The 72,089-nt window shown below is 44.7% G+C and overlaps 1 protein-coding gene across 1 annotated transcript; it reads right to left on the reverse strand.

Moving 5' to 3' along the window:
- Positions 1–2,121: 2,121 nt before the first annotated feature.
- FKBP9 (FKBP prolyl isomerase 9) lies at positions 2,122–53,602 on the reverse strand. The gene is made up of 10 exons (XM_073678276.1): positions 53,089–53,602; positions 26,489–26,634; positions 24,826–25,015; positions 24,336–24,481; positions 22,666–22,855; positions 19,663–19,808; positions 17,645–17,831; positions 4,487–4,632; positions 3,957–4,120; positions 2,122–2,732 (listed from the first exon to the last, which is right to left on the reverse strand). The coding sequence occupies exons 1-10, from the start codon at positions 53,340–53,342 to the stop codon at positions 2,550–2,552; spliced, it is 1,752 nt and encodes a 583-aa protein (XP_073534377.1). The 5' UTR covers positions 53,343–53,602; the 3' UTR covers positions 2,122–2,549.
- Positions 53,603–72,089: the final 18,487 nt, after the last annotated feature.

Consider the following 72,089-nt stretch of genomic DNA (forward strand, 5'->3'; position numbering starts at 1 on the left):
GGAATGGTGCCACTAATATAAGTTCCATGTTCCTAGTATTATAGTTACTAGCCGCTGTCTTCATCTGTTATCGGCGCTGCTCCGATTGTCTTCGACTTGTGACCTACCAGATCGCTCCAGTGTTTGCTGGGCGATCCGGAAATCACAACTCAATGTAAATCTATGAGAGCCAGAAAGAGGCCAGTCCAAGACTCTCATAGACTTACAATGACCATTGTGACCATTACCTCTGACATCCAGTCAGTCAGATATTGCGGTCACAAGATGGTGGAGTGGGACCGAAGAGGAGCCGGGAAGAGTAGAAGACTGCGGCTGGTAAGTATAATACTAGGGGCAGGAAACGTACATTGGTGGGACCACTCCAGGGCTGAAAGAAATGAAAACGCTGGAGTGGTGCTTTAAAATCACATGTGAATCATAGCCTCATGGAAACACTACTTCATCCCACTGAGAAGGAATAGCTTTTACTGCAGAAATCTACAACACCTGGATTCTTTCTTTCCTTTTATAAGAGTAATGAAATTAGTCACATGCGACTCACGGTCACTATGCAGCGTTAGCCGAACTCCACATGTACAGTGGGTACGGAAAGTATTCAGACCCCTTTAAATTTTTCACTCTTTGTTTCATTGCAGCCATTTGGTAAATTCTAAAAAGCTCATTTTTTTCTCATTAAAGTACACTCTGCACCCCATCTTGACTGAAAAAAAACAGAAATGTAGAAATTTTTGCAAATTTATTCAAAAAGAAAAACTGAAATATCACATGGTCATAAGTATTCAGACCCTTTGCTCAGACACTCATATTTAAGTCACATGCTGTCCATTTCCTTGTGATCCTCCTTGAGATGGTTCTACTCCTTCACTGGAGTCCAGCTGCTGTGTTTAATTAAGCTGATAGGACTTGATTTGGAAAGGCACACCTGTCTATATAAGACCTCACAGCTCACAGTGTATGCCAGACCAAATGAGAATCATGAGCTCAAAGGAACTGCCCAAGGAGCTCAGAATTGTGGCAAGGCATAGATCTGGCCAAGGTTACAAAAGAATTTCTGCATTACTCAAGGTTCCTAAGAGCACAGTGGCCTCCATAATCCTTAAATGGAAGAAGTTTGATGACCACCAGAAGTCTTCCTAGACCTGGCCATCCAGCCAAACTGAGCAATCATGGGAGAAGAGCCTTGGTGAGAGAAATAAAGAAGAACCCCAAGATCACTGTGGCTGAGCTCCAGAGATCAAGTAGGGAGATGGGAGAACGTTCCACAAAGTCAACTATCACTAGAGCCCTCCACCAGTCGGGCCTTTATGGCAGAGTGGCCCGACGAAAGCCTCTCTTCAGTGCAAGACATATGAAAGCATAGAGTTTGCTCAAAAACATATGAAGGACTCCCAGACTATGAGAAATAAGATTCTCTGGTCTGATGAGACGAAGATAGAACTTTTTGGTGATAATTCTAAGAGGTATGTGTGGAGAAAACAGGCAATGCTCACCACCTGCCCAATACAATCCCAACAGTGAAACACAGTGGTGGCAGCATCATGCTATGGGGGTGTTTTTCAGCTGCAGGAACAGGACGACTGGCTGCAATTGAAGGAAACATGAATGCGGCCAAGTACAGAGATATCCTGGATGAAAACCTCTTCCAGAGTGCTCTGGACCTCAGACTTGGCCAAAGGTTCACCTTCCAACAAGACAATGACCCTAAGCACACAGCTAAAATAACAAAGGAGTGGCTTCAGAACAACTCTGTGACCATTCTTAACTGGCCCAGCCAGAGCCCTGACCTAAACCCAATTGAGCATCTCTGAAGAGACCTGAAAATGGCTGTCCACCAAAATTCACCATCCAACCTGACGGAACTGGAGAGGATCTGCAAGGAAGAATGGCAGAGGATCCCCAAATCCAGGTGTGAAAAACTTGTTGCATCATTCCCAAGAAGACTCATGGCTGTACTAGCTCAAAAGGCTGCTTCTACTCAATACTGAGCAAAGGGTCTGAACACTTATGACCATGTGATATTTCAGTTTTTCTTTTTTAACAAATTTGCAAAAATGTCTACATTTCTGTTTTTTTCAGTCAAGATGGGGTGCAGAGTGTACATTAATGAGAAAAAAAATGATTTTTTTAGAATTTACCAAATGGCTGCAATGAAACAAAGAGTGAAAAATTTAAAGGGGTCTGAATACTTTCCGTACCCAGTGCAGGCATAGAAGGAATGTAAATTATTACTACTTGTATTGTGAATGACCATAGTCACGGAATAACAGTGACAATCTGCCTTTCAGGTATAAAATATATAGAGACAAGTATTTATTTTCTAAACATTTTTTTTCACAGATTTCTGGTTGGTTTTTAATTTGAGATTGGAACCTGAGACAATTTTACTGTCATAACCTCATAAACCATACCCCATATGGAGTGTTGTATGTGGTGCCAATGTTCTCGTATTCAGTGATTTATTCCATCCATTCACCAGTTCACATAATTGTACCTGGTCACCATCTCACTAAGCTTTCACAGTGCATTCGGAGATAAACCCTGGCTGAATGTTACAGTTCATCATGTCTTTCTTTATCCTCTTGGTCTTTTAATTTGAACTCTGCTTCTGTTATTTTGCCATCTTCATTTCGATCCTGGTTTTTAAACATGTTCTCTATAATCTTGGCAGCATCAAAACCAGGGGCTAGTTTTCCTTTACCCGTTTCAACCTGGGCTTTAATGTATTCTGAAAACTACAAGAGCATAAGTTAAGAGTCAACACATTTCTCATCAGTTGTGTGAAAGACAAGTTCAGAAGGTAAAGATACTAATAGCTATGAATGCACTCTTAGGTGCACAGAGTGACTTCACATAAGGGTATGGGCACACAACCTTTTCTTTCTGGTGGTAGAACCGCCAAGTTATTGTAGGTGAAGCTGCTTCAGGAAAAAGCCGGGGGTCTTTTTTCCTTTACTGACTTCACTGGCGGCTATGTTTATTTCACATTATAGTGTAGAGTGGCTTAATAGAGAAAGACATCCATAGAGTGAATGTGTTACCTCTTTTAACTCTTTCACGGCTTCCGAACCCTGGAACGGTTAAGAGGAGTGCCATTAGACTGAATATGTGCACAGCAATGTTATTTTGACATTGCTGTGCACCAAGTTCATTTTTTGGAGAGGTTTTGCAGTGCTTTTTCAGGAGGAGTTTTAGACATATCCTAAGGGTGTATGTATAAGTAGAGATGCTTAAAAAATAATTTACAACTATTAGACAAGTGGGCATCGGAATCAGCAGAAATCAATGGCATGCGCCGTCGTACTACTCTCTGGCCTAGAATTTGGATCTGAAAACCCTTCTTCAGGACACGTATGGGGGTCATGTATGTTTAATTCTTAACTAATTCGCTTCCTGTGATAAAAGTAAAAAAATCTATACTGTTAATTGCTATTGGAAATGCATGGAGCTCCATACATAACCTATTTTAGCATCCAATGGAAAATGGCAGAATTTTAGAACCATCATATTCCTACAATATACTAAGACAAGGAACCCTTGGCATGCCTCTGCTGCACAATAATGGCCCATGAAGCCCTAACACCACGGCCCCACTATCAGTATTTGGCCAGTATTTGGTCAGTATTGTTTCTCAGGAGTGGGAGCCAAACCAGGAGTGGGTGATGAATTCAGAATTGGTGACTTGTTTCTATTATACCTTTTCTCTGATTGTTCCTCATCTGGTTTTGGCTCCCACTCCTGAGAAAAAATACAGACCGAATACTGACCAAATACTGATAGTGGGGCCCGTGGCCTAATGCCTCTGCTATTTTATTTCTGGTTTTGCTTTACCTTTTACTGATTCACACATCCAAAAATAGAGCAAAGATACGTCCCTACTTACACAAAGACAGTAGCGATGCATTGCTTTGTGTAGATAAAGCCCAGTAATACTCATTACATAGATATCTGACACATACCTCTTGCAAAGATATCTCCACATTTTTATCTTTGTCAATCTCTTCAAACAGATTTGCTACCACTTCTCCATTCCATATAAACATGTATCCATCAGGTAGGCCAGGTATCAATTCCAGCAGTTCAATGTTAAATATCAAAACTGCACTTCCGGGCACTTCTCCCTCTGACATATGACGGAAAAAAGAGAACACAGAGTTTCATTGTCATTTTTCATACGATAACTAAATGTAAATAGTCATGATAGATAAGACCCTGTTCATATAAGCATCATGGATTCAGTCCACAATGGAGCCATAATAGTTATGCCAATCTATTTTCAAATGGATATTAACAGACCCCCCAACCTATAAGTGGGTCTGACAGTGTTATGTCAAGGTTCTAGTATTTTTGACAGCACTATTGGAGCTGTAGTATTTTGGAGGCCAAGAAGACTGTTGTGGTACTGTATAGTTACAAATACTGCAGCCCTGATGAAAACCTAAAACAATAAAATGTGTACAAGCTTGAAAATGTTTTTTAGCATACTCACCTACTCCAGCTTCTCCATAACCAAAATGTGGAGGAATAACAACTGTGCGTTTCTCTCCGACACACATGTCTCGCAGTCCAATGTCCATTCCCATTATCACCTGTCCAGATCCAAGAACAATGTTGTATGTTTTTCCATATTGGTGTCTAAAGAGAGAAGCTAGGATCAGGGACTTGTGCGTACTGTAGTCGGATACCATCACATACATCATAAGTTACTATTCCAGATGTAACAGCTAGGGCAGAACAGGCTTAGTTGTTAGCTACAGGTTGAGTTGTAATTTTGCAAACAGTTGCAACAAACAGTTACACTATAAGTAGCAAATAAAAGTTATTCAAGTTAAGAAAGCTATAAAAGTGGACCTTTAAAGAAAAAATAGTGCACACATACAGTTAATAGTTATAAATGGATAGGATTTAGGCTACAGTCATACATCTCTCTGCCCTTATCCATATGTACGTCACTTGACAAATGGTAAGGTTTTAATATTAGAGTTAGGACTGTCCCATAAGGGTTGCCGTGACGTGGCAGGATAGCTTTTACATTATTTTGATCAAAATTATGTTAATAAATAATGAAGGGTATTTAGTTATTATTTTTGCACTGTGCGATTTACCCAATTTACTTCCAGTTAGTTGGGTATTTTGCTTGTCTTTGGTTTTTCTTTGTCTAGTGGCCTTGTGTGAACATGCATTTACATTTTGCATGCACATCAATTTATGTTTCAGTTCAGACTTCTAGGTTTTTTCTTTGTAGTTCAGTGTGCTTTAGTGCATATAAGGGTGTGGCCGCCCTTTGTCTGAGCTGAAATGTTCATTCTGCCCCAGGTCTATGCTTCTACTAGGGGGTCAGTCTCTCTGCCCTTATCCATATGTACGTCACTTGACAAATGGTAAGGTTTTAATGTTAGAGTTAGGACTGTCCCATAAGGGTTGCCGTGACGTTGCGGGATGGCTTTTACATTATTCTGATCAAAATTATGTTAACTAAATACCCTTCATTATTTATTATTATTTTTGCACTGTGCGATTTACCCAACTTACTTCTAGTTACTTGGGTATTTTGCTTGTCTTTGGTTTTTCTTAGTCATACATCTGTGTGTAGCTCTACGAGTATGGACCTGACGTGGGTCTCCTGACCCTATTTCGACAGTTTTATGGCTATATATGAAGCTGTCGAGTTTGGGTTAAAAGACCCGCGTTCGGCCCATGCATCGCAATCTGCAAGGACCACTACACACGGATGTGTGATTGTAGCCTTAGGCCACAGCCCTACTATCAGTATTTGGTCAGTATTCGGTCAGTATTTTTTCTCAGAAGTGGGAGCCAAAACCAAGTGAGGAACATTTAGAGAAAACCTAAAATAGAAACAAGTGCAGCAATTCTGCATTTATCAACCACTCCTGGTTTTGGCTCCCACTGCTGAGAAAAAATACTGACCAAATACTGATAGTGAGGCCGTGGCCATAAGGTGATAATATTAAGCCTTTATTTAAGAGCCTCATTGTTTCAGATCTATATGGGCTGTGAACCACATATGGAAAATAATTCACAGTACAATGAATATTAAAATCTATAATGTAATCATACAAGTGTCCCTCTGTCTGAAGCCTCTACAGACTGCGCAAGCGCGACGCGCGTGCGCAGTCTGGACCCCACAGAGGGACGCAACCACATCCTAAAAGAGGAGTTTAGGATGAGGATTGTGGCCTTGGAGATCGCGGTATGCGTTAGCACTGAATGCATACCGCGATCTCCGGCCCCCTAACAACTCACCTATCCGGGAGACCGAGCTGTGTCTTCGGGCCGGTTACCGAGAGATGAATGTGCCGTCGGAATCGGCGCATGCGCATAGCGATATCCAGCGGCATTTTACTGAAGACACATTTGCAGTATGTCTTCAGCAAAATGGCACTGGACAGTGAGGTATGGGCACGCGCGTACTCCGGCGCGACACTCCTCCCCCGGCCTCCGGCAGAACAGGACACCGCAGAGCTGGAGCACAGGGAAGAAAGGTGAGTAGGTGTTTTTTTTTTTTTTTGTATGTGTGCAGCGTGATAGGGATGAGGAGTGCTATACATACCAGGATTGGGGGGTGAGGGGGCCACACATACCAGGATTGGGGGGTGAGGGGGCCACACATACCAGGATTGGGGGGTGAGGGGTACCACGCATACCAGGATTGGGGATGAGGGGTACCACGCATACCAGGATTGGGGATGAGGGGTGCCATGCATACCAGGATTGGGGATGAGGGGTGCCATGCATACCAGGATTGGGGATGAGGGGTGCCATGCATACCAGGATTGGGGATGAGGGGTGCCATGCATACCAGGATTAGGGATGAGGGGTGCCATGCATACCAGGATTAGGGATGAGGGGTACCATGCATACCAGGATAGGGATCTGGGGGGCCATGCATACCAGGATAGGGATGAGGGGTACCATGTATACCAGGATAGGGATGAGAGGTACCATGCATACCAGGATGAGGGATGGGGTACCATGCATACCAGGATAGAGATGAGGGATACCATGCATACCAGGATAGAGATGGGGTACCATGCATACTGGGATGGGGTACCATACATACCAGAATAGGGATAAGGGACGGAGTACCACGCATACCAGGATTGGGGATAAGGGGTGCCATGCATACCAGGATTGGGGATGAGGGGTGCCATGCATACCAGGATTGGGGGTGAGGGGTGCCATGCATACAGGATTGGAGGTGAGGGGTGCCATGCATACCAGGATGGGGGTGAGGTGTGCCATGCATACCAGGATGGGGGTGAGGGGTGCCATGCATAACAGGATTGGGGATGAGGGGTGCTATGCATACCAGGATAGGGATGAGGGCAGCACATAACAGGATGGGGGAACAGGATTGGGGAGTGTCCAGTGCCATCAGCTGAAAACGGACCTTATAAAGTTGTATTAATAACAAAGAAAGTGTCTAGTGCTAGCAGCTATAATGATTATAAAGTCATATATAGGCTAATGATATCCCACTGTAAACTTGTGACATAAACTGAGCAATTCACATATCTCATATCACATATGTCGTTCTAACCAGAGCAGAAGGCACTGTGAGACGAAAAATACAATCCAGATCCTTTCTCAATCTGGCGATAAACTTACAGGAGAGAGTAGTGTCCCCGTGGTGCAGCGCCAGGACTACAACTTTATAAGGTCCGTTTTCAGCTGATGGCACTGGACACTTTATATATATGGCTCTATAATTATTACAGCTGCTAGTATTAGACACTTTCTCTGTTGTCGTACAACTTTGTAAGGCTCGTTTTCAGCAGATGGCACTGGACACTTTATTCATAGTTGCACTTTATGAGAAAGGAATTCGGATTCTGTGATTGATTAATTATACACTTTAAGCTCAGCAATAATATAAATTCATTGGTGTTAACTAATTCTATAGGATTGAGACCTATGTAATAAATCCTGGTACTGAACATTTTCCTCCTGCTTAATTTTAAATGCAATCTTTTTTAATGGATTAAATAAAGGAATTTTTTTAAAAGTAATATGAATTGTCTATACTCTATTTTCCCTCTACCTATATATGTAGTGGGTGTTGTGTGATACATGAGAGGACAATTGCAGAATGCTGCGATTTTGCAGCGAGACTCGGCTCACGTGCACCCACACAAGTCTATGGGTGCGTGTGAAACATCGGACTGCACTCAGAGGTCATCTCTGTGCAGTCCAATACACGGCGAGTCAGTCCATGGAGGAGATGGAGAAATTACTTTCTCTGTCTCCTCCGCACCTGTGATGCAATCCTCTCATGCGAGAGAATCGCAGCACAATAGCATGTCACTCGGCTCCCGCTTAAAGCAGAGCAGGAGCCGAGGGTCATTAGCATATCGCATCCAATGCTCTCGCATTGCATGCTGTACCCCCAGGGCTGCCACCAGGAATTTCAGGGCCCCATACTGGCAAAATCTTCAGGTCCCCTCGAGACTTCGCCCAAGCTCCACCCCAGCTCCGTCTCCACCCCTAGAACCTTCCACAGTCCCACCGCTCACTCTTGAGCTCAAAGAATCTTGAATCATGAGCTCAAAGGAACTGCCAAAGGAGCTCAGAGACAGAATTGTGGCAAGGCACAGATCCCACCAAGGTTACAAAAGAATTTCTGCATTACTCAAGGTTCCTAAGAGCACAGTGGCCTCCATAATCCTTAAATGGAAGAAGTTTGGGACCACCAGAAGTCTTCCTAGACCTGGCCGTCCTGCCAAACTGAGCAATCGTGGGAAAAGAGCCTTGGTGAGAAAGGTAAAGAAGAACCCCAAGATCACTGTGGCTGAGCTCCAGAGATGCAGTAGGGAGATGGGAGAAAGTTCCACAAAGTCAACTATCACTGCAGCCCTCCACCTGTCAGGCCTTTATGGCAGAGTGGCCCGACAGAAGCCTCTCCTCAGTTCAAGACATATGAAAGCCCGCATAGAATTTGCTCAAAAACACATGAAGGACTCCCAGACTATGAGAAATAAGATTCTTTGCTCTGATGAGACGAAGATAGAACTTTTTGGTGATAATTCTAAGCGGTATGTGTGGAGAAAACAGGCAATGCTCATCACCTGCCCAATACAATCCCAACAGTGAAACATGGTGGTGGCAGCATCATGCTATGGGGGTGTTTTTCAGCTGCAGGGACAGGACGACTGGTTGCAATTGAAGGAAACATGAATGCGGCCAACTACAGAGACATACTGGATGAAAACCTCTTCCAGAGTGCTCTGGACCTCAGACTTGGCCGAAGGTTCACTTTCCAACAAGACAATGACCCTAAGCACACAGCTAAAATAACAAAGGAGTGGCTTCGGAACAACTCTGTGACCATTCTTGACTGGCCCAGCTAGAGGCCTGACCTAAACCCAATTGAGCATCTCTGGAGAGACCTGAAAATGGCTGTCCACCAACATTCACCATCTAACCTGAGGAAACTGGAGAGGATCCGCAAGGAAGAATGTCAGAGGATCCCCAAATCCAGGTGGGAAGAACTTGTTGCATCATTCCCAAGTAGACTCATGGCTGTACTAGCTCAAAATGGTGCTTCTACTCAATACTGAGCAAAGGGTCTGAATACTTATGACCATGTGATATTTCAGTTTTTCTTTTTTAATAAATTTGCGAAAATTTCTACATTTCTGTTTTTTTTCAGTCAAGATGGGGTGCAGTGTACTTTAACCGGTTCCCGACCGCCCACTGTACATAAACGTCGGCGCTGCCTGGGCTCTGTGCAGCGCCAACGTTTAAAAACGGTGGGTGGTCCCGCAGCGCTCAGGACCCCCAGGGTCCTGCTAGCGCTGCAGTACCGGTTCAGAGCGATAGCTCTGACATGTGGCATCATGGGGACCTGATTGGATCAGGTCCCCATGATGTTAACCTGTTCCTATCTTTTAGATGCCGCAATCCATAGCGATCGCGGCATTTAAAAGATAGTGACAGCCGGTGGTCGGCGATCGGGACCCCCCACATACCTGCCAGCGGCGGGGATCCCGGTGCTGTGACCTCTGACATCATCGAGACCTGATTGGCTCAGGTCTCGATGATGTCAGCGTCACACCAGCCAATCAGAGAGTTCACCAGGGAAGTTTGTTTTAGCAACAAACTTTCCCGGGCGATCTGGCTGATAAATACACTGTTTCTCCTCCGATCTCAGTGAGAGAGCAGAGGAGAAACACTGTGACAAGAGCTTTCAGCCTTGCCACAGTAAAAGTGAAAAAAATAAAAAAAATAAAAAAGAAAGTAAGAGTTAGGGTTAGTCAGTCCTGTCAGATCTGTCAGTCCTGTCAGATCAGTCAGTCAGTCCTGTCAGATCTGTCAGTCAGTCCTGTCAGATCAGTCAGTCCTGTCAGTCAGTCAGTCCTGTCAGATCAGTCAGTCAGTCCTGTCAGATCAGTCAGTCAGTCCTGTCAGGTCTGTCAGTCAGTCCTGTCAGATCAGTCAGTCCTGTCAGATCAGTCAGTCAGTCCTGTCAGATCAGTCAGTCAGTCAGTCCTGTCAGTCAGTCAGTCCTGTCAGATCAGTCAGTCCTGTCAGATCAGTCAGTCCTGTCAGATCTGTCAGTCAGTCAGTCCTGTCAGATCTGTCAGTCAGTCAGTCCTGTCAGATCAGTCAGTCAGTTCTGTCAGATCAGTCAGTCCTGTCAGTCAGTCAGTCCTGTCAGATCAGTCAGTCCTGTCAGTCAGTCCTGTCAGATCAGTCCTGTCAGATCAGTCAGTCAGTCCTGTCAGATCAGTCAGTCCTGTCAGGTCAGTCAGCCCGGTCAGTCCAGTCCGGTCCCGTCCTTTCAGTCCGGTCCGTTCAGTCCAGTCCGTTCAGTCCAGTCAAAAAATATAAAAATAAAATGGCCCGTCAGACTTATACCGCAGAGGAGGTGTATGCCCTGCTATGTTCTGACACTGATGACAGTGCAATCTCAGATGGAGATATGGATTTTGAGGGCTTTAGTAGTGGCGACACTGAGAGCTCAGAAATGAGCAGTGATTCTGGTCCATCCTCAAGCCCAAGGACCAGTACAGCAATAGGGGCAAATAGCGCTACTGGAGAAACGTCTCCAAATCAGGGAACACTGCCCAGTACAAGCGCTGTCCCTGCTACTAGTGAATTGGCGCACGCCAGTGTACAAGGGGCGTTGCCACATGATCTAGCATTTCCCAGATGGGAGGCTTCGGATTCGGCTGCTCCATTCAGCCCTGATTTCAACGCCATTCCTGGTATAAATGTGGAGGTGGAAGATTTTGGACCAATTCATTTTTTTAATTTGTTTTTTACAGACAGCTTTCTAGAGCATATTGTCGTGCAAACAAATTTATATGCATCCCAATTCATAAGTCAGAATCCACGATCTTACTATGCTAGGGCAAATTTATGGACACCAACTAATGTCCCGGAAATAAAAAATTTTTTAGGACTTACATTTGCCATGGGGCTTGTTAAAAAACCGAGCATTTGATCCTACTGGTCCAACCACCCTGTTCAAGCCACCCCTATGTTTTCAGTCGTTCTGCCTAGGACCCGTTATGAAATGCTCATGCGGTTTTGGCATTTTAACGACAATAGTCAATGCCTGCCCAGAAATGCCCCAGAACATGACAGGTTATATAAAATTAGACCCATCATTGAAAATTTGTCAGAAAAATTCTTAAGCCTCTACACCCCAACACAAAATATTTCTATAGATGAGTCCCTTGTAAAATTCAAAGGAAGACTGCACCTCAAGCAATTTATCCCATCTAAAAGGGCAAGGTTTGGAATAAAGCTCTATAAAATGTGCGAAAGTTCAACCGGATACACATCCGCTTTTCGCATATATGAGGGGAAAGATAGCCAACTAAACCCACCAGGATGCCCTACTTATCTGGGGACATCTGGAAAAATTGTTTGGGAGCTGATAAGTCCATTTTTTCAAAAAGGCTACAATCTATATGTGGACAATTATTACACCAGTATACCCCTATTTAAAAGTCTGGTTGAACACAACATCGGGGCTTGTGGGACCATCCGTAAAAACCGTCAGGGGTTTCCACAACCATTGGTCAACCAAAAGTTTCAAAAGGGGCAGTCAGGGGATGTACGCAACGGAGAGCTGCTTGCCCTGAAAAATAGGGATAAGAGGGATATTTTTGTCCTCAGCTCGATCCACACAGATGCCACAAGGGCCACTGTAGGACTAGAATCCACCACTCCGAAGCAAAAACCTGTGTCAGTCATTGACTACAACAAACACATGGGGGGTATCAAGAAAGTCCTATACCTGGTATAAAAAGTTGGTTATTTATTTGTTTCAGGTGGCCACATACAATTCTTTTGTGTTGTACAAAAAAGCAGGAAATTCAGATCCTTTTCTTGATTATCAAGAAAAGGTAATTGAAAATCTTGTCTTTCAAAGTGTTAGCCCCGCTCATCCATTAGAATCTGAGGATGTGAAAAGACTCACTGAGCGACATTTTATTGCACTTATTCCAGCAACGGAAACAAGAAGGAACCCCCAGAAAAGATGTCGTGTATGTACTAAGAGAGGAATGAGGCGTTATACCCGCTACTATTGCCCACAATGCCCATCATTGCCAGCCTTATGCGTCACTGACTGCTTTAAAATCTTCCACACAGAACCACGTTTTTAAACTGTAAAAATGTATCCCAATTTCTCATTCACACATTTGGTTCATTTAGTGAATGACACATTCGAGTACAGCTCACTTAATTTCCAGGGGGGGTTCTCCAGAATCTAAACCTTCCATTGCGTGCTTGTTTCTGGAAATCATCCATTGAGTTAAAATGGTCACTAAACCCATAGATGAATTCCCAGAGGGGTGTCATTTCCAAAATGGGGTCACTTCAGGGGGGATTCTTTAGCTCTGGTACTCTGAAAAGTGCCAGAACAGCATAATCCCCCCTGAAGTGACCCCATTATGGAAATGACACCTCTGTGGGAATTCATCTATGGGTTTAGTGACCATTTACCTATCTACTTATTTTCCCACCACTAGATTAATTTATACAGAGGAGTAGATTGTAAAATTCGGTCACTTGTTGGGGGTTTCCTCTGTTTAGGCACCCCAGGGGCTCTCCAAATGCAACATGGCGTCCGCTATCCATTCCAGTCAAATTTCCATTCCAAAAGTCAAATGGCGCTCCATACCTTCCGAGGCATGCCGCGCGCCCAAACAGTGGCTTTGCACCACATATGGGGTATCAGCGTGCTCAGGAGAAATTGCACAACACATTTTGGGGTCCATTTTTTCTGGCTGCCCTTGTGAAAATTAAAAATTTGAGGCTAAAGTAGCAGTTTTGTGTTAAAAATGTGTTTTTTTATTTTCACACTTCAACATTATAAAATTCTGTGAAGCCCCTGGGGGTTCAAGGTGCTCACCACACATCTAGATAAGTTCCTTGAGGGGTCTAGTTTCCAAAATGGGGTGACTTGTTGGGGGTTTCCTCTGTTTAGGCACCTCAGGGGCTCTCCAAATGCAACATGGCGTCCGCTATCGATTCCAGTCAAATTTCCATTCCAAAAGTCAAATGGCGCTCCTTACCTTCCGAGGCATGCCGTGCGCCCAAACAGTGGCTTTGCACCACATATGGGGTATCAGCGTGCTCAGGAGAAATTGCACAACACATTTTGGGGTCCATTTTTTCTGGCTGCCCTTGTGAAAATTAAAAATTTGAGGCTAAAGTAGCAGTTTTGTGTTAAAAATGTGTTTTTTTATTTTCACACTTCAACATTATAAAATTCTGTGAAGCCCCTGGGGGTTCAAGGTGCTCACCACACATCTAGATAAGGTCCTTGAGGGGTCTAGTTTCCAAAATGGGGTCACTTGTTGGGGGTTTCCTCTGTTTAGGCACCTCAGGGGCTCTCCAAATGCAACATGGCGTCCGCTATCGATTCCAGTCAAATTTCCATTCCAAAAGTCAAATGGCGCTCCTTACCTTCCGAGGCATGCCGTGCGCCCAAACAGTGGCTTTGCATCACATATGGGGTATCAGCGTGCTCAGGAGAAATTGCACAACACATTTTGGGGTCCATTTTTTCTGGCTGCCCTTGTGAAAATTAAAAATTTGAGGCTAAAGTAGCAGTTTTGTGTTAAAAATGTGTTTTTTTATTTTCACACTTCAACATTATAAAATTCTGTGAAGCCCCTGGGGGTTCAAGGTGCTCACCACACATTTAGATAAGGTCCTTGAGGGGTCTAGTTTCCAAAATGGGGTCACTTGTTGGGGGTTTCCTCTGTTTAGGCACCTCAGGGGCTCTCCAAATGCAACATGGCGTCCGCTATCGATTCCAGTCAAATTTCCATTCCAAAAGTCAAATGGCGCTCCTTACCTTCTGAGCCATGCCGTGCGCCCAAACAGTGGTTTTGCACCACATATGGGGTATCAGCGTGTTCAGGAGAAATTGCACAACACATTTTGGGGTCCATTTTTTCTGGCTGCCCTTGTGAAAATTAAAAATTTGAGGCTAAAGTAGCAGTTTTGTGTTAAAAATGTGTTTTTTTATTTTCACACTTCAACATTATAAAATTCTGTGAAGCCCCTGGGGGTTCAAGGTGCTCACCACACATCTAGATAAGGTCCTTGAGGGGTCTAGTTTCCAAAATGGGGTCACTTGTTGGGGATTTCCTCTGTTTAGGCACCTCAGGGGCTCTCCAAATGCAACACGGCGTCCGCTATCGATTCCAGTCAAATTTCCATTCCAAAAGTCAAATGGCGCTCCTTACCTTCTGAGCCATGCCGTGCGCCCAAACAGTGGTTTTGCACCACATATGGGGTATCAGCGTGTTCAGGAGAAATTGCACAACACATTTTGGGGTCCATTTTTTCTGGCTGCCCTTGTGAAAATTAAAAATTTGAGGCTAAAGTAGCAGTTTTGTGTTAAAAATGTGCTTTTTTATTTTCACACTTCAACATTAGAAAATTCTGTGAAGCCCCTTGGGGTTCAAGGTGCTCACCACACATCTAGATAAGTTCCTTGAGGGGTCTAGTTTCCAAAATGGGGTGACTTGTTGGGGGTTTCCTCTGTTTAGGCACCTCAGGGGCTCAAAAAATGCAACATGGCGTCCGCTATCGATTCCAGTCAAATTTCCATTCCAAAAGTCAAATGGCGCTCCTTACCTTCCGAGCCATGCCGTGCGCCCAAACAGTGGTTTTGCACCACATATGGGGTATCAGCGTGCTCAGGAGAAATTGCACAACACATTTTGGGGTCCATTTTTTCTGGCTGCCCTTGTGAAAATTAAAAATTTGAGGCTAAAGTAGCAGTTTTGTGAAAAAAAGTTAAATGTTCATTGTTTACCTCCACATTCCAAAAATTCCTGTGAAGCACCTGAAGGGTTAATAAACTTCTTGAATGTGGTTTTGAGCACCTTGAGGGGTGATGTTTTTAGAATGGTATCACTTTTGGGTATTTTCTGTCATAAAGGCTCCTCAAAGTCACTTCAAATAAGATGTGGTCCCTAAAAAAATGTTTTTGTAAATTTTGTTGTAAAAATGAGAAATCGCTGGTCAACTTTTAACCCTTATAGCTTCCTAACAAAAAAAAATTTTGGTTCCAAAATTGTGCTGATGTGAAGTAGACATGTGGGGCACACGCGCACCTAGTAACCCGCTGTTTATCATGGTTACGAGCCTGCTAAAGTGAGCGGTAACCTCCCGGTCACGGTAGCAGAGTGGTAACCATGATAAACAACGGGTTACTAGGTGCGCGTGTGACCCTAGTAACCCGATGTTTACCATGGTTACCAGCTTGCTCCTGCTTCAGCAGGCTGGTAACCAGGAGCAGGACATCATGGAAAGATTCTTTCCACGATGTCGCTGCTCCCCTGATCGTTGGTGAGCCTGCCTGTTTTGACAGCTCACCAGCGACCACATAGCGACGCAGCAACGATCCCTGACAGGTCGTATCGTTGTCGGGATCGCTGCAGCGTCGCTAAGTGTGACGGGGCCTTAATGCATTTTAAGAGTCCGTTTCCTTATGCTTTGCAGTATGTCCACAGGCTCACTGTATGGAGTATGGTAGGTGGAATATTTATACATAGAACGTAAAAACTGTGGAAACTCCAAGCATTTACCGCTGGCTGGTTTATAAAGTATACAGTTTTGAAGTGTACAAGGGGTCACGATGGTAAAGTAGTGAAAGCAGATGACAAGCCCGGGCTGCGCTGGACACACTGGACAAACATTCTTTAATCTGCAGGAACATGTTTGCACTGACATGTAAGTCTGCCGACGTTCTGACAAACTACTTAGTGTGAGGATAAATTGTTATAATCCTTTTAGGCACCAAACTGCAGCACAAATCAGCATTTTCGTTTCTATTCTTCAGTCTAATTGCTGGGATGTTTTTTCAGACATAAGCCCTGATTCTTCAAAGTGTTTTCGCCAGAAATTTTGCTTAAAACACTGATACGTCAAGGTTGCACAATATCTTGTGACTTTTGGCGTCTTCACATCCGTTTTGCCCAGCTCTGCCTTGGTCTCCAGCACGTGCCCTCATCAAGACTAGATGAATCGAGGCCTAAATTTTAGGAAACAGTCCTAGGACTTTTTCTATACGAATGTGAATGACTGCATAGAAAAAATGCAAATGTGTACTTTTATATGCTTTTTAATTAATAAAAAAAAACAACTAAGGCAATTACTAAATGTGAAAATTGTATTAGTTCTATTTGGCTAGAAGCCACAAAGGTTAGTGAGATGCTATACCAAATATTAACAAAAGTTTTTATTTTTTTATTAAATGAAATTTTATTATTCAATTTTCAATATTGCAACAACAAACTACAGACACAGGCAACAAAAAATATGCAGAGAACCTTACAAGTATCGTAAAACCACAGAAGAAAACAAACCTGATGCATTAAAGGGTCTTCCCCAGTCCCCAGTCACCTGAATAGGGCCAGACTACTATTCCCTGAACAGCAGGGTATAAACTGTCAGCAGTACGCAGTTATGCACTAGTACTGCAGCCTGGTCATTCTCAGCATTAGTAGATTTGGGGGTTGAATCCCCACAATCTTAAAGTAACTTTTAATTTATATGTGCTGTAATTTTACAAGCAAAAACCCCTTTAATGGGAACAGAGCTTCTGTACTTGTATCAAAGTGACCACATTTGTTTTTGCAGCAGAGTATTGGGCACTAAAGAGAATCTGTCACCAGCTTTTGCTATGTAATCTGACAGCAGCATGATGTAGGGACACAGACCCTGTCCAGTGATGTGTCACTTAGAAAAATGTGACTCTTTCATAACTGCTGCACTCAGTAAACTCTGCTGCAACCCTAGCAGAGGTCAGAGGTTGAGCTGTGTATAACCCTGCTCACACCACTGATTGTCACTATACGTTGTACACAGAAAGCTGCCAGAGAGCTGCTATCAGTGGTAGGGTTGGACTAGGATGCATGAGATTCCTAACCCTGCAGTAATAATCTCCTTCTGATAAAACACTGATTGTACTGAAATAGCAAAACACAGCCCAGTAAGTGACACATCATTGGAATCAGGCACTCTGCTCCTACATTATGGTGCTCTTAGATTACAAAACCTGCTGACAGATTCACTTTAACTGCAATATTATTCTGCAATTTTCTATATTATTATTTTAGTTACATACATACCTATGTCAAAACTAACTTACGTGGAATCTAGCATGGTGCCATCCATAAGGGTTGCATTATAGTGATACTTCAAATAGTCCCCCTTCTTGCTCAGGACAGTGCAGTTGATGGGTTTATAATTTGACATGATGCTGACAGAATCATCAGGGTTGTGAAAATCGACCATGACGATATCAAAAACCAGCACTGCAGATCCTGGGATCTTTCCTTGGAAAGAAGAGAATAAAAATGATACATCGTCTATCAAGGTATGTAGCTGCTTAATATACACATTTAAAGCGCACCTGTCAGCAAGATTGTGCTCAGTAAACTACATAGAGTGTCAGGTGGACGACATTACACTGATTAAAACGATACCTTGGTTGATGAAATCCATCCTGTAGTTCTTGAGTAATCTTTACTTTCAGTTTGGACATAATGATATGCTGGTGCTTTGGGGCGGCCTGTGGGGTGGGCTCTATCTGGTGCTCTGCTTACATATTCATCTGTATGCTCTTATGACAGCTCACTGTGCCTTCACTGACCTGCCTCCTTTATTACATAATGCATCTACCAGTGCGGGGCACAAGCATATCATTATCTCCAAACTGAAAGTAAAGATTACACAAGAACCACAGGATGGATTTCATCATCCAATGTATCATTTTAATCAGTGTAACGGCACCCACCTGACAGTATATGTATAGTGGGGAAAAAAGTATTTAGTCAGCCACCAATTGTACAAGTTCTCCCACTTAAAAAGATGAGAGAGGCCTGTAATTGACATCATAGGTAGACCTCAATTATGAGATACAAAATGAGAAACAAATCCTGAAAATCACATTGTCTGATTTGGAAAGAATTTTTTTTTTTTAAATTTTGGTGGAAAATAAGTATTTGGTCAATTACAAAAGTTCATCTCAATACTTTGTTATATATCCTTTGTTGGCAATGACAGAGGTCAAACGTTTTCTGTAAGTCTTCACAAGGTTGGCACACACTGTTGCTGGTATGTTGGCCCATTCCTCCATGCAGATCTCCTCTAGAGCAGTGATGTTTTGGGGCTGTCGCGGGGCAACACGGACTTTCAACTCCCTCCAAAAGTTTTCTATAGGGTTTAGATCTGGAGGTCTAAACTATGATGTCAATTACAGGACTCTCTCATCTTTTTAAGTGGGAGAACTTGCACAATTGGTGGCTGACTAAATACTTTTTTTCCCCACTGTAGTTTACAGAGCACAATCCTGCTGACAGGTGCACTTTAAGGGGCAGTCTCATAAAGCCAACTTCTGTCCATATGTCCTACATGGGCAAATAGACAGCAATGAACCAGAATGGAGAGTCGCTATGTACAAACGTCCCACAATCTGACACACCCAAGCCATCTCTGTATTACGAGGTAGGCCATTCATTTGCAGCTGCTGTAGGCGAAAGGTCTCGTTGGCATTGGCTTCCCAAGCAATACGTTTTGTGGGGCTGCTGAAAGTGGTGGCTCAATTCCATTTCCAGAAGTGGAGTGAGGGTGGGCCTGAGACACAGTAGCCAGCTGCCTGGAACAAGACTGAGCTTCCTCAAGGAAAGGACATTTAGATCTTACATTTTCATCTTCAGATTGTGATTTAGTTCAGAATGATATTTGAAGCAGAACAGTGCTGTAAGGCCACGGACCCACTATCAGTATTCGGTCAGTATTTTTCTCAGGAGTGGGTGATAAATGCCGAATTGGTGACTTGTTTCTATTATATCTTTTCGCTGGTTGTTTCTCACCTGGTTTTGGTTCCCACTCCTGAGAAAAAATACTGACCGAATACTGACCAGATACTGATAGTGGTGCCGTGGCCTAATTGTGAAAGTAGGAAGGTGGGAATAAATTGTTATTCTGGCATTTTACTACAACTGTGGTGTGACACTATGGGAGTACAACATCTATATGTAAAATTCCACTTTCAGTCCTACTCGTTATCAGTAGTATAATAGTACCGTATGGTCTCTGAATGGACGTCCGTAGGACTACACAACTCACCACCTTACATTTTCTATTTATACAATGGGTACTTACCTGTTCCTTCTTCGCCATATGCAAGATGTGGTGGAATTGTGATTCTCCGCTTTTCTCCAGTGCACACACCCAGCAAACCTTCATCCATACCAGCGATTACATAGCCCTTTCCAATGTATGTGTCATAAGTGTGATTTCGAGAGTAACTAGGGTATGGGACAAATAATATCAGAAGGGAAACAAAGATGACTTTCCAGGAATATCTTCCAAGTAAAGTAGATAAGGCAGTGGGTTCAACTGGTAAAGAAGCACAATTCCTGCATGTAACCTGAACTTTAGTATGGCTTAAGACACATTAAAGGCTTCTTATAGTCCTGGTGGGAAAACAACTTATCTTAAATGGGTTTTTGCAAGAACAAAGTACATTTTAATTAATAAATCTTTGAATAATAAGTTCCCAAATTGGATGTGTTAAAAATGTTCCTGTGCTGAGATAATCTTATAAATGTGCCCCTGCTGTGTACTGTGTAATGGCTGTGTCTGACCGTTCAGGAACACGGTCTGATCATACAACATCTCCTGGGCAGGGGAGGAAGCAAAAGAGGATACAGACAGGACAGCATAGGATCACAGCTGATTCTTTCTGTGAGGTAAAACAAGTTCTTAAACAGGCAGGAAATGTTTTACCTCACAGAAAGAATCAGCTGTGATCCTATGCTGTCCTGTCTGTATACTCTTTTGCTTCCTCCCCTGCCCAGGAGATCTTGTATGATCAGACCGTGTTCTTGAACGGTTAGACACAGGCATTACACAGTACACAGCAGGGACACATTTATAATATTATCTCAGCACAGGAGCATTTTTTGTTCAACACATCTAATTGTGGAACTTATTATTATTCCAAGATCTATTGATTTAAGTGTACTTTGTTTCTGGGAAAACCCCTTTAACTTAGGATGGTCAATGATGCAAATGTCATAGACCATGCTGCATGCGCCTATCTTCTTTTAACAGTCTTGGTACGGCTGCCACAATGCAGCCTCCTTAAGAAGAATGAGAAACGCCAGAATTTTGTTTCCAGAATGTAAAAAAACTTGCATCGGCACCTTCAGTGTTCTGTTCAATCCACTTCGACCATATGGTCTTAAAGGAAACCTAACAGCTGAGAGCCTAGTCATTCAGGAAGTTCCCTGGCAGCTTCTCCTCACTCCCCTTGTGTGACAGGCCTTTCCTGCGTGCGTATAGGGAGAGACCAGTCACTCCAGGGCAGGGAAGAGCAGGAAGTAGCTGCCAAGGAGCTGCCTGCCCAACCAGATTCCCATGCGGCTTGGTCCCTGTTTTTAAAGTATGTCTTTCTCTGAATTACGGCAGCATTTCAGAGTCATACCTGGCTGAAATTATACAGTATGTGTCTGATATATGCTGCCTGTGGTTCGGACAGCATGTGTCAGCTGTCAGATTCACTTTAAGGATAGGATACAATCATACCCCACACTGCACCCACCTTAGGCAACAAGGTTGCTCTAACAAAAATCTCTGAAAATTGTTCTTGACTGTGTGCATTACAGATAGTGTAGAATGTGGCAAGTCATGACCAAGCCCTGAAAAGGGGTTAATTGTCATACTGAGTGAACAAAAACAGCAGAAACAACTTTCAAAGCTGGCAGATTTGTTTATTATTTCATTATAGTTATAGGGGTTGTTCTCCTTTTTCTTACATAATACATGTATTTGGGTCGTAAAACCTATTTTACAATTGAAATTTACAACTTTGAAATGGCTTGTGGTCATAAATCAGCAGAGAGGAGCTCAGAAAGAGAGTTAGGCTATGTGCCCACGATGCAGAAATGCTGCAGATTTTTTCCGCATCTCCCTGGCAGTAAAAACGCATGCGGATTGTACATGCGGATTGTACATGCGGATTGTACATGTGGATTGTACATGCGGATTGTACATGCGGATTGTACATGTGGATTGTACATGTGGATTGTACATGCGTTTTTCCTGCCAGGTAGAAGCGTTTGTCAAGCGTCTTCACTTGCATTTCTGCATGCGGGTTATCAAGCGCTTTTCCAAGCGATTTTAGCATCACTTGGAAAGTGCTTGACAACTTGGTCACACTATATAAATCCATGCAACCGGCATGGATTTATATAGTGTGACCAAGTTAATAGTTGAAAAAAAGATTAAAAATGGTAAAAAATAAAAAAAAACCATTATACTCACCTTCTGATGGCCCCCGGTCTTTTCTCCGCTGTGTTTGGTCTCTTGTATGGCTCGCGGTGGTGTGAAAGGACATTTCATGACGTTGTTTAGTCATGTGACAGGTCACGCAATTGCCAACGTCAGCGGTCGCGTGACCTGTCACATGACTAAATGACGTCATGGAAGGTCCTTTTAGACCATCGCGAGCCGTCGGGGAGCCAGGATGCATCATACAGGAGACCGGGGGACATCATAAGGTGAGTATATGTTTATTTTTTATTTTAAGTTCTTTTTTTAACAGGTTCTATGGTACCCGGGTCTTGTTGAGAGTCTCCTCTTCTCCAGAGCCGGGTACCATACGCACATTGAATCGCTTAATATCCGCATGTGCACAAGTAGTCATGCGGATATTAAGCGATTCAATGCAAGTCAATGGCGGCAATTACGCTGCGTTTCCGCAAAATTAATGGACATGCTGCGTAATTTTCCGCAATGATAATCTGCAGTGGAAATTGGGGACCATGGGGCACGTATTACCAAGCGTTTTTTAAGCGTTTTCGCTGCGGAAATTCCGCAGCAAAAACAATTGGAAAACGCATAGTGGGCACGCAGCCTACAAGCTCCCCGTCAGACTGGCACAGCGGGCTGACTGACGAATCAGTTAATTCATTCTGCAGCCAGCACTATTAGACAATGCAGAGGCTGTAGAAGGCAAACAGGGCCACATTTGTTAATGCTAAGTAGCAAAAATTATTTTTAGTCCTAATTACATGCATTTATGTAAAGGGGGACATCATCTTTAATAATTATTCTAATGTGTAGTTTTTACTATGTCAATAGAAAGAAGCATTTGTATACCTGGAGTCAAAGAATGTGCCATCCAATAATGAGCCATTGTAATGGTACCGGACATAGTCACCAGTCTGAGATTTCCTCTCACAGTCTTCTGGCATATACTGGACTTCTACAGTGATACCATCTTTTGGGTTGTGTAAGTCCAGTAAGACAACATCGAAAACAAGAGATGCCTGTGAGGGAATATCTTTACCTGCACAGCAAAGGAGAACAAGTATGGCTTATACAATATGTGCTGCAGGCAGGAGCGGTCATATTACCACTGCACTAATAAATGATACCAATGAGTATGCCACTATTATGTCATCTATCCCGGAGAAGAACACAAGTGAGGAAACTTTCAAAAGCCGAATTTTGTGGCCATTGTCAAGAAAACAAGAACTCGCTTATATAAACTGCTACGCATACCCTGCATGTACAGATCCAATACAAACTATTAAAGGGCCTCTGTCAGCACAGAATGACTTCACACCAAGTACAGGCGCTCCGTATATCATGGCGGGGCCAATCATTTATATACACCTTCTCTCCTGCTAGTTTTCCTTTAATCCCATGCCCCACCTCCCCCCTCTGCTTTGATTGGAAAACGATTAAGTGGTAAGGTGCACTTAAATAATTGATCCCGCCATGCTGCACCGAGTGCCTGTACTTGGCTTGAACAGTCGTTCTGTGCTGACAGAGGCCATTTAAATGAAATGGGTTTTCTCATCATAACAACCCTTTTTACGTTCAAGCTATCCAGGAATTAGCTGCACAGTACAAGACTGGTCTTCTGTACGTAAAAAGATAAAAAACACTATCACTGAGTAAGGAAAATAATGTCAATAATGAAGAAATCTCTGAATCCCTCATGTCATTCCAGTATTGCAGATAGCCAAACTGGTTCATTTTTAGCGATGTCCAGCAATTATTAGGTTATGGCCTGGTAGAGCAGGGGACAGTTTCAATATGATTCGTCTTCTCCTACTTTGCTTATTTTCCTTACAAGAAGCACACATGCAGTTTTTAATGCATTTTTAAAACCAAAGCCAAAATGACGTCCCGTAGGAATGAGGAGCATTCGGTAAGTCCGTTCTTGATGATTTCCTATGGGGTCCACCTCTGGCTTTGCCACAAAAACTGCATCAAAATCTGCACATGTGATTGCAGCCTAGTTTAACTCACATCATTTTATTGAAAAAAAAGTGCCACATTTTTTGTGACTTCTTTTTAGGTCAGATATAAGTTAATATTATTTAAAATGGAACCTGTCACTAGATTCATGTAGCCCGAACCTTGGGCAGCATGCATCAGAGACTGGCTACTTGATTGCAGGCGGTGTATTTTACTCTGAAACGCCGCAACATTTCAGACAAATCATACTTAGAAGAGCCGGCCGTGGGCAATGTTTCTTGGTCTCGCTCCAGTTCATTGTTAGGTCTCTTCTTACATACACACATAGCAACTAAAGCAGGGCGGGGAGAAGCCAGCCAAGAACCACACCGGACTAGACACGGATCTTCATATAGCCCCCAGACGGCCTTACAAACTATATTTCCTCTGAAACACTGCAGCATTTTAGAGTACACGGTTACAATCGTGAGGCCAGGTTTTCATTCATGCCATCTATAGTACAGGCAGCACAAATCTAGTGACAGGTTCCCTATAACCATGCTACTTTAGTGTTGTCTTACCATCACCATCTTCTCCATAAGCAAGAAAAGGTGGGACATGGATTATACGTTTTTCACCCACACACATTCCAAGTAGTCCAGTATCCATTCCAGGGATCAACCAACCAATTCCCACATAGGTGTCATATGTTCTCATGCGATTGTGACTTGGGGGGAAGAATATACAAGTAAGTTATTGTATTAGTGAGAGGGGGTAGAGATCTAGTCTGGCAGAATCATGCAGTATGAAAATGCATTTTTAGTTTTGCTTTTTTTTTGCAGATTCTGATTGTATATCTATATAAATCCAGTATTACAGGGTATTTTCTACAGTCTACAGAATAAAACTGCATCATTTTTTCCCAAGGAACGCATTGCAATAGGAAATATGACGTTGTATACATGACAGTACTGAGGACTGAATATGTCTGTACGCAGCCTTAGTGGGTTCTGCTTTGGTAACTCCAGTCACAGATGAAAACTGTAAAAACTATTAAATGATCGTAGATACCTGGAATCAAAAAGTGTCCCGTCAGGCAAGGTTCCATTGTAGTGGTAGCGGATGAAATCAGACACTTGCACCGTTCTAGTACACGTTTCTGGCTTGTGGTACGAATCTACTTCAACTTTGTCATCTGGGTTCCAGATATCCATTAAAAGGACATCAAAGTGAATCACTGCATCCGGGGGAATCACACCAGCTGTGAAAATGAAGAAAAAGAATCTTCTTGTACATATTTTCACATACGTGCTCAGAGCAGAGCCGAAAAAAACGTGCAGACGAGTCCCTCACTGCAGCTATTGCTGAGCGATATGGCCGCACTGCAGAAGAAATGAAACATCACTGGACCCTTAGTCTCTCTCGTACTAACATCCTGGGGGGATTTTCACATGTTCACACTTCTGAACTGAAAATCAGGTTCATTCATCTGAATGGGATTATTTTAGCATCAAATGCAGATTTCTGCAAGCTTCATTCTTCTCCTGCAGCATCAGATGTCACTTTAGGGCACGTTCCCAAAAGTGGTGGCTATGCAGAAACAGCTCCTGCAACCCTGCCAGTGTCTTATTAGTGTGCTATGGCGGCCCGCCTATAGACAGTGTGTAGAGCAAATTCGGTTTAACCCTCTACAGGCAGCAAGCTCCTCCTTTGGCTGTATTATACACAAGGATATCTTATTAAAGGGCTGATAATTAAGATTCCACTTCAGGTAAATTTAAGCTCTTTGTTGGAGGGGAGATACATTTTTGCCTAATTTCCATTTTGCTGATTTACCTTTTTGGTGAATTTATGAGAAAATAAGTGAATCCATTCTCCCATAAGCCTAAAATGGAGTCCAGAGCCCGGCTAACAGGAAGAGGCAGGGCCGTGCTCTCCCGCAGCGCTCTCCCGCAGCTCCTGGCCTCTCCTCTTACTTCTCATTATGTAAGATAGAAATGTAAAGTATATGATGTACAGTTATATGAAAAAGTTTGGGCACCCCTATTAATCTTAAGCTTATTGTTTTATAAAAAGTGGTGTTTTTGCAACAGCTATTTCAGTTTGATATATGTAATAACTGTTGGACACAGTAATGTTTCTGCCTTGAAATGAGGTTTATTGTACTAACAGAAAATGTGCAATCTGCACTCAAACAAAGCAGGCAGCGGGCGGGTAAAATACAGAGAATCATGACAGCTGTAGGTGCAGTGCCCGCCCCACTGCACTTACAGCTCATTAGCATACAATATGAACTATGGATTTTTCTAAAGGCTCATTCAGATGTCCATGCATATCGGTCCAAGATAGGACCGCTAATGCCTGACTGGCCGTGGCTCTCCTGACTCGAGTGGGACAGCTTCACGTATTTCTATGAGGCTGTCCTGCTCGGGTTGGGAGAGCCGCAGCCACTCCGTGCATTGTGGTCCGATCTGGGACCGATGTGTACGGACGTCTGAAAGAGCCCTAAAACAGCAAGATGGATTTCTACAGGAAAGGTAAGGATTTTATCAGCATTAAAGCGCCTTTACAAACATGCAATTAGTTTGTGATATAGAATCCAGATGACAGGTTCTCATTAAGATGCATTTGCAAAGTTGACATATATTTTGCATGCATTTTGTAACACAGAAATAAATATAATTTGAAAAGAACAGTTTTCTGTCCATGAAAGTCATGCAGGCAGGTAACTTACCCACTCCTGTACTCCCATAGGCAAGACTAGGTGGAATCTTCACTAATCGTCTCTCATTTATACACATGCCAATCAGTGCTTTGTCCATTCCTGCAATGATCTGTCCTTTTCCCACAAAGACATTATAGGTTGTACCCCGATCATAACTACAAAAAAGAACATTTCTCATTGATGAGCTATTACTATACCTGTCATCGCTCAAATAACTGAACTAAATACCTTGTAAAAATCTCTGAGCTCCCCTGATTCTGCTGCTCTTTTCTGCTGCATCACTTCATTGCAAATTTGTTGTTTTTGGAGTGCAATATGTGAAATCTCTGCTTGCAGTCCAACCAGGCATTTCTTCATATTCTTCTCTGAGGGTATAAGCTTTCACCCCTCCCTCCCAGATAATACCAATCATATCTTTTCAGCTATGATTGGCAGCATCTGGGAAGGAAAGGAGGGAAGAAACACCCAGTTGAACTGCAAGCAGAGATTTCACATACTAGGCTCCAAAAGCAATAAACGTGAATATCTCTGCAATGGAGTGACACAGCGCAAATCAGAAAAGAGTGGCAGAATCAGTGGACCTCATGGATTTTTAAAAGTTATTTAACTAAATTTTTTTAGCAACTGGCCAGTCCTTTTTATAAAGTCACGGCCCCACTATCAGTATTTGGACAGTATTCGGTCAGTATTTTTTTCTCAGGAGTGGGAGCCAAAACCAGGTGAGGAACAATCAGAGAAAAGGTATAATAGAAACAAGTCATCAATTCTGCATTTATCACCCACTCCTGGTTTTGGCTTCCACTCCTGACCAAATACTGATAGTGGGGCCGTGGCGTTAAACAGTAAATGTATAGAAAAATATAATTATGTGTAAAACAAAAGTACACGAAACTGTTATCAGTCCTCCCAAAGGATGTTCATAAGGTTAATTTACCTAATGAACCAATCCACAATCGAGAAAGTGTCAGAAACAGTAAATGTTTCATCCTTTTGAATATTTTGAAGCAGTCTCAACATACTGTATATTACAGATACAAAAATGCACAATGCTTCTATGCACACAACCAAAGCAGTAGATCAGACCATGGAAAGTCATCAGTCTGAAGAGTTCTACTTGTATTGGCTTCATGGTCTACATTTGGTTGCCAAAAGTTGAGCTCCATACTCATGACAAGTCCGTTTTATGACCTTTCCTAAATACATTGTATCTACTGGAATGATCAGAAAACTGTCTGCAGGAAGCACTGCGCTTATGGAAATCTGTGTACCTCCACAACTCACTTTCAGTCCATTGTACATAATGCCTGTATCTTGCTGATTATAAGCACCTTTAAGCTATTTTCACACATTGCGTACAGTAGAGACCAAAAGTTTGGACACACCTCATTTAAAGATTTTTCTGTATTTTCATGATTATGAAAATTGTACATTCACACTCAAGGCATCAAAACTATGAATTAACACATGTGGAATTATATACTTAACAAAAAAGTGTGAAACAACTGAAAATATGTCTTATATTCTAGGTTCTTCAAAATAGCCACCTTTTGCTTTGATGACTGCTTTGCACACTCTTGGCATTCTCTTGATGAGCTTCAAGAGGTAGTCACCGGAAATGGTTTTCACTTCACAGGTGTGCCCTGTCAGGTTTAATAAGTGGGATTTCTTGCCTTATAAATGGGGTTGGGAGCATCAGTTGTGTTGTGCAGAAGTCTGGTGGATACACAGCTGATAGTCCTACTGAATAGACTGTTAGAATTTGTATTATGGCAAGAAAAAAGCAGCTAAGTAAAGAAAAACGAGTGGCCATCATTACTTTAAGAAATGAAGGTCAGTCAGTGCAAAAAATTGGGAAAACTTTGAAAGTGTCCCCAAGTACAGTTGCAAAAACCATCAAGCACTACAAAGAAACTGGCTCACATGAGGACTGCCCCAGGAAAGGAAGACCAAGAGTCACCTCTGCTTCTGAGGATAAGTGTTAGAACCTTGCTCTTAGGTTTTTTCCTTTGCTGGTCACATGACCTTGTTGGCCTATTTAATCCTGCTCCGCCCTTCTGGCTTTGCTGGACTTCATTGTATAACTACTTTCTAGCTAGCCTGTGCTTTGTATCTAACTCTGTTAGTTTGCTTGGTCTACGGACCTCTATGTTCTATATATTTTGTTTGTTCGTCTGTCTGCTACTATTTCTGTTAGGAGGTGTCCCATTTTCCTCCCAGTCCTTAGTACTTGTAGGGATTCCTTCCCCACATCTATAGGTCTCCGTACAGACTAGCTTAGGACTTTAGCAGGTCTGATCGCAGGATCAGGTTCCCTGTTACATCGTAGGGATTCAGCTGAGTTCTATCGTAGGGACAGATCTCCTCTCTTTCCTTAGCTCTGGTAGCAGAACATAACAATAAGTTTATCAGAGTCACCAGCCTCAGAAATCGCAGGTTAACAGCAGTGCAGATTAGAGACCAGGTCAATGCCACACAGAGTTCTAGCAGCAGACAAATCTCTACAACAACTGTTAAGAGGAGACTTTGTGCAGCAGGCCTTCATGGTAAAATAGCTGCTAGGAAATCACTGCCAAGGACAGGCAACACGCAGAAGAGACTTGTTTGGGCTAAAGAACACAAGGAATGGACATTAGACCAGTGGAAATCTGTGCTTTGGTCTGATGAGTCCAAATTTGAGATATTTGGTTCCAACCACCGTGTCTTTGTGCGATGCAGAAAAGGTGAACGGATGGACTCTACATGCCTGGTTCCCACCGTGAAGCATGGAAGAGGAGGTGTGATGGTGTGGGGGTGCTTTACTGGTGACACTGTTGGGGATTTATTCAAATTTGAAGGCATACTGAAACAGCATGGCTACCACAGCATCTTGCAGCGGCATGCTATTCCATCCAGTTTGCTTTTGTTGGACCATCATTTATTTTTCAACAGGACAATGACCCCAAACACACCTCCAGGCTGTGTAAGGGTTATTTGACCAAGAAGGAGAGTGAAGGGGGAGCTATGCCAGATGGCCTGGCCTCCACAGTCACCAGACCTGAACCCAATCGAGATGGTTTGGGGTTAGCTGGACCGCAGAGTGAAGGCAAAAGGGCCAACAAGTGCTAAGCATCTCTGGGAACTCCTTCAAGATTGTTGGAAGAGCATTTCCGGAGACTACCTCTTGAAGCTCATCAAGAGAATGCCAAGAGTGTGCAAAGCAGTCATCAAAGCAAAAGGTGGCTACTTTGAAGAACCTAGAATATAAGACATATTTTCAGTTGTTTCACACTTTTTTGTTACGCATATAATTCCACATGGGTTAATTCATAGTTTTGATGCCTTCAGTGTGAATGTACAATTTTCATAGTCATGAAAATACAGAAAAATCTTTAAATGAGAAGGTGTCCAAACTTTTGTTCTGTACTGTATATTCAGCGTTTTTTGTTGTTTTATGCAAATTTTCAGCTCTGTTTTACAGTACCAGCAAAGTCTGTGAGAGTCCAGAAATCTCATGCACACACCTTGGGTTTTGTTTGATCAGTATTTTGTGCTTAGCACATTTTTTGCAGAATAGAGCATGTTACTTCTTTCAGCCTTTTTTTGCATTTTTCACCCATTGAAAGTAATGGGTAGTGAAAAAATGCTGATAAACACCTAGTATCAGGTTTTGCTGCGTTTTTAGTGAAAAAAGCAAGAACAGTATGTGAAACTCATTTATTTTTGTGATTTTACCATCTTGTCTTGGTCACCTGAGATAGCAGTTTGCATTAGAACAGTTTGATTAAATTAGTGATGAGTAAACAAAAAAACATTGGCTGAGCTAGGTGTGAGAGTGAACAATACCTGTGGCCCAGGGAGGCGTGAAATTGAACAATGCCCTGAACAACTGAATGGCAGACCATAGTGTGAAAATAAATAGTGTCCTACAAACTCAAGGGACTGCCAGTGTCTTAGGTAAACTATGCCTGAACAATTCACCTCCCCCCACTGTTACATTAGAAATTCTGGTTAATATGGTTTCACATATGTCTTGCACTAGTGACCTGTGTTCATGCTTCTGTGGTGGAAGCAAAGCTAAACTTTGGGATCCTGAAAAATGCACAAAAAATACACCAAAACCTGCATTTTTGATGCAGCTTCTTTCCTGCCAAGAGATCAGGTTTTGCTGCAGAAAAAAAACCCGATGAAAACGCAATGTGTGAACATAGCCTTAGATGCGTAAATTTCGGTACGACCAGCCAATTAAACGTGTGAGGGTGCTCCTCTGCTTCTTCCATCAATTTTCCGATTAACAGTTGATGCTTCGCTTAAACTCACATCAATACAAGAAACATTTCCTGAGTCCGCTTTACAGTGTTTACAGCAGCATGCTTACACATTATTTAGACTTTCCCAGCTACAATTGCAGTCAACTCTCCTATAAAATCCTAACATATTACTTGCAGATTTTTATGCAGATTTGATCCTATGCTTTCCAAAAGGTAAAATCTTCTTTGAAAGTGAGAGAAAAATCTGTGACAGAACTGACATGTTGTGAATGTGAACATCTGCAGCTTGCTTTCATTCCTAATGAATTTTGTTTGCTACATGTGAATGGAGTTTTTAAAATGTCATCACATGTATTCTAGTGCAAAATCTGCTCAAAAACCAAGAGGTGTAAGTGCGTTCCTAAGGAAGAAAGATTGCAGAATGTTTTAATTAAATAGTTTATTTTGCTTGCCTTGCACAACAATGTCAAATACACTTGATGGTTACAATTAATTTCTCTTATTTATTGTAGAGCCAACATATTCTTCAGCGCTGTACAGGGACTGTCATCACTTACATGGTTCTTGTTCCTATTGGGGCTCAGAATGAAATATCAAATTGTCCTGTCAGTAAGTTTTTTAAACTGTTTCTCCACAAAGCTACTTCCATCTGGTCAGAGGAGAACATCAGCAGCTGCAGGAACCTGGTATTAGCAGATTACAGCTAGATCTCGCAGCTTGACACAGTGATATACACTGTGTTCCAAATTATTATGCAAATAATATTTTCTCAGATTTTCCCAAATTACCTATATGAATTGCAGTCATTGTAATAACCTGCTAATGCTTATAATTTCAAAAATGACCATTTTTTTGTTCTTTGTTAAAATGAAAAGGTTGAAAACTCTGCTGTGCATAATAATTTGGAACATGCATTTTGAGTGCAGTTTGAGTGTTTTTTTTTTTTAAATATACTGTTATCATAGGCAGTTTGTACAAAAACCTTTCAATTGTACTCTAATAGTTATTTGACTGGAAAATTACAATGACTGCAATTCATATAGGTAATTTGGGAAAATCTGAGAAAATATTATTTGCATAATAATTTGGAACACAGTGTAGTATGGCAATATAATACACGCCAATTGCGTATCTGATGTATCAGTAAATGATATTTGTATAACAAGTGTGTTATGCCATGTATCGGTAATGTAGAGATCAGTGGCACTAAAAGAAACTTCTTATTGTTTCCTACAAAAGGGGACTCCCAGCACAGGAAGATAAGAGATAATGGTCCCCCACACATACAAGTGCATCTCATTTAATTAGAATATCATCAAAAAGTTAATTTATTTCAGTTCTTCAATCCAAAAAGTGAAACTCATATATTATATAGAGTCATTACAAACAGAGTTATCTATTTCAAGTGTTTATTTCTGTTAATGTTGATGATTATGGCTTACAACCAATGAAAACAGAAAAGTCATTATCTCAGTAAATTAGAATAATTAACAAAAAACACCTGCAAAGGCTTCCTACGCATTTAAAAAGGTCTCTTAGTCTGTTTCAGTAGGCTCCACAATCATGGGGAAGACTGCTGACTTGACAGATGTCCAGAAGGCAGTCATTGACACACTCCACAAGGAGGGTAAGCCACAAAAGGTCATTGCTAAAGAAGCTGACTGTTCAGAGTGTTCAATCCAAGAATATTAATAGAAAGTTGAGTTGAAGGAAAAAGTGTGGTAGAAAAAGGTGCACAAGCAACCGGGATAACCGAAGTCTTGAAAGCATTGTTAAGAAAAGGGGGAGATTCACAAGCAGTGGACTGCTTCTGGAGTCATTGCTTCAAGAGCCACCACACACCGACGTATCCAGGACATGGGCTACAAGTGTCGCATTCCTTGTGTCAAGCCACTCATGACCAATAGACAACGCCAGAAGCGTCTTACCTGGGCCAAGGAGAAAAAGACCTGGACTGTTGCTCAGTGGTCCAAGGTGTTGTTTTCAGATGAAAGAAAATTTTGCATTTCATTTGGAAATCAAGGTCCCAGAGTCTGGAGGAAGAGTGGAGAGGCCACAATCCAAGCTGCTTGAGGTCTAGTGTGAAGTTTCCACAATCGGTGATGGTTTGGGGAGCCATGTCATCTGCTGGTGTAGGTCCACTGTGTTTTATCAAGTCCAAAGTCAGCGCAGCCGTCTACCAGGAAATTTTAGAGCACTTCATGCTTCCCTCTGCCGACAAGCTTTTTGGAGATGGAAATTTCATTCTCCAGCAGGACTTGGCCCCTATCCACACTGCCAAAAGTACCAATACCTGGTTTACACACAACAGTATCACTGTGCTTGATTGGTCAGCAAACTCGCCTGGCCAGCAAACTCGCCTGACCTTAACAACCCCATAGAGAATCTATGGGGTATTGTCAAGAGGAAGATGAGAGACACCAGACCCAACAATGCAGACGAGCTGAAGGCTGCTATCAAAGCAACCTGGGCTTCCATAACACCTCAGCAGTGCCACAGGATGATCGCCTCCATGCCACACCGCATTGATGCAGTAATTGATGCAAAAGGAGCCCCGACCAAGTATTGAGTGCATTTACTGAACATACATTTCAGTAGGCCAACATTTCAGATTTTAAAATCATTTTTCAAGCTGTTGTTATAAAGTATTCTAATTTACTGAGATAATGACTTCTGTGTTTTTATTGGCTGTAAACCATAATCATCAATATAACAGAAATAATCACTTGATATAGATCACTCTGTAATGACTCTATATAATATGAGTTTCACTTTTTGTATTGAAGAACTGAAATAATTTAACTTTTTGATGATATTCTAATTTAGTGAGAAGCACTTGTAATATTGCTACAGGAGAAGAGGAGGACAGCCCTTTGGAGACAGACATCCTGCTGTATGTGGCTTATTATAACTACTGAAGGAAAGGAGGAGGAGAAGCCCGGCTGTGGCCACAAGGGAAAATAAGGGGGGCCTGCTATGACCACAGAAGAGGGTCGGGGAAATGGGGGGTTCTGCCATCATTACGGAGATAGGGGGAGGCCATAATATTATTGTTACAAAACATGAATAAAATGCTGTCTCTTTTGGTTTGTAATGTGACTTAAATACAGAAAGGCAAAGTTGAAACTCTGCTGTTACTAATGAGGGGATATCAAATATTTCAGTTACATTTTTTTTACTCTAATGGAACAACCGCCATTTACACTTAGCTATTACCTGATGGCAAAAAACATACCGGGTGTCATAATAATGATACTTACCTGGTGTAAACCACAATAATGAAAAAATGATAATAAAAGTGCTGAAAATTGTATAAACGTTCAATCACATTCATTTCTCTGATAATAGTAAGATTTGAGCATATAATACTTTTCTGCACATATAACAATTTTAACGATGGAAAATCCATCCTATGGTCATAACAATATTCAATAAAATGGTGTAAGGATTTTTTTTTTATCTATTCCAATTAGCATAATTTTTAGGTGAAAGCCAACTCAATCAGGTGAAGCTGGGCTGCACCAGGACATTGCTGGAGTCTATGATGGGGTGAGATGTGGCAGAGACTTAGCATACGTCATGTACACCTGTAAATTACAGTTGTCTGCAGGGTGGCTTGTTTCACACCGTGCTGCTTTACTACGTCAGTCACATGTTTATATAAAAATAGGATTGTTTTCATTGTTTATTTATGATATGTTACAAAAGTGTGTCCTTGCAGCATAACTTGAAGCAATGCGTCTAGAGTACCTCTGTAAGGCCAAATTCACACGTTCAGTATTTGGTCAGTATTTTACATCAGTATTTGTAAGAAAAAAACAGGAGTGGGTGATAAATACAGAAGTGGTGACGTGTTTCTATTATACTTCTCTGATTGTTCCTCTCCTGATTTTGGAGTAAAATACTGACTAAATACTGAGCGTGTGAACGTGGCCTGATACTGCATGTGATAGAGCACGCCATGGCTCTTTTCCCACAGGTTCACACTGAGGTCCAGCATGGGCCCACAGCAGCCTACAGGCGCTATGTTTGGAATCCATGATACACTTACAGTGTGGATGGGGGGCTACAGGCACTGTGCAAACAGATGGAAAGCAAACATTTTAATGAGTTTTGTGTACAGACATCACCATACTGGCTATATAACCAGCACCCTGCCTCTGGAGTTAGCCTATACATATGTCCCCATCTTATTTTATTTAGTTGCTTAGGACATAAAGGGTAAGAATTATGAGTGTATTTATGCTCGCTATGAATATGTCTTTAATGATAAATCCCTACTTTCCAGCTCTAGTTTGGGCAGCAGGACAGGTATTTTTTTAAATATACTCAACCTTCATTTCTGCAATTTTCCGCACACCGCAATTCACTCCTCATGTCACTCAAAGTACTACTGGTGTCCCCTGTCAGGAAAACTTGGTCAGACCTTGCAGCCCTCTGGCGCCCCCTTATCCTGCTGGTCAAACCCGGTATTGACCGAGGATAAGCAACAGGGCGCAGCTGCTCTCATTTATGTCGACTATTGTGGCACGTGATGTGACAGGACGTATATATACCACCAGTTCCTTCCAGGAACATATATATATACCTCAATCCAGCCACCCGCAAACCACAATATCACATAAATACTGGTATACTGCCACCACCGATCTCTTAACAGGTGGATCGGGTACCCGTTAGGTAACGTGAAATTAGCGGGTGAGGAACGTGTTTGCTCGACATAGGACAAGAAGAATGAAGCTGGTAAATAATACTAATTTACTCCCAAAAGTTGGCAGTGTTTACAAAAGATATACAAGATATTATAAAAGAGACAATTTACATATATGCATAAAACAGTTATTAAAATAAAAGGGGTAAATAATAGGTGATGGTCTCAGATTCTGGGGTGGGGGTGGCTCCCCGGAAATTAGGTGTGATTCCTCCACGCAGCGAGGAGTGCTTGCGTCTGACGTCCCTGGGTTGGAATGAGCCAACATGGCCGTTCTGGTTTTTAGTAAGGAGGCAAAACACTAGGACACACCCATGTTGTTTACCTCACACGGGGGCTTGGTTTTGTGAACCCACCCAGCTGCACAAGACATAAAAATCCTTCATCTTCCATATCTTGGTATGGGGGGGGGGCCCACATCCAAGATGGATACATCATGTTTGCCGTCACCAATATTCACGGAGATTGATATCAAATATGATATTTCTATGACGTTCAGAAGCTCAGAACCCATTTCCTAGGTTTCTGGTGGTTTCCCAGTTATGAAAGATACACAATCATAGCTGGAAAAAGGTGAGCATCCCAAAAATGTGGTCCATGTGTTTGTGACAGTCATGTGCGTTATTAAACTCGACATTAAAAGTTTGTATAGTTACACAATAGGGCTTTGGAGGGGAAATCCAGTGTAGACCAGTATGCTTGCTTTTAGCTGAAGTTTATGGCGGTTATAAAAATTCCTTGTTTGGGGGAAGCAAGAGTAGATTTCTATGGAGGTCCCTTCCAAGTGAACAGGGGGTGGAGATTTAAGACATCTCTGGCTGTCCTTTCAACATTTTTAAAACTAGGACAAAAATACATTTTGCCTGACACCTCCCCCTTTTTAGACTGCGCTATGGAGTTAGGACCTTCTGGTACTCCTCCAGGCGTATCTCTGGAGGCTCCCCTCGCCGGGACAACCCATCAGCATTGCCATGCTCTCTGCCTTTGCAGTGTTGAACGGTAAAGTCGTACTGCTGGAGGGTGGGGCTCCAGCGTAACAACCTTCCATTGGCACCGGACATGGTGTGCAGCCAACTCAGGGGGTTGTGGTCAGTCACGACAGTGAAGGGGCGCCCGTACAAGTAAGGCTGTAAGCGGTGCAGGGTCCATACAATGGCCAGGCACTCCTTCTCTATGGTGGAATAGGCCACTTTCCTCGGCAGCAGTTTCCGGCTTAGGTACAACACGGGGTGTTCTTGTTTCCCCGAGTCGACCTGGCTGAGCACAGCACCGAGGCCAAACTCACTGGCGGCGGTCTGTACGAAGAATGGCCGTGTGCCGTCGACCGCCTTTAGCACAGGGGAGATGCTCAGGGCAGCCTTCAAAGACCGAAAGGCCACCTTGCATTCATCTGCCCATTTGACTGGATGGGGTAGGCTCCTCTTGGTGAGGTCTGTCAAGGGCTTCGCAAGGCTACTATAGTCTTGTACAAAGCATCTATAGTACCCTGCGGTGCCCAAGAAGGACTGCACCTGCTTCTTGGTCCCGGGGGTGGGCCAGGACACGATAGCGTCCACTTTCCCAGGCTCTGGTTTCAGAGTACCCCCACCTACCAGGTGCCCCAGGTAGTGGACCTCGTTCATGCCCATCTGGCACTTTCCTGGCTTGATGGTCAAGCCCGCCTGGTGAATGCGCTCGAGCACCTGCTGCAGATGCTCGAGGTGATCCTCCCAGGTGGGACTGAAGACGGCAATGTCATCCAGGTACGCCACTGGGTACCTCTCCAGTCCCATGATCTCAACCAGCATTTTTAACATGAGGGTACCGTTGAATCGCTCACACAAACCATTGGTTTGGGGATGATACGCGCTCGATACCAGATGCTGCACCTGCATTATTTACATAGGGCCTCCATTAAGCGAGACATGAACTGGGTCCCCTGGTCGGTAAGCATCTCACTGGGGAAGCCTACTCGCGAAAAGATGGCCAAGAGGGCGTCCGCCACCTTATCCGCCCTAATTGAGGACAGGGCTACTGCCTCCGGATACCGGGTAGCATAGTCTACCACAGTAAGGATGAAACGTTTTCCAGAGCTGCTGGGTATGGCCAGTGGTCCCACAATGTCCACAGCAATCCTCTGGAAAGGCTCCTCTATCACTGGCAAAGAGATCAGGGGGGCTTTGGGAGCCGGCCCTGACTTTCCCACTCTTTGACACGTGGTACAGGAGCGACAGTAGTTCACCACATCCGTCCCCATTTTGGGCCAATAAAAGTGGTGAGACAGCCGGGCCTTGGTTTTGCTGACCCCCAAGTGTCCAGCGAGTTGAATCTCATGAGCGATCCGCAACAACTCATCCCTGAATTGGTAGGGGACGACCAGCTGTCTTTCCCTCAACCATTCCTGTTGGGGTGTACAGGGAACTGTCTCCAGTACAACCTCCCTTGGTCCCAGAATACCCTCTCCTTATCCGACTCGGAGGTGGGTTTCTCAGAGAGGCTCCGTAACGTCCCTAGGCTAGCATCTGAGTGCAGAGCTGCCTGAAACTCCTGGCTGGAGGAAGCCAAAAGTGAGGTTAAGGCTACGTCCTCACTGGGACCCTCTGGGACCGGCTCTGGGTCCATAACTGATTACGTTATTCCTCTGTCCGAGGAGGGTCCAGAAGGCAGGGCGTTACTTGCGTTCTGGGCACTCTGACTGCGGGTAACAGCGGCTATATAGGCCGTCTCCCCGGGGAATAACACCGTCCCATCAGCCTGCGCGGCTATGAGTACTACTTCCCCATCCTCCCCCATTACCTCAGGCGCAGTGCTACTTATGGGGCAGCTACCATCAGCCAGATCACCATCTGGTGTGACACTGGTCGCTGGCACAGCACCACCTGCTTCATGGTCCCCGTGCCTCTCCCCATCACCCTTAGCACTGACACTTGCTCCTGCTAGGGGATCCTCAGCAATATCACCCCGCAGCGTGACATGGCTGAGTTCTCCTGTAGCTTCAAATACATCATCATCATCATCATCCATCAATCATCATCCATCAATCATCATCCATCAATCATCATCAGCATTAACCTTACCAACCGTATCAGATCGGGGAGGGGTGTCAGGGACATAATAAGCAAACATCCTCCCCAAATCAGTTCCCAACAAAACATTTGCAGGTAGGTTTTCAGATACTCCCACTTCCTTCACCCCACTCCCCGCACCCCAATCAATAAAAACCCGGGCCATGGGCAAGGGGCATCGGACGCCCCCAATCCCGGTGACAGTCAGGGTCTTTCCCAGAATAAGCTCTTCAACGGACACCAGTTCGGGTCGGATGAGGGTTCGTTCGGCCCCAGTGTCCTTGAGGCCTACAGTGACAGTGTCCCCCACAGTGACAGACTGCGAGTTTTCACAGGCCCTCCCAACCGGCCCACCCACCAAAAGAAATGAAGCACTAGGCCCTGGGGCCTTGGATGGGAGATTCTTCCTCTGCTTCTCTGGGCAAGTGGCGCTGAGATGACCAGTCTGGTTGCAGAAATAACACTTGCGGGCATCAGAGGCAGGCCGGGCGTTGGTAACGGGGACAAGGCCTCCGGAAGGTTGGCTGGCAGGGGCAGGGATGGTGGTTGATGGCTTACCCCCTTTCCAGCTGGCGACGACCGGCTTCCGCACCTCCGGTCTCCGGTTGGCCTCGTAGGTGTCTGCGATCTGCGCTGCTTTATTGGCATTGGCTGGCTCCCGATCCATCACGAACTGCCGTACCTCAGTCGGACACAGATGCAGGAACTGGTCTTTCACCATCAGGTCCTTTAGCTGCTCAAAGGTGGTCGCTGACAGTCCTTGGATCCACTGCTCGAAGTTGGTTCTGAGCCCATGCATCACATCGCTGTAACTGTCGTGCGGTCCACGTTGGAGATTCCGGAACTTTTTACGGTACACCTCAGGAGTCAGTTGGAACCTCTGGATTAGGGCCTGCTTAATGGCATCATAGTTCCCATCTAGGCCCTGAGGAAGAGCCACAAACACATCCAGAGCTTTGACTCGCAGCCCTGCAGTTAAGTACCGGGCCCACTGGTCCACAGGCTGCTGGTACTGTCTGCAAGTCTTTTCAAAACCCCTTAGAAAGGTGTCGAGGTCGCCGTCCTTTTCATCACAGGAAAATGCTCTGGACGGGGTTTAAACAGGGTCGCATTGTTGGTCTCACAGTTCCGTGAGGTGGATGGTGAGATCCCGAGTTGGGCCATCTGCAGTTCATGGGCCCTCTGAGCTTGAGCCTCCGCTCGCCGCTCGGCAGCCTCTCGCTGGGCTCTCTCGGCCTCTCGCTGGGCTTGGGCCTCCGCTCGCCGCTTGGCAGCCTCCTGGTGCTGCTGAATTACTTTCAGCCGTCCTTCATGATCCTCTGCAGGAAGTTGCAGTAGAGCCATCTGCAGATAGGGGTCCACGCTGCCCTGGCCCCTGCAGCAGTACTGTCCATATCTCGGCTGACCCCTGGCCCTGCTGAGGTCTGGAGAAGGGCTTGCTCTGTCTCCAGTTGCGCCAGTGCAGCAGCCATTTGTTCTTTGTTTTTGCCGAGGGGGTCAATGCCTTTGGTTATACATATTCCAATAAGAGTGTCCTTTTTCTGCTGGCTGTACCAGAGCTCCCCAACTATGACCATGATCACCAAAATACAAATAGAAAAGAAAAAACAAAGAAGGGTAGGGGTAACTGCTACACATACAGTATTGTCTCAGATCTAATAAACACTGAGTTCGATCTTCAAAACTTTTGTGCAGGGTCCAGGTAAGAACCGTGCAAGTTTTTAGTGAGAGGAATGATTGCTCAAACCAGATCACTAATGTCCTATGATCCCACCGCTTGCCACCAATTGTCAGGAAAACTAGGTCAGACCATGCAGCCCTCTGGCGCCCCCTTATCCTGCTGGTCAAACCCGGTATTGACCGAGGATAAGCAACAGGGCGCAGCTGCTCTCATTTATGTCGATTATTGTGGCACGTGATGTGACAGGACGTATATATACCACCAGTTCCTTCCAGGAACGTATATATACCTCAATCCAGCCACCCGCAAACCACAATATCACATAAATACACAGTATGCTGCCACCACCGATCTTTTAACAGGTGGATCGGGTACCCGTTAAGTAACGTGAAATTAGCGGGTGAGGAACGTGTTTGCTCGACATAGCACAAGAAGAACGAAGCTGGTAAATAATACTAATTTACTCCCAAAAGTTGGCAGTGTTTACAAAAGATATACAAGATATTATAAAGGAGACAATTTACATGTATGCATAAAACAGTTGTTAAAATAAAAGGGGTAAATAATAGCAAAACCTGCACCGCAAGGTGATGGTCTCAGATTCTGCAGGGGGGGGACGGAATTAGGTGTGACTCCTCCACGCAGCGAGGAGTGCTTGCGTCTGATGTCCCTGGGTTGGAATGAGCCAACATGGCCGTTCAGGTTTTTAGTAAGGAGGCAAAACACTAGGACACACCCATGTTTACCTCACACCGGGGCTCGGTTTTGTGAACCCACCCAGCTGCTCAAGACATAAAAATCCTTCATCTTCCATATCTTGGTATGGGGGGGGGGGCCCACATCCAAGATGGATACATGATGTTTGCCGTCACCAATATTCACGGAGATTGATATCAAATATGATATTTCTATGACGTTCAGAAGCTCATAACCCATTTCCTAGGTTTCTGGTGGTTTCCCAGTTATGAAAGATACTGTTATGTTCTGCTACCAGAGTTAAGGAAAGAGAGGAGATCTGTCCCTACGATAGAACTCAGCTTAATCCCTACGATGTAACAGGGGACCTGATCCTGCGATCAGACCTGCTAAAGTCCTAAGCTAGTCTGTACGGAGACCTATAGATTTGGGGAAGGAATCCCTACAAGTACTAAGGACTGGGAGGAAAATGGGACACCTCCTAACAGAAATAGTAGCAGACAGACGAAAAAACAAAATATATAGAACATAGAGGTCCGAAGACCAAGCAAACTAACAGAGTTAGATACAGAGCACAGGCTAGCTAGAAAGTAGTTATACAATGAAGTCCAGCAAAGCCAGAAGGGCGGAGCAGGATTAAATAGGCCAACAAGGTCATGTGACCAGCAAAGGAAAAAACCTAAGAGCAAGGTTCTAACAGTACCCCCCCTTCTAAGAGGATCCTCCGGATCCCCTAGGACCAGGCTTATCAGGAAATCTCCTGTGAAACGCTCTGATAAGTCTGGACGCGGAAACATCATCCGACCTCACCCAAGAGTTATCCTCGGGTCCGAAACCTTTCCAGGCCACAAGATACTGCAAACTACCTCTATACCGTCTAGAGTTAAGGATGCGAGAAATTTCATATTCCCCGTCCTCCACCACCGGAGGAACAGAGGCAGAGGCGTCACAATCCGATACAACAGCTTTTTTCAACAGAGAGACATGAAATACCGGATTAATTCTCCAGGAGGTAGGAACCTCCAACCTAACAGCAGATTGGTTGACAACCTGAAGCACCTTAAAGGGCCCTACAAACTTGGGACCCAATTTCTTAGAAGGAATCCTCAACCGCAGATTCCTAGAGGACAACCAAACCATGTCACCAACAGCGAACAAAACCTCCTGTCATTTCCTATCAAAGTAGTCCTTAGATTTTCTGTTGGCCTCCTGAAGATTACCACGCACATCCGTCCAAACTCTCTCCAAATCACCGGAAAAATTCTCCTCCTCAGGCACGGCAGATCCCAACTTGGAGAACGACCCAAACGACGGATGTCTCCCAGAACAACAAAAAAAAGGCGAACAACCAGCAGAAGAAGATGTATGATTGTTCAGAGCAAATTCAGCAAGTGGCAGAAACTCAGACCACCCCTCTTGATTGTCTGCCACAAAACAACGCAAGAACTGCTCAACATCCTGGTTTTTCCTTTCTGTCTGGCCATTAGATTCAGGATGATATCCGGACGAGAACGACAAATGAACTCCCAACCTGTCACAAAAGGCACGCCAAAAACGAGCCACGAACTGAGGACCCCTATCAGAAACAATGTCAGTAGGAACGCCATGAAGTCTGACAATTTCCTTGACAAAGGCCTTAGCGAGAGTTTTAGTGCAGGGCAGTTTGACGAAGGGAACCAAGTGACACATCTTGCTAAAACGGTCCACGACCACCCAGATGACAGTAAAACCCTCAGAGGGGGGAAGGTCAGTTATAAAGTCCATAGCCAAATGTGTCCAAGGAGCACTGGGAACCTCCAAAGGACAAAGCAACCCCGCAGCAGGAGTATGTGAGGACTTAGATCTAGCACATATAGTACATTGACGCACCCACTTAATGACTTCCTTCTGCCATCCAGGCCACCAAAAACTGCGACCCACCAGTCTCTTGGTCTCAGAGATTCCGGGATGACCTGCCAACCGAGATTCGTGACACTCAACAAACAAATCTCTCCTAAAGGTCCCAGGCACAAACAACCTCCCATGAGGAGTGTTAGATGGGGCATTCTCCTGTGCTTTAAGAATCTCATCTTCCAAAACGGAGTCCAAAGCAGCTATCACAACACCTTCTTGTAGAATGTTCTCCTCTTTCTCAGCACCGACTATGGGAGAAAAACTGCGAGACAAGGCATCCGCCTTAACATTCTTAGTACCAGGGATGTAAGTAACGGAGAAATTAAACCGCGAGAAAAACAGTGCCCACCTAGCCTGACGGGCATTCAGGTGCTTGGCAGCATCAAGATATATCAGATTTTTATGATCCGTAAGAACCTGAACGGGAAATTCCGCACCTTCCAAGAAGTGGCGCCAGTGTTCAAATGCGAGTTTAATAGCCAATAATTCCCGATTACCAATATCGTAATTCAGTTCAGTCTCCGAAAAATTTTTTGAAAAAAAGGCACAGGGATGTAATCCATCCCCGTTATCCTGAGACAATACTGCGCCAACCCCCACAGAGGAAGCATCAACCTCAACCAAAAACGGCTTAGTCACATCAGGCTGCATAAGGATGGGAGCAGAGGTGAACCTCTCCTTGAGATACACAAAAGCTTCAATGGCCTCAGAAGACCACTGAACCGCATCAGCACCTTTCCTGGTGAGATCGGTCAGAGGTTTGACAATACTAGAAAATTTTTTTATGAATTTTCTGTAATAATTGGCGAAACCTAAAAACCTCTGTATCGATTTCAAACCAATAGGCCTAGGCCATTCCTGTACAGCTTGAACTTTAACCGGGTCCATCTCAAAACCTTCGCTGGAGATAATGTAACCCAAAAAACTAATTCTCTGTACAGCGAACTCACATTTCTCCAGCTTAGCAAAAAGCGAATTGTCCATTAATAACTGTAATACCTCACGTACGCTCCGCCAATGAGACTCCAGATCCGGCGAATAAATCAAAATGTCATCCAAATACACAACCACATTTTTGCCGATCAAAGGTCTAAGGATGTCATTAATAAGATTCTGAAAAAATACAGGAGCATTAGTAAGACCAAAAGGCATAACCAGATTCTCAAAATGACCCACAGGAGTGTTAAAAGCAGTCTTCCATTCGTCACCCTCCTTCATGCGCAACAGATTGTATGCCCCCTTAAGGTCAATTTTAGAGAACCACTTGGCCCCCATTAACTGGTTAAACAGATCAGGAATCAATGGCAGTGGGTAAGGATTGCGTACAGTAATTTTGTTAATCTCACGAAAATCCAGACAAGGACGTAAACCGCCGTCCTTTTTTTTTACAAAAAAAAATCCAACCGCCACAGGAGACTTAGAGGGCCTAATGTGACCGGCGGCCAAACTTGTCTGTATGTATTCCTCCAAAGCCTTCCTCTCAGGAATAGTAAGGTTAAATAAACGACTTTTAGGAAGAGTCGCTCCAGGGACAAATTCAATAGAACAATCATAGTCTCTATGGGGAGGCAAAACCTGCGATTCCTTCTTAGAAAAAACTCTCCAAAAATCCTGAATAGGAACAGGCAATTCTCCCCTATCCAAAGCTGCAATACGCCCGTTACAACACTTGTCATAACATTTATGGCTCCAGGATTTAATTTCACTGGTAGACCAATCCAGTACAGGATTGTGAAATTTTAACCAGGGCAATCCCAATATTACTGGTGAAGGCAAGTTATTCAAAACTACCAAATCCAATTTCTCATGGTGAACACCATTAATAGTGAGAGGAAATTCACAGACCTTGAGAGTAATATTCTTCAAAGGGGAACCATCCACAGAAACCACAGCAATGGGGGATGATAAAGGTTCGGGTTTTAAATTGAGTCTTTCCAAGAATCCCCCATCAATTACATTCAGAGTAGACCCACAATCAACAAACACCCGAAATTCCATTAATTTTTCCTGAGCAATCGTGGAAGCAGCTAAAAATACACCCTTGGAATTTAAACAGGCAATACGGGCATGACTGACCATTTTTTTTTCTTTCTTCATACGAAGCTCACAGCCTTTAATCAAATGACCAGATTTTCCGCAATAGAAACACAAGCCTTCAGAAAATCGACGGTCTTTTTCTTGAGAGCGAGGTGCCACCGATCCAATCTCCATCGGTTCACCATCGGTTCTCATAACCAGAAACTGACATAGCAGAGGATTTGCTCTCATTAACCCTTGCACGCAGTCTCCTATCCACCCGTATAGCTAATTGCACAGCCTGTTGCAAATCTTCAGGTGTAGGATAAGCAATTAGCAGGTCTTTAACCCTTTCATTGAGCCCAGCAAGAAATAGACTTTTCAGAGCAGAATCGTTCCACCCTGTTTGAGTAGACCAACGACGGAAATGAGTACAATATTTTTCCACATTACCTGATCCCTGTTTCAAACGTCTCAACTCAGTCTCAGCTGATGAGACACGGTCAGGATCATCATATAATAGTCCCAAAGCAGAAAAAAAACTATCCACTGATCTGAAGCATGTATCACTAGGTTGCAAAGAAAAGGCCCACTCCTGAGGCTCTTTGCGCAAAAGTGACATTATGAACCCTATGCGCTGGGATTCATCCCCAGAGGACTTGGGTCTCAAACGAAAATACAATAAGCAAGCATTTTTAAATGAAAAAAATTCTCGGTGTTCACCAAAAAATAAATCCGGCAAACATACCTTAGGCTCCAAGAAATGTGCTCCAGGACAGTTACTCACGTCCTGACGGAGCTCGGCCACCTCCAGAGAGAGTCCCTGCAGGCGATGAGCCAAATCCTGAACCGACACCATGATGGAACAGAAAAATCTTTCCTTAGAGAATTTGCAGGCTGGACTTACTGTTATGTTCTGCTACCAGAGCTAAGGAAAGAGAGGAGATCTGTCCCTACGATAGAACTCAGCTTAATCCCTACGATGTAACAGGGGACCTGATCCTGCGATCAGACCTGCTAAAGTCCTAAGCTAGTCTGTACGGAGACCTATAGATGTGGGGAAGGAATCCCTACAAGTACTAAGGACTGGGAGGAAAATGGGACACCTCCTAACAGAAATAGTAGCAGACAGACGAAAAAACAAAATATATAGAACATAGAGGTCCGAAGACCAAGCAAACTAACAGAGTTAGATACAGAGCACAGGCTAGCTAGAAAGTAGTTATACAATGAAGTCCAGCAAAGCCAGAAGGGCGGAGCAGGATTAAATAGGCCAACAAGGTCATGTGACCAGCAAAGGAAAAAACCTAAGAGCAAGGTTCTAACAGATACACCATCATAGCTGGAAAAAGTTGAGCATCCCAAAAATGTGGTCCATGTGTTTGTGACAGTCATGTGCGTTATTAAACTCGACATTAAAAGTTTGTATAGTTACACAATAGGGCTTTGGAGGGGAAATCCAGTGTAGACCAGTATACTCGCTTTTACCTGAAGTTTATGGCGGTTATAAAAATTCCTTGTTTGGGGGAAGCAAGAGTAGATTTCTATGGAGGTCCCTTCCAAGTGAACAGGGGGTGGAGATTTAAGACATCTCTGGCTGTCCTCTCAACATTTTTTAAAACTAGGACAAAAATACATTTTGCCTGACATCCCCAACTTGTCAGTCCATTGTTACCCCCAGCTCTGAGGACTGGGGTCTGTAGAAAGAAGGTACCCAGATTGAAAGAAGAGGACAAGACTTGGATGTTCAAGGGATGTGTGAGCACTGCAGCCTATTAGTGGCCACTGACTGGCTGCAGCGCTCACATGACATAACAATATCACAGGAGCACAGACATCGCTGGAGCGGCTCCTGTGCAGGAGGTGAGCGTAATCTTTTTTATTTTACTGAGGGGACTACAGTATTTTAAGGGGTTATCCGGGTTATTTTTTTTCCTACAGAGCTCAGAACTTACAGACAGCTAGTTGTTAACTACCATCCTATCCTGCTCGGTGCCGATCTCTGCCGGCTCAGAACAGTCACGGATCACTTCTTTCTTTCGGTGACATCATGTCGATAGAGCAATGGCTTCTCCTCCACTCTGCTCTGCTGACTGGGCATCTCTGCTGATGTCATGCTGACTGACAGCCATCTACCCTGTGACGCCCCGTTGACAGAGCAGAACGAAAGAGAAGGCGCTGCCCTGTTTATATAAAGTGAAGGGAAGAGTCACCGCCTGAGCCGGTCAGAACAGGCAGATAGTTAGTAACTACCAGTCTGTAAGTTCTTAGCCCCCTAGGGAAAAAAAAATAAAGGCCCAGATCCCCCTTTAAGAAGGAGTTGTCCAAGTAGTAGTGATTTTCAGGATATTTTTATAGAGTTTGTTGTTGTTAGCATTGTGTTTTTTTCTTTTGTTTTTTTATTTTTCTCAGTAAATAAAATTTTTGGAGGAACATGATTGATTGTTTCTATTTATACAGTATATTTTGCCAATATGTTGCTGGTGAGTAATTGTAGGCTCAGTTAATTCTCTAGGTTCTCTTTAGCACGGTTCTATAATAATCATTATTGAGAAGTAATGAAGCTTGTTCAGATTTGGGCTCCACTTCTACAGACAAACCTTACCGCAGTTGTTTTCTAGTCTGCATTATAGATCTAGAAGTGAAAAGTGTAAGGAAACCATAGTGGAGAATTAGGAGTGAAGAACTATAGGACATCTGTGCTGGAAGTCTTCTTAATTATGTGTTAACAACTTTCTTGTAAGCCGACCAGGCCTATAAAAATGTTGGGCAAAACGTCCTTACTGATATTCCAGGCAGCCTCTGCAAAACCCCTTCCCTCCCAACAGACTGCCTCTATCCGAAGCTCCCAGGCAAATGTGGGGACGTGGACAATCCTTGGGAGTCATGTTTCAGCTTGCCCCTAATTGAGACCAGGGAAATGAATCCGCTGCTAGTCTTTAGCTCTTGCGTTTCGTATTAGGACACATACATAACCAGTGTCATTTTGCAGACAAATTAGCACAATGATTAGAAATGTTTTATGGATGGATGGGAATCGCTGCCCTCACTGATCTTACACCATGCTTCAGGGCACGGCTGGTCGGAGCTGGAGCAAGTCCTCTGTCTGTTTCCATAGAAAATGTTGCACATGCTGGATACATTTTATATATTTACAACACATCAGATTGCAGTAACCTGAAGACTGTGACACAAGGAGTACATGGAAAAGTGGAGGCGAGAGCTTGTGTACATATGCTAGAGTTGTGACTGTTGTCATTAATGGAGCCTGATGTGTTTTATATACAGTGCCTACAAGTAGTATTCAACCCCCTGCAGATTTAGCTGGTTGACACATGCGGAATTAACTTGGCATTGTGACATTTGTACTGTAGATCAGCCTGGAAGTGGGAAATGCACTGCAGCAAATTTTGTTTTTGTTTTTTTTTTTGTTTTTTTTTTAAACGTTAAAAGTTAATTCAGAGTGTCATTTATTATTCAACCCCTCAAACCACAAGAATTCTGTTTGGTCCCCCTAAAGTATTAAGAAGTAGTTCAGGCACCAAGAATAATGAGCTTCACATGTGTGGATTAAAGATCTCTTTTGCCAGCCTTTTCTGACTATTTAAGACCCTCCCCAAACTTGTGAACAGTACTCAGACATGGTCAACATGGGAAAGACAAAGGAGCATTCCAAGGCCATCAGAGACAAATCGTGGAGGGTCACAAGGCTGGCAAGGGGTACAAAACCCTTTCCAAGGAGTTGGGCCTACCTGTCTCCACTGTTGGGAGCATCATCCGTAAGTGGAAGGCTTATGGAACTACTGTTAGCCTTCCACGGCCAGGACAGCCTTTGAAAGTGTCCTCCCGTGCCGAGGCCAGGCTTGTCCGAAGAGTCAAGGCTAACCCAAGGACAACAAGGAAGGAGCTCCGGGAAGATCTCATGGCGGTGGGGACATTGGTTTCAGTCCATACCATAAGTAACGTACTCCACCGCAATGGTCTCCGTTCCAGACGAGCCCGTAAGGTACCTTTACTTTCAAAGCGTCATGTCAAGGCTCATCTACAGTTTGCTCATGATCACTTGGAGGACTCTGAGACAGACTGGTTCAAGGTTCTATGGTCTGATGAGACCAAGATCGAGATCTTTGGTGCCAACCACACACGTGACGTTTGGAGACTGGATGGCACTGCATACGACCCCAAGAATACCATACAAGCATGGTGGTGGCAGCATCATGCTGTGGGGCTGTTTCTCTGCCAAGGGGCCTGGCCATCTGGTCCGCATCCATGGGAAGATGGATAGCACAGCCTACCTGGAGATTTTGGCCAAGAACCCTCGCTCCTCCATCAAGGATCTTAAGATGTGTCGTAATTTCATCTTCCAATAAGACAACGACCCAAAGCACACAGCCAAGAAAACCAAGGCCTGGTTCAAGAGGGAAAAAGTCAAGGTGTTGGAGTGGCCTAGTCAGTCTCCTGACCTTAACCCAATTGAAAACTTGTGGAAGGAGCTCAAGAATAAAGTCCACATGAGACACCCAAAGAACCTAGATAACTTGGAGAAGATCTGCATGGAGGAGTGGGCCAAGATAACTCCACAGACCTGTGCCGGCCTGATCAGGTCTTATAAAAGACGATTATTAGCTGTAATTGCAAACAAGGGTTATTCCACAAAATATTAAACATAGGGGTTGTATAATAATTGATCCACACTTTTATGTTTAAAATGTAATAAAATTCAACTGAGCAACATAACTTTTTGGTTTGTAAGATTTATGCTTCTGTTCATAAAACCTACTCTCGTTTGCAGTTTGAAGGCTCTAACTTATTTGCATCTTATCGAACCAGCTAAATCTGCAGGGGGTTGAATACTACTTGTAGGCACTGTATGTCAGCAATATATCTGCATTAGAGCGCTGCCTGATAATACTTATATTTATTATATGAGAATCACAAAAGTCATCACCCAGAGATGTAGTGTGGTGTTCATAGGCCATGTACATGCTATGCCCACCGCTGCCATGGATTCTAACAGCACATGTAAAGCCATGCTGCGTACGATCTATACTCACTATTAGGGCTCGCTCACACTGCCGTATAACATGGCCGAGTGCTGTGTGATGTTTTATCAGATAGCACTCGGACCAATATTATTCTATGAGGCAGAGCAGATCTGCGATTATTCTCTTATGCCGATTCAGCATGAGAAAAAAATTGAGTGCATCTGATCAGACCATGCGCACCCATACAAGCCTATAGGTGCGTGTAAAACATCGGACTGCAGTCAGATGTCATCCAAGTGCAGTTCGACATCTGCGGACTCAGAGAATGGAGAAGATGGAGTAATTAAGTTATATATCTTCTGCGCACCTGTGCTGCTATTCTCTAATGCAAGAGAATCTGATCGCACTAAGGTGACACTCGGATCACATGCTGACAAGGTTTGAGTTGAGTGTCATTAGCATAATCGGCCTAATTCTCTCCCATGAGAGAACATACAATCGTCTCACCGCAGCCATAGACTGTACTACTAATTGCAATGGGGACCTGTGTCTTGTGTGAATGCAGAATTGTGCTTCCAACCTCCAAAGCATTGACTGTTCTCCCACTGGGAAGGGGCGTGCAGGCCCCCCGGGTGTAAGGGACTATTCATACATGCTGTAACTTCTATAACCCCCACACCTCTGTGGTGGCCACAGAATAACTCGGGCCTGCACAGCAAGACATGACATCTTACACCTTACCATAGATGTAAAAGAATGAATGGCCAAAAGAAAGATTTGCTTCTTTTTTCAGTTCTCAACCGCTCTTGTGGGTTTTCTAGCAAGTGAATAGCGCTCAGTGTAAGGGCCTGCCCGGGCATGACAATTTACAGCAGAATTTGGCATAAATTATGGTGCATAACTTAAATGGGTTGTCCACTACTCGGACGCCTACGGACGTAGCAGCACTCTCTTCTTCCGTATTTGTGATTTCTCCGAAGGCGGGAGAGAGAAGCGGCTGCTGATTGACCACAGGGATCACGTGATGTCACACTGGTACGCGATCGCTGGGGGGGTGTATAAGGGTATGTGCTCACGATCCGGACAGGCAGCGCTTTGAACGCAGTATACTTTACCCTGCATCAAAGCGCTGCATTCTACTGAACGCAGGTCAATACATTCTACTGAGCTAATTTCTCTTGCAAACACTAGCGACTCCGCAAGAGAAATTGACATGTTGCGGTCTGGAAAGACGCGTCGCATGTCCGTGTCCGGGGGTGATCCACAGGTGCACAGAGACGCATCGTGGACATGGGATTTATAGAAATCCATCCACTATGCTGTAACATCTGGCCGATGCGGGTTTGCCACTGTATAAGCACGAAGCATCAAACCTGCAGCGGCTCCTGGCCGTGACCATCTACCCTGTTATTTTAAAAGGGGAAACATACGGATTGAGGGGTTGTCTGAGTAGTGGAAAACCCCTACATTTACAGATTTAAGAATTTTGCATGGACTATACTAGGCATGCACCTCCTAATAAATTAGTCTTGTGAACTTCACATTAAGGCCCCACTTCATCGTTGCTGTTTCTCCAGTGTTCTGGAATAATTTGCTCCTTTTTAGTGACTTTACTATTTGCACCTTATTATTTTGGGCCCCAGTTCATCAAAGGTTTTACCCCAAAAAACTCATAAAAAGCTTTAAAAAGTTGCAAGTTTTTGCATTTGTGATTCCAGGGCTGGACGTGCGGCACTCACTCAGGAAAATAGTAAAAAGTCTATATCCCTCTGCAGGTAGAACGTCACTGGATCAAAGTGTTGTGATGGGTACAGCCGTAACCTGGCAAAGGCAAAGCCTGGTACAGTGCTGGCAACAAAATGACCAACGCAATGAATGAATGGGTGAATCATCAAACAATCAATGGATGGGTGGATAGATGGAGGGAGAGGGGTTGATTGTATGGATGGGTGGATAGATGGAGGGTGAGTGGCTGATTGTATGGATGGGTGGATAGATGGAGGGTGAGTGGTTGATTGTATGGATGGGTGGATAGATGGAGGGTGAGTGGTTGATTGTATGGATGGGTGGATAGATGGAGGGTGAGTGGTTGATTGTATGGATGGGTGGATAGATGGAGGGTGAGTGGCTGATTGGATGGGTGGATAGATGGAGGGTGAGTGGCTGATTGTATGGATGGGTGGATAGATGGAGGGTGAGTGGCTGATTGTATGGATGGGTGGATAGATGGAGGGTGAGTGGTTGATTGTATGGATGGGTGGATAGATGGAGGGTGAGTGGCTGATTGTATGGATGGGTGGATAGATGGAGGGTGAGTGGTTGATTGTATGGATGGGTGGATAGATGGAGGGTGAGTGGCTGATTGTATGGATGGGTGGATAGATGGAGGGTGAGTGGTTGATTGTATGGATGGGTGGATAGATGGAGGGTGAGTGGCTGATTGTATGGATGGGTGGATAGATGGAGGGTGAGTGGCTGATTGTATGGATGGGTGGATAGATGGAGGGTGAGTGGCTGATTGTATGGATGGGTGGATAGATGGAGGGTGAGTGGTTGATTGTATGGATGGGTGGATAGATGGAGGGTGAGTGGCTGATTGTATGGATGGGTGGATAGATGGAGGGTGAGTGGCTGATTGTATGGATGGGTGGATAGATGGAGGGTGAGTGGCTGATTGTATGGATGGGTGGATAGATGGAGGGTGAGTGGTTGATTGTATGGATGGGTGGATAGATGGAGGGTGAGTGGCTGATTGTATGGATGGGTGGATAGATGGAGGGTGAGTGGCTGATTGTATGGATGGGTGGATAGATGGAGGGTGAGTGGTTGATTGTATGGATGGGTGGATAGATGGAGGGTGAGTGGCTGATTGTATGGATGGGTGGATAGATGGAGGGTGAGTGGTTGATTGTATGGATGGGTGGATAGATGGAGGGTGAGTGGCTGATTGTATGGATGGGTGGATAGATGGAGGGTGAGTGGCTGATTGTATGGATGGGTGGATAGATGGAGGGTGAGTGGCTGATTGTATGGATGGGTGGATAGATGGAGGGTGAGTGGTTGATTGTATGGATGGGTGGATAGATGGAGGGTGAGTGGCTGATTGTATGGATGGGTGGATAGATGGAGGGTGAGTGGCTGATTGTATGGGTGGCTAGAGGATTGGTTGGATGACTGAGTGGTCGGCTGGATTGATGGATGATTGATGGATGGATGATCGGCTGGATGCCTGGTTAGCTATGGGTGATCTGTGTGTAGATGGAAGTGATGCCCCTCTGTACCATGCCCCATTACTGCCCCCTCCTCAGTCATCAGGCAATTATTATTCGCACCTACCTGGAATCGAACTTTGTGCCATCCGGGAAGCTGCCATGGTAGTGGTACCGCACGAAGTCTCCCTCCTTGACCGTGCGAGGGCAGAGCTCGGGCACCGAGGTCCTGTCTATGTGCAGCTGGTCCCCGGGCACCGGCGGGGCGTCATTACACGTCACAAAACTTACTAGAAAGGCGGCCTGCAGGGCCAGTACCGGCCAGCGGGTGACCGGCATCCCGGGAGCGGCAGCCGGGCAGAGTCTGTGCCGTGCACCCATGATGTGACGGAGCGCGGTGTGCTGTCAGCGGGGCAGAATAGGGAGGAGGAGGTGACCCGGAGCACTCGGGAGGAGGATGGGAGTGCGGGCGGGCGGGGGAGGTGCTAGAGAGGAAAGTATGTGGAGGACTCCGGGAGCGGGGGCAGCCCCGGCAGGCTCGGGCACAGGCGGTCACACGGCGGACTATGCGGGCACTGGTTACATGTACACGGCGTCGCCCTCCCCGGACAGCCTGCTGCTAAGAACACGCCGTTATCACTGGAGTTATTAGTTCAGAACTTATATTGTCTGGTGTGAGGCGGGAAGACATTGGTGATATATGTAAACACCCCCTCATACACAGATCATGGTGGGAGGAGACCATGAGGAGGGGGGATAGCTCCCTGTATACTTGTACAATAAGGCTGTGTGCCCATGATATAGAAATGCTGTGGATTTTTCCTGAGCGTTTCTGCATCTCCCTGGCAGAAAAAAACACATGTGGATTGTACATGCGGATTGTACGTGCGGATTGTACATGCGGATTGTACGTGCGGATTGTACATGCGGATTGTACATGCGGATTGTACATGTGGATTGTACGTGCGGATTGTACATGCGGATTGTACATGCGGATTGTACATGTGGATTGTACGTGCGGATTGTACGTGCGGATTGTACATGCGGATTGTACGTGCGGATTGTACATGCGGATTGTACATGTGGATTGTACGTGCGGATTGTACGTGCGGATTGTACATGCGGATTGTACATGCGGATTGTACATGCGGATTGTACATGTGGATTGTACGTGCGGATTGTACGTGCGGATTGTACATGCGGATTGTACATGCGTTTTCCTGCCAGGGACATGTGGATGTGAAGTGTTCTTCACTTGCATTTCCCCATGCGGGTTGTCCAGCGATTTTAGCATCACTTGGAAAGTGTCAACTTGGTCACACTATATAAATCCATGTAAGGCTGTGTGCCCACGTAGCGTTTTTCAAGCGTTTATGCTGTGGAATTTCCGCAGCGTAAACGCTTCAAAAACGCTTGGTAATCCAGTCCCCAATGACAAGCCGCAATGTCAATGCCCATGCTGTGGATTTTTCCGTAGCGTTTATGCTGCGCTCTAAAATCCGCAGCATGTCCATTCATTTTGCGGAAACGCAACGTTTTCGCCGCCATTGACTTGCATTAGAACGCGCCAATTCCGCAAGACTGCATCTGTACTTGCGTAATTGGCGCGTTCTAATGTGGGGATGGTACTCAGGTGTGGAGGACAGGAGACTCTCCTCCACACCCAGGTACCATAAAAAAAAGAATAAAATAAAGATTATATTCACCTTCCAACGGCTCCCGATCTCAGGGCCGGGCCGAGAGATTACAGCGCCCTAGGCGAAAATATTTTGTTGCGCCCCTACTATTCTTGGCAGTAGATGAAAACTTGGGATATAAATTTAGGAGCAAAATAAACCACAACAACAATGATTAATTAACTCTCTCCTAACTCTTTAATCTTCTGAGAAGTTGTATAGGACAAATATATACAAAGTAATCAATAACACAAAACAAAAACGACCATAGGTAATTAAAATTTTTGTTTCCTTGCCTTTTTTTTTTTTAAAAGGATGATACTAAGTCACCGAGATTAATTTGTTTATCAACTTCAGATTCTATCGAAATTGTTGCCAACCCAACCAACCTCTCTTGCATCATATTTGCCCTTAAATATGTTTTAATTAGCTTTAGTTTTGAGAAGCTTCTCTCTCCTGAGGCCACGGACACAGGCAGAGTCAAAAGAATTCTTAGAGCCACCACCAGGTTGGGGACACTTTCTTTCAAGTCAGATTTAAGCAAAAGTTCAAGAACGTCTTTTGGTGATGAATCTTCTGGAACACGTCTTGACATTGCCTGCAGTTCACCACATAGCTCTATGGCATCGATGTCTTTTACTTCGTTGTGTGTAAGAGACTTTTCCAAAGCTTTACACTTATCCAGAACAAATTTGCTTGGTTTTCCCTCAAGTGAACGGATGTGGTACAAAAATCCAAATTTCAATTCCATTTCTTTCAGCTGAGTGAACCGCTCATCAACTGAATTTATAGCAGTATCTAAGATCGCAAAGTAAAAGTTAATTTTGAAACTCTGTTTCTCATCTCTTATGGGCTCATCTTTCCCTTCATAAGAGAACTGTCTGGTTTTTTCTTTAAACGTTTTGGCGCAGAACTTGACTCAAAATTAGCTGGTATGCCAAGCTCTTCTGCGATTTCCCTCGCTTCAACTAACAGCTTCTCAAACTCTTCATCGCTTCTTAATGATTGCAGATATTTCTTTGTTTTGTCAAGGTGTTGAGAAGCAGCAGCTAAATCGAATTCTTGTGACTGAAGTAACTTACTTGTCAAATTGATTTCGTACAAAATGTTGAACCATACTAGAACAGATGTAACAAAAGAAAAGGTTTCAACTTGTTTAGCAAGACCTTGAGCTTCTAGCCGGGAGACATTTCCAGAGCTTCCTGTGAGACTAATATTTTCTGCTATGTCCATTAGGGCATCATGGACTTCGCTCAATTGGTAACGGAGGGGGGCCAGAGCATCAATTCTACTTTCCCACCTTGTTTCGCTTAGAGGTTTTAGAGTCAGAGATGGCAAATGACGCACGAGTACTTCCCAACGCTGAGTTGACGAAGAGAAAAATACGTAGAGATTTTGAACTAACAGGAAAAAAGTTGTCGCTCCAAAACAACATTTAGCGGCATCGTTGACGACTAAGTTTAGAGAATGGGAGCTGCAAGGCACAAAGAATGCACGTGGGTTAATGTCCAAAATTTGTCTTTGTAGTCCAATGTTTTTTTCCCTTCATGTTGCTCCCATTGTCGTAGCCTTGCCCTCGTAAGTTGTCCACAGAGAGCGACAGTTCTTCAAATTTGTTCAAGACAGCGGCTGTCAAACCACCTCCAGTTGTATCAGAAACAGGAATGAATCCCAAGAACTGCTCTTTAATTTCAAACTTTTTGTCTTCTGATGTGGAAACAAACCGAACAATGATAGTCATTTGTTCAACATGAGACACGTCAGAAGTACAATCCAGCACTGCAGAAATGTATTTTGCAGTTTTGACATCGTCAAGAATCTTTTCCTGAATACCATTACTTAGCAGTTAAATCATCTCATTCTGTATTGTTTTTCCCAAATAATGTGCATCAATCTCTTTGTCCCGGATTTTCCGAATGTGCTCACACATGACGGGATCGAACATAGCCAAACACTCCACAAATTTCAAAAAGTCCCCATTATTAGATGCAAACAATGCATCATTTGATCCACGGAACGCTAAGTTTTGCGTACCTAGTACCCTCACTAGAGCTATCAACCTTTCTAAAATTTGATGCCAGTATTTTTCTTGCTCTACAATTTTGCGTAAGTGTTCTTCGTCAATGGTCTTGTTCATCTTAAGTCTATTTTCGAGTTCCTTCCATTTTTGAAAGCTAATCATGTGATCTTTGCTTTTTTCGTGGCTGGCTAAAATAGCAGATATGTTTTTCCAGTCATTTACACCATCAGTACCTAACGCTGAGCGTTTGATGATTCCTAGTTGAAGTGATGAGTCTGGAAACAACGTGCAGCAAAAACAAAAAACTGAATTTTTCTGAATAGAATACGTTAGCCAATTGCGTTCAAGACTTTCACCATTGACAAGACGACGTTTATAGTGAACATAAGAAAATTTTCTACGATTAGTGTCCAAAGTAAAATCGAAATCTTTAACTTGTGTGGGGCCGAGTTTTACTGCATCTAGGCGTAAGTCATCATTGATTACGGTCCACGTAGCGGGATCGTCCGAATAGTCTTTGCGTAGTATTTCTATAGATGTACCAGCCTCCATGTCAGTACTGGTACTTTGATCAGATCTACCACCAGATATTGATGGTTGTAGTTCACTATTTTCAGCATGAGAAGCAAATTCTATTTCCACATTCGATATTTCTGAGGCAACAGAAGCCTCTTGTTCCAACGTTTGGAATTCCGCGTCTTCATTTCTATTTCTTAGATATTTTAAAAATGACCCTTTGATTTTTGAAAGTGTTTTCTCCTCAGCTTTTCTTTTACGGTTCTGAAACCCCGAAAGTTTATTCTTCATATCAGCCATGACTCGTTACAACACACAGCATTTACTTAAAAGTTAACGCGCCAATTAAAATTGTTATCTGAACATTATATAATACGATTTTACTTTTAAGACAAAAAACACAAATTTCTTTAACAATTTCCAATGTTTCCAATATTTTTGAAAATGAAAACAATATACCTACCTCGCAGCGCCTAACACTTTAGAACCTAGGCCAAAAATTTACTAAAAACCTCCTATTTTCTATTTGCATTCATGAAACCTCATGGAACAATGAATCTAATGAATATATGTAGCGCCCTGAGGGCTCGGCCGCTACAGGGGTATTGCACCTCTGCCAGAGGTGTGATATTCCACTCCCAGGTAAGGATGGAGTATGGATCAGGGCTCAGTTAGCTGCATACAGCACACACACCCCATTTCCGAGGGACAGCTCAACGGTGCTCCCACTAGACATAAGTGCAGGCACGACCGACTATGTCCCTGCCTGGAGTGGGGAGGGGGGTGGAACACCCAGTGCTGTAGGAGCAGATAGGGGTTGGTTCCTGAGCGTAGGAAGGAGCCCATTGGTTGCTGGTCACCTGGGCTCATGGCTAGAGGGAGGTATAAAAGGTGGGCACCATCTTAGATCTAGGTTCGTTCTGTGGAGAGGAGAAGACAGGGAGCAGCAGCTCAGGCTGAGTGCTGCTCCAGAGGCAGGCCTAGGGAAGAGGCCGGGGCCTGAGAGGAGAAGGAGAAGTGGGCCTGGAGAAGAGGCCGAGGAGGAGGTGAAGGGGAGCTGAGATTCTGGCTCATCTCAGCTCCAAGAGAAAGGAACAGAAACAGAAAGGAACTGCAAAGAAGGAGAGACAGAGAAACAGAAGGGCTCAGGAACAAGAAGGTGGAAGGGACCCTAAGAACCCACGAGAATCTAGGGTGCAGGGTCAGGCAGATTAAGGGTACCGGATCCCAAGTTGGTGGAGGAGAAACAACCCTCAGCCAAAGACCGGTCGTCGTGATCATATATTGGTGCGACACCTCATCAAACCTGCTAGGAAGGCACCATATAGGACAGCGGAGGACGGGGCCCACGTTTAACCGCACAGGTCCGCGGCAGCTGGACAAAAGTGGGTCACTGGTGAGGCAGGCCAGAGAAAGGATAAAAGGGGGTCCTGTGCCATGCTCCTGAACTGCCTGGGAGTTGACCGAGCCCCTCACCTGGTGGACGCAGCACGGCTCGGGCGGTCACTGCTGGCCGAAGTGACCTGGAACAAACGAACTGTGAGTAAAGACCCTGGACTGTAACTTGTTGTCTGTGTGCTCCTTCGTGCCTCCAGCACTATCAGCACCGGGACCCGCACTACCATCACTCCCAACATCCACTACACTGCCCTGGGGCTGCACTCTTCCCGTGGGGAGTCACATCACCTCAGCTGCACCCATCATCAGCCCCAGCGGACTGCCTTGCAGCGGCGGTTCCTAATAACCGCAATCCACGGGTGGCGTAGTCGGACATTATTTGGAGCGCATAGCAGACTACCATTGGCCTGACCACCCTGAGCCGCGGGACCGGGTTGCCACTACTACTCCCATCGTTCCCTATTGCCCGGATCCGAGTGCCCCACGGCCCAGGGGGCGAGTCATATACAAAATAACAGCAATGGCTCACATGATAAAGCATGCAAACAGTAGAGACATACCTCGAAAATATTATACTCGCGCGCGCCGATATGCAAAAAACGTAGATACCATCTCCCTTGCCTTAGCTGGCCTGATTGGCAGTCCAGGCAGTCTACGCCAATGCGTCAAAACAGACTCCTCCCACTAGCCGCATCGACTGCTGATGACATCTATCAATATAATCGCCAACTAGTACCTAAAGTCCAAACTACGTATAAATAGGCCATATGGTACACCTACCTTTTAAGTATACGTATTTTTTTCTCTCGGGCTCCCCCTTAGTGTAGTGTGTGCATTTTTGGTTGTTTGGTTTGCCAACATTTGAAAACTTAGGAGCAAAATAAACGCGCGGGATCAAACACCTGTCAGCAGACGATGCAAATGACTCACGTCCATAGTTTAGCGCCTCCTTTCTGTGCGTAAATTGAAGCTCAACGGTTTTTCTTTTAAATTTATGGTAAAAAAATTTATGTACAATTTCCTTACCATCCCTAAAACTTTTTGCCTTTTGAAAAGATTTTTTATAATTTTTTCTATTTTTTCTCTGGCGCCCCCTTAGGGTCGGCACCCTAGGCGGCCGCCTAGTTCGCCTATACGTTCGGGCCGGTCTCCTCCTCTGTGCTTTCGGGCAGGACTGAAGGTGACAGTCATGTGACGACAGGTCTTTCAGTGCAGTGTTCCGTGATCAGCTGGCAGCCAGGAAGGAGCGCAGCAACACACGCTGGGCCATCGCAAGGTAAGTATAGGTTTATTTTTTTATTTTTTACCATTCTTTAGGTCACACTATATAAATCCATGCCGGTTGCATGGATTTATATAGTGTGATCTAGTTGTCAAGCACTTTCCAAGTGATGCTAAAATCACTTGGAAAGCGCTTGACAACCCGCATGCGGAAATGCAAGTGAATAACGCTTCACATCCGCTTGTCCCTGGCAGGAAAAACGCATGTACAATCCACATGTACAATCCACATGCGTTTTTTTCTGCCAGGGAGATGCAGAAACACTCAGGAAAAAATCCTGAGCATTTCTGCATCGTGGGCACATAGCCTAAAGGGCATGGATTGTGGATAGTGTGGCCGAAAGAATGGTAAAAAATAAATATATACTTACCTTCTGATGGCCCCCGGTGTCCTTGTCTTGCCTTGCCGTCAGCTCGCGGTACACTAAAGGACCTGCCGACGTCAGCAGTCGCGTGACCCGTCACATGACTAAATTACGTCAGCGCAGGTCCTTCAGTCCACCGCGATCTGCCTGCAAGCGAAGTCAAGCACACCGGGGGCCATTGGAAGGTAAGTATAATATTTATTTTATTCTTTTTTTTACAGGTTCTATGGTACCCGGGTCTGGAGGAGAGTCTCCTCTCCTCCACACCCGAGTACCATCCGCACATTGAAATGCATGGAATCAGCATGTACAGATCCAGTGATGCGGATTCCATGCATTCCAATGCAAGTCAATGGCGGCGAAAACGCAGCACTTCTGCAAAATAATTGGTAGTGCTGCGGATTTTTCCGCAATGATAACCCGCAGCGGAAATTTCCGCAGCACGTGCACAGCACATGCAGATTATCATTGGGGAACATGGCAGGCCTTCTACCAAGCGTTTTTTAAGCGTTTCTGCAGCGGAATTGCCGCTGCGGAAACACTTAAAAAATGCATAGTGGGCACACAGCCTTAGGCTGCTGGAGGAACTGGGGACGGGATGGAGTTTCCTCTGAGGAAAGGAGAGTGTGGAGCACAGGGGGGGGGGAGGAGAGCGCTGAGCACAGGGGGGCGCGGAGCACAGGGGGGAAGGAGAGTGCGGAGCACAGGGGGGAAGCAGAGTGCGGAGCACGGGGGGGGGAAGGAGAGTGCGGCGCACAGGGGGGAAGGAGAGTGCGGAGCACAGGGGGAAAGGAGAGTGCGGAGCACAGGGGGGAAGGAGAGTGCGGAGCACAGGGGGGAAGGAGAGTGCGGAGCACAGGGGGGAAGGAGAGTGCGGAGCACAGGGGGGAAGGAGAGTGTGGAGCACAGGGGGGAAGGAGAGTGCGGAGCACAGGGGAGAAGGAGAGTGCTGAGCACAGGGGGGAAGTAGAGTGCGGAGTACAGGGGGGAAGGAGATTGCGGAGTACAGGGGGGAAGGAGAGTGCGGAGTACAGGGGGAAGGAGAGTGCTGAGCACGGGGGGGGGGTGCTAAGCACAGGGGGAAGGAGAGTGCGGAGCACTGGGGGGGGATTGCTGAGCTCAGGGGGGAAGGAAAGCACTGAGCACACGGGGAAGGAGAGCGCAAAGCACACGGGGAAGGAGAGTGCGGAGCACAGGGGGGAAGAAAAGTGCGGAGCACAGGGGGGAAGGAGAGTGCGGAGCACAGGGGGGAAGGAGAGTGCGGATCACGGGGGGAAGGAGAGTGCGGAGCACAAGGGGGAAGGAGAGTGCGGAGCACAGGGGGAAGGAGAGTGCGGAGCACAGGGGGAAGCAGAGTGCGGAGCACAGGGGGGAAGGAGAGTGGAGCAGAGGGGGAAGGAGATCGCTGAGCATAGGGGGGAAGGAGAGCACGGAGCACAGGGGGGAAGGAGAGCGCTGAACACAAGGGGGAAGGAGAGCGCTGAACACGGAAGGAGAACGTGGAGCACAGGGGGGAAGGAGAGTGCGGAGCACAGGGGGGAAGGAGAGTGCGGAGCACAGGGGAGAAGGAGAGTGCTGAGCACAGGGGGGAAGGAGAGTGCGGAGTACAGGGGGGAAGGAGATTGCGGAGTACAGGGGGGAAGAAGAGTGCGGAGCACAGGGGGAAGGAGAGTGCTGAGCACGGGGGGGAGAGTGCTGAGCACAGGGGGAAGGAGAGTGCGGAGCACTGGGGGGGGATTGCTGAGCTCAGGGGGAAGGAAAGCACTGAGCACATGGGGAAGGAGAGCGCAGAGCACGCGGGGAAGGAGAGTGCGGAGCACAGGGGGGAAGGCGAGTGCGGAGCACAGGGGGGAAGAAGAGTGCGGAGCACAGGGGGGAAGGAGAGCGCTGAGCACAGGGGAGAAGGAGAGTGCTGAGCACAGAGGGGAAGGAGAGTACGGAGCACAGGGGAAAGAAGATTGCTGAGCACTTGGGGGGGGGAGAGTGCTGAGCACAGGGGGGAAGGAGAGTGCTGAGCACAGGGCCCTGCACTGGGGACTATGGTTCTCCCGGCACAGACTCGCCCTATGTGGCTGATGTGTTGGCAGTGTGATGTATGAGGGGAGGAGACGTGCCAGCCGTCCCCCCACACTGTCTTATTGGCCCAACACACAGCTGTCATGGACTCAGCTTCCCTGGTCTTACAATACAGTGTCTTACAGCAGCTCATGACTTCCAGATATAAACTGGTAACATTCTCATAAAACGTAGAAGTGGATGAAGAAGGTGAAGGGACCTTGTCATTCTGAAAATGGTGTCTGATTTGCAGGCAGGATGTGATATGATGCTGAAGTTGGTTTCTTATTCGTCAGTTTATTATTATTATTTTTTTTTTTTCAGTTTTTTTTTTTTACAGGTTTAATGACCAAAATAAAAAACTACAATAATAAAATACAATGCAGTGAGGTGTCCTGATGTGAATACACTTAAAAGCCGCAACAAAAGTTGTAAAACTGGCATAAAAATGGGCATCAAGGGTTAAATGACTTTGGCCCAGTGATTTCACACTGCAGATACACAGATCAGGGTGCCCCACATCACATTCGGGTCACTCTATCATGGCCCAAAGGAGTTCTAGGCATCAGAACGGGCATTAAAGCAGGCAGGCAATTTTGATGATTTGGAAAAGTAACGTGTTTTTCAGGGGTTAAATGACGTTGGACCACTGATCTCACGCCACCATTACATACATAGTGATGGCCCGCATCAAATTCAGGTCACTCTATCCTGGCCCAAATGGGCAAATAGCCACTTTTCACAGATTTGTATAAGTGTTCCTTATGGGCCACTGATCTCACAAGTGTTGTGTATGGCCAGCGGGGGAGCTGTGTGCGGTATATGGCCAGCGGGAGGGCTGTGTGCGGTATATGGCCAGCGGGGAGAGCTGTGTGTGGTGTATGGCCAGCGTGAGTGCTGTGTGCGGTATATGGCTAGCGGGATCGCTGTGGGCGGTATATGGCCAGCGTGAGTGCTGTGTGTGGTATATGGTCAGTGAGAGTGTTGTGTGCAGTATATGACCAGCGGGAGGGCTGTGTGCAGTATATGGCCAGCGTGAGTGCTGTGTGCGTGATGATGTCACTAAGTGGCGTCCTCTACACTGAGATGTGTGATGCTTCAGAACACAAGCTGCGGTGACCGGAACAGCAGGGAATGAGGAGGAGAGGTGAGCATTGTATTTTAGTATTTTTTTAGAATGGGGTGGGGTGGCCATTAAACTGTATTGAGGATTATGGGGGTGCATTATACTGTATTGACTATGGGGCGCATTATACTGTATGGACTATTCAGGTGCATTATACTGTATGGGCTATGGGGAGCATTATGCTGTATGGGCTATGGGGTGCATTATACTGTGTGGGCTATGAGGTGTAGTGATGAGCGAGCACTAAAATGCTCGTTGCTCGGGTCGAGCAAATTGGAATGCTCGGGTCCTCGACCTGAGCAATGAGCCCAATGTAAGTCTATGATCCTTTGTTAGGTGAAGAGAATGGGGCATCAGACTGCGCTGCTCGCCTGTCAGAATTATGTACCAGAGGAATCCAAGTCGATGTAATGATAAAATAGACTTTATTTCTATGCGTTTCGTGGAGATCACACCACTTCCTCAGGACAGTCTATACCTGTTTCCGCCCTTTATTCCAGTATCCCACATGATTTGGGACTGGTGTGTTTCAAAACGTTCATAGACATTGATCCACGGTTGACATGTGGCGCCCCTGAGGGTTCAGTCGCCACAGGGGTACTGCACCTCAGAATGAGGTGTGGTATCTCCTCTTCCAGGTAAAGATGGAGCACTACACAGGACTCCAAACCACACACTCAACACTACACCACTCCAGTTCTGTAGGGGGACTAAATGCACCATAGTGCCACCCCGGGCCGGGATAGAGGAGTTGGGGGGAACCAAAGTGAGGGGGAACCACGTAGTGAGTGAGGGTGGAGGAAGCACTTACCTAAGCACTTTACTAGAATCATATATAACTGGAGGCCATTTTAATAACAAGGTCTTTGGTTGTGGGCTCTTTGGACGGCAAGTCAGCACAATGCTGCAGCCGGCTGAGGGTCCACGGTCCCCGGTCTCAGGCCTCGAGACGGGGAGCGGGGCAGAGTTATATCCGGCTCCTTCCCCGGTCAGGGTCCATGCAAGAAGGCCCAGGAGGGGAGCAGAGGAGATAGGCTCCACAGGCAAAAGGAACCCAGGGGGTACGGACGGAGCGGAGTCGCCACCTGTATACCTCATTCTGGCCTAGCCAGAGGGACCCTGTCGCAAGAGGGGGTACGGGTCCCCGATATCTGACTTTGTACTTCACGTCTCTGTCAGAAAAGTCCGGAGGCTTAGTGGATCCCAGGGGGATACGGACGGAGCAGAGTCGTCACCTGAATGCCCTAATCTGAGTTTATCCAGAGGGACCCGGCCTTACGCCACGTTCACACCATCAGTCACCTAAAAGGCCACACAGTCGGTCCGGGAACTACAAGTTACCCACAAGGGACATCGCAGTATTCGTACGGGACTCAGTGGGGAACACAAGGCGGGAAAAGACAAGCAAGAGAGGAACATACTAGAGCGGGTGCTAGCAGGTGCTCCTGAAATACCTGGAAAATGCTGAACCCAACCCTGGCGGCCGCAGCTCGCCGTGTGACAGCAGAGAGAAGCTTTGCATCTGATAAAACATCAAAGTGAGTAAAGACTCGGATGACTTCAACTACTGCCTCTGTCTGTTCTTTCCTCCGCGGCACTGCACCCGCCATCACTCTACACACCACTACTCTGCCCTGAGGCCAGCTCCACCTGTGGGGAGTCGTATCAACTGAGCTGCCTGAACACCGGCCTCGGAGGACTGTTGCAGCACTGGTGGTCTTCACCAGGCACCACGGGTGGCGTCACAAACATTCCCCTTTCCTTTATCCTTTGACCCAAAATCCCCGCAACCTTTGCTGACCGCCCTGGGTTACGGACTGGGCCAGCCGCTGTGACACCCCTCTCCACCCCGACCATCAAAGAGGGCCCGTGTTTGCCGAGTACCCCAAGGCCCAGGGGGTGCGTCAGACACTCATACAAAAAGATTTTCTGTATAAAAGCATGCAGTTCATACTTTATAACAATTTCTTTACTTTGCAAGATACCTTATACCATCAGCTACTTGGGACTGCGATGGGCTCGAAGGTGGCACCAACTTATGCAAATTTGTTCATGGCCATCTTCGAGTCCATCTTCATATACAGTAGTATACATGCACCCAATATCATCATTTACAAACGTTACATAGACGATTTATTTTTTATTTATGATAATTCAAAGGATGATATGGGGTCCTTCCTCAGGAACATTGAAGATAATACGTGGGGTTTGGGTTTCACCCCCGTAGTAAACTCTGACACAGTCGACTTCCTTAACCTCACTTTCTTTCATAACAATAAAGAAATTCACACAAGAACCTACTTTAAACCTGTGGATGCGAACAGTTATGTCCATTATCAAAGAGGACGCTACTCTAAATGGTTGAGGAATATTCCGCTCAACCAATACAAAAGAATTAAGAGGAACTGTAGTATGGACATAGATTTTATCAACCAATCAAAAGGTTTATCACATAGATTTCTTGAAAGAAGTTACCAGAAAAAAATTGATCCAGAGAGCATTCTCTGAAAGCAAAAAAATAGAACAGACAGACTTAATCTCTAATAATACAAAAACAAAAAAATCATCATCCAATACTACGTTTAATTTTAATTTTATCACCACTTTTTCAGCCCAAAACAAGAGAATTCGTTTAGTTCTGAAAAAAACATTGGGGTATACTTCTAAATGATCCCATATTGGGGAGGCTTCTACCCAACAATCCCCTGATAACCTTCCGAAGGGCCCCGACATTAAAAAATATGTTGGCCCCAAGTCGGCTAAAGAAGAAAGAGGATTTTACTCCCTCTGTAGAAAAGCCCAGACAAGGCTCCTATAGATGTGGCAACCCGAGATGGCAATGTTGCTCCAGCATCATTCATAATGCGAAAACTTTTTCATCAGACAGTGAAAATCCCGATGAGTTCCAAATCAAATATCATTTGACTTGCCAATCCAGTTTCATCATCTATGTCATTATATGCGAATGTAAGAAATTATATGTGGGAAGGACAACACAACAGCTACATAAAAGAATAAACTCGCACAGGTATTGTTAGAACCCTCCTGTTAGTTTTTTTTCTATTTTGTTGGTCACATGACTTTCTGCCTATATAATCCAGCTCCGCCCTTCTGGCCTTGCTGGACTTCAGTGTTACATTTACTCTTAATCTAGCCAGGTGCCTTGAACCTTACTCTGTAGTTTGCTTGGTCTTTTGACCACTAGTACTTTTTGTTTGTTTGTCTTTGCTCTGCTACAATTTCTGCTAGGAGGTGTCCAACTATATCCCAGTCCTTAGTTCTTGTAGGGACCCCTCCCTTATATCTATAGGTCTGCGTTCAGACTAGCCGAGGACTTAGGCGGGTCTGTTCACAAGGAACAGGTCCCCCGCTGCATCGTAGGGAATCAGCTTAGTCCTATTGTAGGGACAGTTTTCCTATCTTTCCTTAGTGCTTGTAGCAGTTCATAACAGGTATAATATAATGCGATATATCACAATAAAAGGATCTCCTTTAGGGTGATCCCCATTGACCATGTCCCCCATGAGACCTCCAACCGAGTCCAGACTCTTAACAGGAAAGAGATCTTCTGGAATCATAAGCTGAACACTATAAATCCACATGGACTGAATGAAACAACTGATTTGTTCAATTAATTGAGATATATCTATGGACTCTGCTTTGTTCCTCTGTACGACCCACCTCCTTTTTCTCTGTATTTTGTAATGATGAATGTTACTGACAAACATCCGCTCTTTCTATGGAGGGGTTTCATCCCTTCATTGTGGTTTGTCTTTGCTTCCTTTTTTCTAACCCCCGTTTTTTCCATTAGTTTTGACCCATCAATTGCTAGGTGATTTTTATAAGGATCACCTAACTGCAATTTCTTATAATATTGAATATTTCTTCTTTTAAACTAGTCTAAGAGCTTTGGAGCTTCTTTTATCCATTATTATTATTTATTATTATTTTTTATTTTAAAAAAGAACGAGACTCGGGAAGACAACAGTTGTACTGGCAACCTCCGTTGTGTTGGTGTTCCAGGGAACGGTTACCCGCCTTGTGTCTGTGGTCACCACACTGCTTGTTCCTGCCTGTTGTGGTGCTATGCCTCCCTCCCCCTGTGTGCTGCTGTCCTTGCTCTGCATGTCACCTTACCAGGTTGGGTCAGTGACTTCATCGTCCACCACCTCGTCTACCACTTCCTCACCCTGGTCCTTCTCCTGACTTTCTGGCAATTGTTTCTCATCATCATCCACCTTTTGCAACAGTAATTGCACTTTCCCACCATCGCCTTTCTGTGACTGTGGCTTCTCAAATATTTGGGCAGCTCTACATGCGATCTCCGCTTGAAGCTGGCCGGACGAGAGGCTCGAATCTATAAATGGAAAAGTGAACAGCTCTTTGGAGTGTCCAAGTGTGCGATCGGTTGTCTCCGGGCACTCAGCATGGTGGGAGGAAGGAGGATCAGGGTGAGGAATATGTGGTTCAGACTCATGGCTACTGAGACTTGACTGTGTGGAAGACAGGGTGGTAGTTGTGGTGGCAATCAAAGTGACTGGAAGCATTATCTTCTATCCAACCAACAACCTTTTCACACTGCTCTGGCTTCAAGAGTGGTGTTCCGCAGCCCCCTAGTAATTGGGACAGGAAGGTAGTTCGACATGATGTGGGTGTGTTGTGCTCCCTCAGCAGGCACAGTTTCATCTTACCCATGGCCTCGGCCTCTGCATGCACCATCACCATCACGTCCACTTCCCCATCCCTTGCCATGCGCCTTTACCATTTTAAATGATAATATTTGTCATGCTCCACAAAATTTCGGAATTATTACCACAGTAATATGCGATGACGTGTGACGACAACGGTTTTAGCCTGTGGCCTTGTAGTATAGTATTGGTCAGCGGCCAAGTGTGAGTAGGTTCAATCAAACACAGATCGCTAACTTTAAATGGAGTGGAATATTTGGCATGCTCTACAAAATGTCTGTCCCTGAGGAAGTCAAGTGATGAAACGTGCGTAGGGGACGAGGGACTCTGCATCACGCTGGTGCCTGCATTGAAGTTGTTCTGCGGTATGTTACCATTGTATAATAATTGATCACTGACATTTGCACATGGTTATGGTTTAACATACAGGTTAATAGCTGTATTTCAGCATACTTTTGAAACAGTAGTATATCCCATGCAGGTACACACTTTGGATTCAATGCAACTCATGGTCCCTCACAGTACGGAGGTGCTTTTTAATATTTTTCATCATTTGCATGTTCTTATGTATATTTAAATATTAATAAAATTTTGTGTTTGCTGAATTAGTTTGGTCTTCGGTTGTATTTATCGGATATAGACCAAATTACATGATATCAATGCTCTACAAAATGTTTGAATTATTATCGCAGCAATATGCAATCACGTGTGATGTGATAGAAAAGTTTCTCTGCTTACACAATACAGCAATGTGAATAAAATAAAAAAAAAACTGCCTGTATTCTGCTAACAAGCAAATAGAGCAGTAAAGTGGAGTACTGTATTGCTTTTTAAGCAAATAATCAGGATTAAGAGCAAAAAAAATAGCCCTGACATGTAGGTCTATGTAGATATGTAACAACAGACTGAACGTGCACAGAATGTGCAATGGACCCTTTTGTGCTGTATACAGTGCCACAAACCTTGCCTAACTCCTGCTATCACCAGTAATATATGCAGCTGGATTAGTCGTCAGATGGACTATTGATTCAGATGGATATATATATATATATATATATATATATATATATATATATATATATATACAGTACAGACCAAAAGTTTGGACACACCTTCTCATTGAAAGATTTTTCTGTATTTTCATGACTATGAAAATTGTACATTCACACTGAAGGCATCAAAACTATGAATTAACACATGTGGAATTATATACTTAACAAAAAAGTGTGAAACAACTGAAAATATGTCTTATATTCTAGGTTCTTCAAAGTAGCCACCTTTTGCTTTGATGACACCTTTTGCTTTGATGACTGCTTTGCACACTCTTGGCATTCTCCTGATGAGCTTCAAGAGGTAGTCACCGGAAATGGTCTTCCAACAATCTTGAAGGAGTTCCCAGAGATGCTTAGCACTTGTTGGCCCTTTTGCCTTCACTCTGCGGTCCAGCTCACCCCAAACCATCTTGATTGGGTTCAGGTCTGGTGACTGTGGAGGCTAGGTCATCTGGCGTAGTACCCCATCACTCTCCTTCTTGGTCAAGTAGCCCTTACACAGTCTGCAGGTGTGTTTGGGGTCATTGTCCTGTTGAAAAATAAATGATGGTCCAACTAAACGCAAACCGGATGGAATAGCATGCCGCTGCAAGATGCTGTGGTAGCCATGCTGGTTCAGTATGCCTTCAATTTTGAGTAAATCCACAACAGTGTCACCAGCAAAGCACCCCCACCCCATCACACCTCCTCCTCCATGCTTCACGGTGGGAACCAGGCATGTAGAGTCCATCCGTTCACCTTTTCTGCGTCGCACAAAGACATGGCGGTTGAAACTGTCCTTAGCAGTGGTTTCCTAGCAGCTATTTTACCATGAAGGCCTACTGCACAAAGTCTCCTCTTAACAGTTGTTGAAGAGATGTGTCTGCTACTAGAACTCTGTGTGGCATTGACCTGGTCTATAATCTGAGCTGCTGTTAACCTGCGATTTCTGAGGCTGGTGACTCGGATAAACTTATCCTCAGAAGCAGAGGTGACTCTTGGTCTTCCTTTCCTGGGGCGGTCCTCATGTGAGCCAGTTTCTTTGTAGCACTTGATGGTTTTTGCAACTGCACTTGGGGACACTTTCAAAGTTTTCCCAATTTTTCGCACTGACTGACCTTCATTTCTTAAAGTAATGATGGCCACTCGTTTTTCTTTACTTAGCTGCTTTTTTCTTGCCATAATACAAATTCTAACAGTCTATTCAGTAAGACTATCAGCTGTGTATCCACCAGACTTTTGCACAACACAACTGATGGTCCCAACCCCATTTATAAGGCAAGAAATCCCACTTATTAAACCTGATAGTGCACACCTGTGAAGTGAAAACCATTTCCAGTGACTACCTCTTGAAGCTCATCAAGAGAATGCCAAGAGTGTGCAAAGCAGACATCAAAGCAAAAGGTGGCTACTTTGAAGAACCTAGAATATAAGACATATTTTCAGTTGTTTCACACTTTTTTGTTAAGTATATAATTCCACATGTGTTAATTCATAGTTTTGATGCCTTGAGTGTGAATGTACAATACGGAAAAATCTTTAAATGAGAAGGTGTGTCCAAACTTTTGGTCTTTACTGTATATATATATTGTGGAATACCTATACTAACTAATAAACAAGCAAATCTCTCCCTAGCTCAGCAGCATCTCTCCCTACACTGCCTGTTTCCGGGGTAGAATGTAATGAGTATAGGGTCACCAGGTCTTATATAGACCTGATGACGCTGTGCGGCTAGCCAATCACTGTAATGCCACAACCAACATGGCTACGGCATTACAGTGAGTGGCAGGCAATCCCTGCATGTTAATTGGCTCTCTAAAGAGCACCAAACATGCAGGGCGGGGATCCGAGTTCCCGCCTGAGCATCCTGGAAATACTCGAGGAGCGCTGACCATCTCGAGCAGTGAGATGCTCGAGCGACTACCGAGCAGTGACGAGCTAGCTCGCTCATCACTAATGGGGTGCATTATACTGTACGGGCTGTGGTGTGCATTATGCTGTATGGACTATGGGGTGCATTATTCTGTGTGGACTATGGGGTGCATTATGCTGTATAGAGGACTATGTGGGGGCCTTTAAACTATATGAAAGCAATTATACAGTGTGAAGTTTTGTGTGGGGTCCACCATGCTGTGTGGGGGCCATTATACAGTGTGGAGAGGTGTGGGGCCATTATATTGTATGTAGGTCCATTATACTGCATGGAGGGCTGTGTGGGGGCACAGTTGGGGGGTCATACTGTGTTGGGGTCACCATCCTTTTCTAGGATAGTTGAGGGGTGGGGTACAGTAGGGCTATCATACTTTACAAATGCAAAGAAAGGGGAATCTAGGGCTCCAGTAGGAGGAAAATTAGAAGGCACACAGTACCACATGTGCAGTAATAGGGACACGTACGGTAGCAGCGGCTCAGCATTGGGGTATCGGCAGGATAAGGCGTTAGTGCAGTTTGGGGATAAATGGAGACAGTGCCTTAAATGTGAGAAGTCAGATGTGTCTGTGCTGTAATCTCTGCAGCCGAATTCTGGCTGGAAGAAGATGTCATGTCGATTTGGGCCAGAAAATATGGAAAAAGTGAACGGGACCACCACAAAGAACATCAGCTGTAAGTCACTATATATATCTGTACTTTAATCTATGTGTTCTGCAGGACTGGTATCTAACACTATATGGTCACCATATGGCGGTATTATCAGTGTTGGTCTTTGTATAGAGATTTCTTTTAGTAACAGCGCGGTCATCTGCTGAGGTTCTCCTACATTCATTATTGGGGTGCGCTGCCATAATTATAATCAGGGTTACCTGGAACCAAAGGCAATTTTGCCCAGGGTACCATTTAACTCAAGGCTGATGCTAATCCACAAGATGAAGGACAACCAATTTGCAGGCAGCTGGTCCTTCAATTAAAAGTAGTGAGATAATGGAGTGTTCTATTGTTGGAATTAGTATGCCTGAGCTAAATTGTACCTTACC

Source organism: Phyllobates terribilis, unplaced genomic scaffold, assembly GCF_046119375.1.
Source record: "Phyllobates terribilis strain yellow unplaced genomic scaffold, ASM4611937v1 Scaffold_4__5_contigs__length_816908805, whole genome shotgun sequence".
NCBI classification, from domain to species: domain Eukaryota; kingdom Metazoa; phylum Chordata; class Amphibia; order Anura; family Dendrobatidae; genus Phyllobates; species Phyllobates terribilis.

Bases quoted from the DNA above. Each gene is read 5' to 3' on its own strand.
- FKBP9 (XM_073678276.1), bottom strand. From the start codon at position 53,342: ATGGGTGCACGGCACAGACTCTGCCCGGCTGCCGCTCCCGGGATGCCG. The intron at 19,809-22,665 runs GTATACAAATGC...CCCATACCCTAG, and splicing joins GGCACATTCTTTGACTCCAG to TTACTCTCGAAATCACACTT. The intron at 2,733-3,956 runs GTATGTGTCAGA...ATGCTCTTGTAG, and splicing joins TGGAGATATCTTTGCAAGAG to TTTTCAGAATACATTAAAGC.